This window comes from Pteropus vampyrus, unplaced genomic scaffold, assembly GCF_000151845.1.
Source record: "Pteropus vampyrus isolate Shadow unplaced genomic scaffold, Pvam_2.0 Scaffold67, whole genome shotgun sequence".
Taxonomy (NCBI): Eukaryota; Metazoa; Chordata; class Mammalia; order Chiroptera; family Pteropodidae; genus Pteropus; species Pteropus vampyrus.
Window position 1 is genome coordinate 5,657,638 of NW_011888848.1, and position 67,495 is coordinate 5,725,132.

Sequence of the window (67,495 nt, forward strand, 5' to 3'; positions counted from 1 at the left end):
TCCTGTTGGTATAATCGGGTTCCTTTCGGCTTGGGCTATTGTAAATAAGTCTGCTATGAACAAGCTTGTACATCTTTTTGTGAATATATTTTCAACTCTGTTCCACTTCTAAATTCTCTGTTCAAAATTGGCCCTTTCTGGATAAATAGAGCTAATGCCCTTAAAGCTGTCAACTCTGGCATATCTGTGCTTCTCTGGGGAAAATATTGTTTGTCTTTAGAAGGAAAATCATTACATTTCAAAGACGCAAACTAGTTCAAGTGGAGAACTACTACTATATTCAGAGTTTCACAGCTAGCTTTTAAATCTAGAAGTAATGAAATTCTGACTTTAGGAAGATTTTTTTGTTGTTCTATTTTAAAAGTTCATATGACAAGGAAAGCTTTTTGAAAGGTCAAAGTATTAGAATACACTATACTCCCAAAGGGCAGAATGGTACTAACTTATCTCAAAAGCCTCACTCTTAAAAATGTTACCTAAACCAAAACAGATAAGTTCTTTCTAACAGATAAATATTGTACTATCTATAAATATTCTACAGTAATTAAGGATCTCTGAGTGTTTACTAAGAATGCAGAGTCATCATGAGAATCAACTGCTTTAAAAAAAATTTGCTGGCTCTAAATAGGGAAGGAAAAACTGGCAATAACAATGTGAACTATAACTTTTTTAGCTCTCATTGTCATGATAGAAAATGAAAATATCTTTGGTCTCCTAGACTTTTTAAACAATTGCTACAAAGTTATCTTCCAGGTTTTTCTAAGTCTAAGTCTAAGTTTTTCTAAGTCTAAGTCCAGGTTTTTCAAAATCTAAGTATGGTTTCTTAAGTAGATCGTTCAAGAGAGCCAAATGTCATTAGCTATTACAATCTATCTTGAAGGAGAGACTCAGAGTGGAAATGGGTTGTTTTTCTTCATAGCTTCAAAATAGATTCTTCAACTGCTACATTATCATTGTCCAGTGTGAAACAGATTATCTTTTTTTCATAAAGCAGTTATTATAAACATGTTAATGTTTCCTAAACAAATAAACAATACAATGAGAACTAAATTGTAGATGTATTTTAATGACACTTAAGTTAAATATGTGCTATTAAGATATGTACCAGAGTTGTCATTATTTCTGAGAATCAGTCCTCACATTAAAAATTTAACAGCTTTGTTTATGGCCATGCCACCCTGAACACGCCTGATCTCGTCTGATCTCGGAAGCTAAGCAGGGTCAAGACTGGTTAGTACTTGGATGAGAGACCACCTAGGAAGACCAGGGGCTGTAGGCGTTAAAAGAAAAAAAAAAAATTAACAGCTTTAAGGAGGAAGTTAATACATACTATTGATTTAAGGGGGGAACGGTTTGGGTTGTTTCTTTAATGTCTTTAATAGGAATTAAATATTTGTTGACAGTAGGGATCATCAAGAAAAAAAAAAAAAAACACTTTAAATCTTCTAGCCACTAAATCAAATATCATACTTTCTAATCTGCTTCAACTACATTTTATTTACCGAAAATTGAAACTAATAAAACATTAGATTGGGTGGGAGTAAGGGGACATTTCTTTTTCCTGACTGTTAAAAATTCAGCAGTTATTTTATGTAAATTATTAAAAAGGTAAACTGGCAAATGGGAACAAATGCCAGAAAATGATATTCTTTGAACCTGGTATTATCGTTTTAGTGAATACATCTAAGTGTATAATTCAAAAGAGAAAAAAATAACAATTGATATTGGTATAGGGCTACTTAACACTGAACATTATGAACAAAAAACACATTTATATAAACATTCCAAATTTCCAGCTGCAGGGGAATGTGTAGGCCTATTGTGATGTTAATCTAAAATAAGATTATATAGTTGTTAGAACAAGATGAGGAATACATTGAAATATGTAAAGTACTTAAATAAAAAATAGTAAAGAGGAAAAGTTGATTTTTACATAATTGCTGCAATTCTATTAAAATAAACTGATAGTATCGAAAGGCTTTGATGTTTATAAACACTTGATTTGAAACAGTATTTTCATTTTGTTACTCTTATGTGGCTTCAATGTTTAGATGTTTCTTTTTAATATTTATTCTTCAGTTACCACACTTTCTATTCAGTTACATTCTTTCTATCAAACTCTTTAGCGTCTAAAATGTTAAAATTTCACAATCCATTTGTCAACAGAGCGACTATCTCCGTCCATAATTCAAAGACTCTCTAGAGTTGGAACAGTCACCTACTTTCCCCATGTAAATCTATCTCTTCCAGATTTATTTTTTTAATCACTGAGAGGAGCTATCTCCCAAGGTACCCTATCTGTTTTAAAGTTTTCTTTAATTAAAAAAAGAAAAAAAAAAAACCTTTCCTAAAACTTCTTTATACTGAAGGTGAACTCCATCTCCAAATAACTTTCACTAATTTAGTCCTAGTTGTCTTTTGGACTACACAAAATAAATCTTCCAATCGGCCTTCCAAATGCTGTATTTTAAATCAGCTACCATAGATCTCTAGACTGCTCCAAGCTAAGCAACCTATTTATCTCAAAATTATCTTGTCATGATTATGTTCTCTGATACTCAGGACATATGAGTTCAGTGTTTGCTGAATCAATATGGCTTTTTCCCCCTCACTATCCTAATCAATCTGAGTCTGGTTTACACATACCTCACGTGCACTGTAATGCTCAGAACTTGAAAAAAATCTTCCAAGTATTGACTGCATTCAGGAAAATTTCATCCTTGAGATATGAAATCCTAAAATGTGGGCTCTTTCTTTGTAAAGGGGGAAACTTAAATACAGAATGTTACATATATTTATTAAATATAATTTTCTAAGATTTGGTTCATCATTAGAGTCTTGAAACACTTTATGGCTAATGTACCTTTCCTCCAATCCAAGTTAGCTCAACAGCCTCCACGTCCATAGTAATGGAGGTGACCTCAAATGCCCCCATGATAGGGCATGTCTCCCCTATGGGAATGGAGATTATTTTCTAATTTTGTTACTAAGTAAAACTACTATATATACACATATATGTATACACACACATATACACATACACATGTACATATACACATACATATACATACACGCATATATATGCTCACATGCACACACACATACATAACGTATTTCTGTGTTTCCCACACACTCACACCCACACACCACATCAAGCTGGAACTGCCTTATAGCGCCTTGGATAATGACTTACCCTGCTTTTAAATAAACAAGCACACTGCAGTGAGCGATGGAGATAAATAAGACGAGCCTGCTCTTAACTCAGTACCTTCTCTGGAAAAAAACCTGGTCTCTCACCACGGAAGGACACCAGAGATTTCCATGAGGACAAGCACCCGGGGCCACCCAACAAGGAGAGGCGACAACACCGGCGCTCTCAGGCCGCAGCGCCGGCGCGCTCCCACCTTCCTGCGCACGCAGGGTCACGGGGTCACGCGCCACCCGCCAGGCTCCGCTCCGCCCCGCCCCTTGGCCCAAAGACTTAGACCCCCACCCCGCCCCCGCCTTGGGAAGCATGTGAGGATGGGAACTGGCCGAAGGTGGGGATTACCTGTGAGCCGGGCGAACCCGGTAATGCTCTCAGGGACTGGGAGCCGCTTAAGATACGCTGGGAGCTGCACCTTCACGATGCGGGCCACGCTCTCCAGCACCATCCTGGCCCGCGGCGTCCGCTCGTCTTCCGAGCCCGCGGCGCTCCCCGGCCGTTCTGCCGCGCCTGCGCTGAGAGCGGAGGCGGCCGGCGGGCGCTCGGAGTCCGGGTCCGCGCGGCGGGCGGGGCTGCGGGCCCGGGGAGCAGAGGTGACCTGCTCGGCGCCGATTGGCAGCGGGCGAGTGACGTGCGCGGGGGCAGACGCCGAGGGTGTGCGGGCGGCCGCGGGCTCCGGAGCCGCGAGAACGGGTGGGTAGCGGAGCCTCTTTAGGTCTGGATTTTAAGGAGGGCCTTGGCGTTAGGCCTTTTACGTCTGTTGAGGCCCGAGGCCAGCAGAAAGGATACTGTATCCGATGTGATAAAGCGCTCGAGAGTGCTTTGTAACCGGAAAATGCCCTTCAAAAGTGGGTTTCTCCTGCTGTCTCTTTTTACTTCCGCTCCTCTCCCTTTGGCCTCTTCTTCCCAGAAAAGGTTTGGTGCCGCGTCTTTAGGATTGCATACTCACCTAAGAGGACCTCCACCTCTACCGTCGCGGTGCCTAATTCCGCTCCCTGGTCCCTACAAACTAAGTTTTAAAAGAATTTAGAATACTCTGTCTAAACTAGGGGCTGCTTTCAGCTCTGCCCCTTGGCAATTTAGTGCAATACTGCACCGAGGCCCTGAGGCTTTTGCCACTTGGACTAGACAGGTAATAGCCTTCTTTAGATATTTTCAATTTCTTCTGCAGATCAGTTCTTTTTGTGGTTAACCAGAAAGTGTTACAGAATATAAAGCCTTAGGATTTCCTTTATATTTTGTTGCAGGGCTTCTACAATCTAAGGTATCCGTGAAGATCTTTCAATTTTAGTTATTTTTAATTAACATATTTAAAAAAATAGAAGAATGTAAGGAGACGGCTTTACGCCTTCCCTGATGTTAAAGTAGGAAAGAGTCAAGAGAATTAAAAATGTTAATCAGGCCACAAATTAGAGTTTGCAATATGCTCATCAGCCCTGTAGCCAGGCCAGGACACTTTCAGAACAAAGGAAAGATTTCTGCTGGATTACTAACAACCCACTCTCCACACCTCTGAAGGGAAACAGGCACTGCCTGTCATTCCCTATGGCTAAAACCATGGGGAACCTATGGATTAAAGGCCAGGAACTGTCAGGAGGCCTTTCACTCTGCATATTACCTTTTCGTGATACATGCTCTTCCTTCCTCACTGTATGTCCATATCAAAGGAAATCGGAACTAAAGACTGATACATAAACTGAATTCCTTGAACACTCATCGTCCCTCTCAGTGCCTTTACTCTGTCTGTCTTGCAGTGGTCCCTCTCACTTTCTGCCTCTATGAGGTGACCACACTCTGTGGAGTATTATCTCTTGTCTAATGAGCTTTCCTGTTGTCTCTACCTTTGGCATATGTGATGAATTCTTTCTACACTCTCCACCAAAGGACCCTCTTCTCTCAGTGCAGGGCTTGGTCTCTTCGTCACTTGGGGAAATTTACCCTGTCCTGCATCAACATGACTGATGTTTTCGCTGAAGTAAAATACTTAAGTAAAGCACTTGCTGATTGCATGTTGTGTATGTGATGTGATATCTTAATTTGGTGCCTCATTACAGTTCTGAAATTTACTTGTCAACAACATATAGCACCAACGAACTGCACGTGGTCTGGTTTTCATTTTGTATCACTTAATGTAACAGCCAATTGTAATAAATATGTTTTATTTTTTATTTTTCCCTCGGCATTTTCACTTTAAAGTGAGAAAGGGAAAGAATTTTTTTAAAGCAACTTTTCATTCCCTGGACTATTTAATGTTTGTGATTGTCATTCACTAAAAAAATAACCATCAGTAAAAGAGTTAATTGAAGTCTAGAGAAAGTGGTTATCTGCCATTTTACCCTGTTCAAAATTGTCAAAGTACCATTACAATGGGAATTCTATGATGATGTTTAGGTACAGGTTCATGTTCATGAGCTCGAGCAATATTAAGTGATATACAAAGTGATGATTAAAAGGTTGGTGTTTACATTAGGATTTCCCTTCATTTTCCTTTTGAGAGCTTTTGGGTTGACAGAAAAGGTCCCTGCAGCTTGTTTTTCTCAGATATCCTTGTCCTCTGAACTGTTCTGTTGGTTATCTTCAATCTCTGGCAATCAAAGATTAAAGATAGAGATTGTTGAGGTAGGAATGGGTTGTGAGTCCAGCACATTAATGGAAGAAAAGCTTGGGGAAGGCCACAAAATATTTGTTTCTTGATTAAAGGCTCTGCAGTCTTGACAAGGGCAAAACAAGCTGTGCTGAGTGAGAGTTTTAAGGCTTAAGTATTTAAAGGAATTAAAAAATATATACCTCATATGCTCAAGTGCCAAATGTAAAATTTGATGTCACCACCATCCAGACCATTATAAATAGAATATATCTAATACCCAGAGAGCTTCTTTGTGCCCCTTGTAACCATGTACCCCGACCACCACCACCACTATTCTGTCTTGCTTTGCATGTTCTTGAATGTCATATAAAAGGAATTATACAGTATGTAGTTTTTTTGTGACTGGCTCTCCCTGAGGAGTTTATGTGGATATGCATAGCTGGTTTGCTATTTCCAAGTAGAAGAAATATAGTGAGTGGAAGACTATATGGGTAATGGATGAAACATTTTTTTTTTGTTAATATAGAGAAGATATGAATATATACATTAGCTATTGGTGATTCATTACATGAGCTAAAGGAGCGTTTCTAACCCCACCAATAAAAAAAAAAAAAAAATCCTTATTGTGCATATAGGGACTAGTTTCTTAGATTCCCTTTACTTTAAATTTATATCCTGTTTTATTCATATTTTTTAATTTGCATTTTATTTCCACAACCTTGCCTTCTTGGCAGTACCAGAAACAGGGGCTGAAGATTGTATTGTCCTAAATAGAAGTGACAGGCTAATCCAACCACCTTGTGAGACAGCATCCAACAAAATCTAGTTTTATTAGCATTAATTCTTATATTTAGAATTCATTTTTAAAAAAACATAAGGATACTTTGTGGTCAGAGAAGGCCAGACAAAATGGTCAATGTGAGAATAAAGTTAAAGGTGGTGTTATTTAGTGAAGATCAGTAATCCATCTGCTTTGTATTCTAGCTAGGCCTAGTCTCTTAATTTCTTTGCTTGCTTTCTTTCTATAAACTCATCTAGTCCCATGAATTCAAATATGACTAATAAGTTGATGTAGCGCAAATCTCTATTTCCAGTCCAGATCTCTAATAATACTAACCCCCAATGCCTCCTGCACATCTCTGGGCATCTTTGCCCATTTTTTGATTACTTTGCTAATCTTTGTCATTGATCTATGTTTTCTGAATAGTAATACCTGGTTGGTTACATTTGCACGACCTCCATATACCTTCCTCCAGTCTATGCCTTTTCTTTGACTTTTGTTTATGGTGTCTCGTCATATACTGAAGTTTAGTTTGAATGTAGTCAGATTTAGTCACCTTTTCCTTTATATTTTGTGCTTTGGGGTCTTGTTTAAGAAGTTCTTTTCTACCGTAAAATCACAAAGATTTATCTTTTTGCTAAAAGTTTTAAACTTTTATTCTTTATATTTAAGTTTTTAATCAACCTATTTTTGTGCATGAGGTAGAGAATTAATTTTATTTATTTTCTATATAAACAGTTAATTGTTCTAGCACATTTATTGAATAGTTTAACTCTTCTTTAATGGTTTGTAATTTCACTGATCTCAAATCAAATTTCCACACATTCATAGATTCTTTATTCTTTTCCATTGGTTAGTTTGTATGAACCATGTGACATTATCACACTATCATAACTGCTACAGCTTTATAGTAAGTATAAACACCCAGCAAAATATTAATAACAGTTAACAGTCACCTATTTTCTTCAAAGTTAACTTTACTACTCTACATGAATTTCAGAGTCATCTTGTTAAGATCTATGAAAAAAACTTGATTTTTATTGAAAATTCGTTAGGGACTCAGTTTCTCTTCTGTATATGCTGGTATTAATGGTTGTTATGACTAGATAGAATTAATTTTTTAGTGCGCTTAATGGTTATTATCATCAGTATCATCATCATCAATGAATGAGCATTTACTCTGGTTTCAAAATCTTAAATTCAAAAACCCCACCTTCTGACTACACTACAGAATATTTGTTTATACCTCTTCTATACTCCTTTACTCCCATTAAACTTACTCTTTGATGTCATGAAGCTATTTAATGTTGAAACCATGTAGTCTGTCAGTCCATTCCTGGATTTATTTATTTTTCCTATTTTTCACAAAAGTTGCTCCTAATCTTCACTGTTCTGCATTATTTACTAATTAAACCTTCTAATTGCTGCTACCAGGTTTATTTTGAGCCTCAGTGACCTTTGTTTCTAGTTGCCAGAGAAGGTTTTCTTACCATCATCTCTAATCTGGCTATTCTTCAAGTCTGACCGCTCTCTGTGTTCATCTTCCAAGACTTTGCTCCATCAGTTATCTTCTCTCAAATTCTCATTTACTTGCTCTCTACTGGCCCTATTAACTGGTGGTTTCCAAGCTTTTAGATTTCACTAACCAATACATTTGTTAATTGAGAAAATCAACATAAATTTACCAATTTTATCAAGAAAAGATATTTAAAAGCAATATATAATATGTCAACTATAATTCAACAAAAAATAAAATAAAAACAATATAACAACAAAAAACTAGTTAAGACCACAGGCTCTGGAGCTAAACTGTCTCTGCCAGGGTAAATTATACAACCTAGAAAATTCCTATCTCTTAAGGTTAGATTGTATATACTAATCCAGTGAATTAATATAAAGCATTTAACACAAGACCTGGCACATAAACATGCACAGTAGTGCTATCTTTTATCATCAGCATCATGATTATTTTTCACATCTCTATCAACATATCTTTTTTATTATAGCTGCCCCTTGGTTTTTTACAATTGTTGCTCTAGGGCTGTGCAGTCAGTATGATAGCACAATGTGTCTGTGCTAATCACAAGTGGGTCTTGGGGATCTAATTAAGATTTCTGTAAGTATAAAATGCTTAAGGTGACCCCATGCAGATTTCTGGAGCTTTTTCTGTATATATCCTGTCTCCCCTTTACAAAAATAATGATTACAGAGACAAAAGAGTACAAGTTTATAGAGAGGAAAAAAACAAGTTTCAAATGCTTCAAAATTCTGAAGGAAAAATTATAACTTAGAATTCTATACAGGCTAAGCTAACAATCAATTGTGAGAGTAGAATAAAGTTATTTTCAAACCTACAAGTTCTCAAAAAATATACACTCCCTGCATCCTTTCTCAAGAAGCTAATGGAAGATACATACCACCTAAATGAAGATTAAACCAAAAAAAAGTAGAACATGTGATCAAGGAAACATGAAACCCAAAGTAAGAGAGTGGTAAAAGGTATTGCTGACTGATGGATTGGGACAGAAAGCTGAAATTAATGGACACCTGATACATCTGAACAAATTGAGAAGAGACCCTCCTGGACTATATAGTGTAGGGTTAAATTAGTGATTATTACATGAGAAACTAAGCCGAGTTAAAAAAAAAAAGGATTTTTATTCAAACATTTTTAAAGGTATAAACAAAATTTACTAAAAACTATTTTAACTTTGGTGTTTGGTGTTCTTATACTTCCCCTTTGTTTGAGGAACCACATTTTAACTGCTTTGCCTTACCCACAGTTTTAAGAGGAAACGCAGCAAACTGGAAATAAAAGCAAAATTAGAAATAAAACTGGTATCTGTAAATAATATGGTAAAGTTTTTAAATAATATTTCAGAATACTCTGTGGTACTAAAAACAAGCAATATATAGAATTGCCTGTTAGAAAATTCCTAGAGACATGTGGTAGAATAGAGCGAGCTTTGAAAAAACCTTCCTACCCTATAATTCTGTGAATGTATATTGTGAGGCCATTTTTGCAGTCATTAACTAAAGAAAGACTGCAGTTAAGAGGTAAATTTATACATAGATATATGCATACATACATAAGCTTAATTCTATAGACCTTTGAAGTTTTTATTTTTTTAGAAGCCAGCTTTTTTGCCTTAGAAACTCCTTGCTTACTGTAATTTTCATGTATAATAATTAAAATACTAGGGCAGGTTTTTAACCTCAGAAGTTTATGGAATTAGCCTACTCCAGGTGCTGATGAACTAGGCATTAAAGAAAACAGGAATGTGACTAACACTTTGTGATCCACTGTTGTGTATGAAATAAATTTGAGATTTAATAATATGTTGCTTTATATTTATCTGTTTTGTTTATATTTTGCCTTGAGCTTGTACATTCAGAGAAAGCTGAATTTTTATGGAATAATGCTATTCAGGTTAAAGGCATCCAATAATATCTTGTTAACGGCTGATTTGTTTAGAAAATATATAGGTTATAAAAATCTAGAAATAAACAACTGAAGAACATAAACAACACCAAGTATAATGGATGGATAATTTTCTACTTCCTCCATATTATGTTAACTTTAAAAAAACATATCAGTCATGGCTATTCACACCTTTTCAGCCTCATTTCCTTTTTCTCATAATTCTTAAGCATGTTGTTTTTTTGCTACTCCTGATTAACATGCTAGTTTTGACAGATTACTTATTGCAATCAGAAATTTTAAGTTCCACACTTAAGACTTTCTAATGTGCAGTTTTCTTAGGTATTAGTAAATCTGTTCAAACTAATTTCATTTGCTATCTTAGTACTAATCATTTTATGCCTAGACCATAGCAACAACCTGCCTGATGTTTGACCTCTAGCCTCCAATTCTAATGTATCGTCTACAAAGCTTTAAAAGTAGTTTTTCTAATGTTTTTTTTTTTTAATAGACTTTATTTATTTAGGAGCGATTCTAGGTTTACAGAAAAATTGGGCAGAAAATACAGAGTTCCTATATGACACACACATACACTCAGGTTTTCCTATTAACACCTTGCCTTAGTGTGGTACATTTGCTACAGTTACAGTTGATAAACCAATATTGATACATTATTAACTAAAGTCCATAGTTTATATTAGGGTTCACTCTTTGTGTTGTAAGGTTCTGTAGGTTTTGGCAAATGCATAACATCATGTATCCAGCATTACAGTATACATTATAATTTCACTGCCCTCTGCCCTAGCTGCAAACCCCTGGCAACCACTGATCTTATTATCTCTGTAATTTTCCCTTCAAATTGAGATTTTGACTGTCATTTAAAAGCTCAGTCTCTAAAGTAGATCCACATGTGTGAGGGAAAAAAAAGCGAGCTGTAGAATATACATATAGAATCCTATTTATAAAAATTTAAAACCATGTGTACACATATATTTGATTATACAAAGAAAATTTCTGGAAGGCTACATTAAAAAATGATTATTCTGTGGAAAGCACAATGGCGGAGAGTTGATGAGGTCTTTCACTTTCTACTTCTATTTTTTAATTTCTTACCATGTACAAATATTATTTAATAATTTAAAATATTTTAACTATAAAGCTTTAAAAATCTTTGGATAAAGATTTTTTTCAAATATGAAGGCACTGAAATCCACAAAGGAAAAGATCTAGGAATTTTAACTACATAATAATAAAAATTCTATACCTCAAAAGCATCATAAAATCTGATCCACCCTGCTGTTTATCCACCTGTGATATTCTTTAAACTCATATTATCATACCTGATATTCTCACTTGACTTTTTAATGATTTCTTGTTCTTTCTTTACACATTACTAACCTCCCACTTAGCATCTTCTTGACTCCTATTTTAGGCTTAGTTTCATTTTAAAATTGTGACCCTTTTCAGCAATACCAACCCACCTTCCCGTTTTATTTTTACAGCAAGTATTACCTTCTAAATGATTTGTTAGTTCATTAGATATTTAGTTGTTTGTATGTTTTTATCTCTGTCCCCCATGCTATTTCCTATCACTAGAAACTAAGTTGCACAAAAATAAAGCTTTTTGTACTGTTCACTGATGAATTCCTAAGTACCTGACTCTTGTAGTTGCTTAATAAAAATTGTTGAATAAATAATTGAATTGTTTTAAAATTATTAAACTTTGAATTTCTTAATTAAATATTGATTTATGTTCCTTTAATTCTGTTTCAGTTGGTGAATGTTGTTTAATTTGTTGTATTATATAGTGAACATTTTCCTCAGGTGACTAGATATTTTCATTCAAAACCTCACGTTCTCTACTGCCCTTTCTGATAATGGATATGGAGGAAGAGCAGAAGGGCAGACCTTGGATTTTATCCCTTCCCACAAATTTAAGAATTATAGAGTAGAGAGCTCCAGGCACCACAGATGAGATATAATGCTCTGTGTTTGCTGCTATTTCACTGGTTAACTCCTCTAATAAAGAATTGTCTTGACACTCATAATCCAGCAGAAGGCTGTTGTAATCCACCAAAACCCTGGAGGTTTGGGGAAGGAGTAGGGGAAGGAGAGTGAATGTCCCAATGCTCCAGAGTATCTGGTCAGCCCACACTCTTTTCCATCAGCAAGTCACTTCAACAGACCCTTTATATTATGCTACAAGGCCTTATCTGTTGCTTATGATTTCTGTAGCAATCAGTTGTCTGGCACTGATTGTTCCAAAGCAAAGTGGGGAAGTGGAAGGAATAATACCTAAAATATATTCCTAAACCTAGCAGGTTTCCTCACAGTTTTTGATCTTATCCCTCAAGCCCTTGTTTCTGTAGTTACCCAGGGTTGGTTTGGAGGGAAGAAGCTAACAGCCCTTAGTAGTTTTCGTTTTCTCAGGAACTATACGTAAGAAAGCTACTTTAAAGACACAGATAAGTTAAAAGAATGGAGAAAGATACCTCAAGTTAATATTAATCAAAAGAAAGCTGTAGTTGTCTACAGCCATGCCACCCTGAACGTGCCCGATCCCATCTGATCTTGGAAGCTAACCAGGGTCAGTCCTGGTTAGTATTTGGATGGGAGATCACCTAGAAATGCCAGGTGCTGTAGGCATTAAAGAGAAAAAAAAGAAAGCTGTAGTTGCTATATTCAGAAAAAACAGACTTCAGAACAAGGAAAATTATCAGGGAAAGGGGCATTACATAATAATAAAGGAGTAAATTCTCCAAAAAGATAACAAACCTTTAATGTGTGTACATCTAACAACAGAGCATTAAAGTAGCTGACCAATCAACTAGATCTACTTGTCATTTATAGAATACATCACCCAACAACAGAATACACATTCTTCTCAAAAAAGATAGACATGTTAAAAAACTTGTATGTAAAAAGATAAACAGTTAATAGGTATACAGTAAATTTAGAAAAGTATTCACAAGGAGGTTTAACATCTGTAATATACAAAGAGCTCTTAGAAATTTACCTTACCAAAAGTAATCACTATCCTGAATTCTAACACTAAAGGTTTGCCAGTGGTAAACCTTCACATAAATTGAATACATAATGTGTTCTTTTGTGTCTGGCTTCCTTCCTTTAACATTGCAAGATTCATCCATGATGTTATCTGGAGTAGTTCATTTTCATTGCTACACAATATTCTTCTTGAAGACTATACCACAATTTATCCATTCTATTATTAATAGACATTGGAGATGTTTCCATTTGGGGGCTATTTTGAGGAGTGCCACTATGAACATTCTTGTGTCTTGTGTATGTCTTTTGGTCTACATATGTATGCATTTTTGTTGGATTCTCTATTATATCTAATAATCCATTTGAAGAATTTTTTTGTTCCTTGAAACTTCGAACTTAGTGGTTTTGAAGTACTCAATGAAGGAATGCTTCCTAGGAAATATGGTTTCAATGAATTATAAGTGGATACTGATCACTGAAAAGTTTCGTCTTTTCTGTCACTAACCAAGAGGGAACCGGATCACTCTACTGGCGTGAGTGAGGGATCCTTTTTTTTTTTTGAGGGATCCCTTTTAACAGAGAGAAATTGGATTGCTGCTATACAATGGAGTAAATAGAACTAGGTATGGAATGTAGGAAATTCACTGAGATGCTTCTTAGTTTTCTCTTGTCAATAGTCTAATAAAAACCTAGGGTAACCCAAAAAGGACCTCCACTAGGACTCATCTTACAAAAATGAATGTTTGAGTCACCCTTGTAAAGAATCCCATTCAGTTTAGATGCAAGCAAAAAGTAAGAAAAACCTAGAATGAGTGTTGAAAGCAAGCAACTATGTTTATGAATCTAGGCCACATGACCAACTAAAAATAAAAAACAGGTTTTATGAAACTACGATTATGTTTTGTTACTTGATTCCTCCCCAGCCATATATGAAGAATTCTGGGGTGGCTAATGATTTTGGTTTCAGGTAAAAGTATGACTGAATTGAAACCACCCCATGATGACTTCATAGCTGATGGGAGGAGACTGCATTGTGGAAAAGAGTGAGGTGAACATAGTTACTGCCCCAGCTCCCTCCTTGAGAGGTTAAGTTGAGCCTCATGTATACTTGACCAAAGATCACGGCCTCTCTTAAAGTGAACTCACAATTCTCTCTCCCTCCAGAACCTGGTTAACTTCCTCTTCAGTCCCCTGGGGCTTAAGAGTGCTACAGCTCCCCTGCTGTTAGTCCTCAGTTACAGAACTATCCTAATTCTCATACCCTACACACACATTTGTACTTAGTCCCTTTGTAAATAAACCTTACTTATTAAATGATCCTGAGTGTGTTATTTGCTTCCTGTTAGGACTGTTACAAATTCTTGTCTTGCTTCTTGCCTAAAATCTACTTGGATATTAGCATAGCCACACCATTTTTCTGTTAGGTTTTGTATGATACGCTTATTCAAGTTTTTCTACATTCTAATTTTTATGATATGTCTCTTGAAATCAGGTTAAAGGTATAACTTTATAAATCCAAGGGGACAGTCTTTGTCTTTTAATTGGGATAATCAATTTCCATTTAATATAATTACTGATATATGGGGCTTTAAAGCTGCCATGCTGTCTTTTGTCTCATCTGTTCCTCACTATTTTTCTCTACTTTTTTTTTCTCTAGTTTTTTTTTATTCCATCCTTTTGATTAGCTTTTTAATTATATGTGCTTTTACTATTCTTTTATTAATTACTCTAGAAATCAGAATGTGCTTCCTTGACTTCTAAAAGGCCAGTGTATATTAGTTTATCTATTTTATGGGACAGTGTGAATTGAATACCTTAGACTACTTCAACTTTATTTACTCTCGCCTCTTAATTTGTTATTGTTAGGTTTTAAATCTTTTTTTACACCACAGTATACTAGCATTGTTTTGTAAAGTTAACATTGAGATTTACCCATATATTCCTCCTTTTCATTGCTCTTCATTCCTTCCAGAATCTGACAGCTTCCATTTTTCTGTTTAAAGGCCACTCTTTCTTCTAATGCAAAAGTGCTGATGATGAAGTCTGTTTGTGTTTGAAAATATCGTTATTTTGCCTTAACTTTGGAAAGTTATATAACTTGAATATGAATTCTAAGTTGGCGATATTTTCTTATAGTACTCTGAAGATAGCATTATTTTGGTTGCAAAACAGTTGTCTTACTGTCATTCATTTGGTAATATCTTTTTCTTCTGTGCACTTAAAATTTTTCCTCTTTGGTTTTCAGCAGTTTTACTGTGTGATTTTATTTGCTGTTTTCTTGCTTAAGGTTTACAGTGCTTCTTGAGTCTGAAGCATAAAACCTTTTGCTTATTTTAGACATCTTTTCAAGTATCACTGTTACATTCTCACTTCTCTCCTTCTGAGTCTGAATTATACCTATATTAGACTCTTTTATTTTTTACCCTATACCATATGTTTCTTCCACTTCTTTTTACACTTTTTCATTCTTTTGTCTTTCTGTAAATCTGTCTTCTGAACTGCTTCCAATATCTGATTTTGTCTTCAGCTCTGTATAATTGGCTATTAAGTCCATTCATTGGGTTTTTAACTTGTTTTTCAATAATATAATTTCCATTTGGTTCTTTGTGTTTCCATTCACTAAACATTCTTACTCCTATATTTTAAATTCCTGAGCATATTAATCATAGTGTTTTAAAGTCTTCATCTCATTCTCCTTGTGGGTTCTGTTTCTACAGTCTATTGCTTCTCTGGTTTTGTCATATCTTCTCACATACCTGATTATTTTTTATGCGTGCTAGATATTGTATATAAAATATTGTAGAGGTATTTTGAAGCTCTAGATAGCCTTACTTTCCTGTAGAGAGGATTTTTTTTTCCTTTTACTAGACAGCTAAACTAAACAGCCATTAGCAGACTTAGATCCCTACAATGCAGTTAAGGCCTGAGATGATTCAGTCCCTGCCAGTTCTATTTTCAGTACACTCTGACTCCTACCTAGGGTATAGCCCTTCAGGATTTCAACTGAAAGTCTGAGGTGTTTATCTTTCTTCGTGAGCCCTAAACTCACAGTTTCTCTCCCCTAACATTGGCCCTGTAACTCTCATAGATCTGGTAGCTCTCCAATGCCTTTAAATCGTTTTTTTTTTTTTTTTTTTTTGGCTTTGGCCCAGCTTTTCTAGTTGTTCTTAGCAGAAGCATGATCAAAATCACCTAGTTCTTAATTACCAGAAGTGGAACAGCAGAGGAATCATTTTTAATGTCAAAAATTATACTGAATACTCCCTTCATCCTCTCCATCAAAACACACAAGGTAGTAGTTGTACATATGTTTAGTCTATAAATAAACTATAAATAAATATAACAATGTATTAGTTATATATATAATTTATATATAATATATAATAAATGTCCAGGTCCCCTGCGATAACTCTTACTTAGAAAATTGAAATTCTGCTAAATGAAAAGTTATAGTCTCAGGAAAGTTAAAAGTATGTTCGAAGGGCATGGGGAGCCCAGTTTCATTAGAGAGTTCATGTACAAAAGCAGAGATAAAGTTCTGGTTTTTATTCTCTATTTAATAGGTAACTACTGAAAACTTCTTTATTATGGTACCTTTTAATAAAAGCTGTATTTTGTCTGATAGTGATATGCAAGGTAGACTAGAGAAGTAAGAGTACAGGCAAAGAAACCCACTAGGAATCTACAGTAATGGACTAAATATGAGTTCATAAGAGACATCATAGTGTAATGAAAAGAATGTTGACATTAGAGTCACAGGACTTGTAATTACTGGTGCTGTCAACTTGGATAATACATTTAATGTGTCTGATTCTGCTTCCTATTTACATGCCAGTCTCCTTGTACACCTTCAATAGAATGCTGGATATCTATTTTAATCTACATTATAAAATTTAAGGTGTAATGTATATTTGAAGGCCCAAAGAAGTGAAACTAATAAATGTAATAGAGAACTGCATGCTGAACATCTCCACAATTAAAAACAAATAAGTCACTATTTTCTCCCTAACCTTTGTCTTAATTTCCAAAATCAGCTTCCTCTTCTGACTGACCTCTTTAGGTGAATATATTTTCTGGTCACCAGAAATGTATTGAAGTAATCTTTTTCTTTCACTATTTTTACTTCTTTGGGCATTCAAATATATATTACACCTTATATTTTATAATGTACATTTAAAAAGATATTCATCATTATATTTGATAACCACTCTGTGAATTAAGCAAAATTTATTAACATTTCAGCATTCTATTGAAGGCCTCTCTCGTTTTAATCTAGTTTCCCCTACCCCTATTCTTAAATGAATAGAATTTTGGTTATACATTTTTTTTTTTATTTAACAGCCCTTCTTGTTCTACTAGAAATAAAATATTTTATGTATTTTTTACTTGGGACCACAGAAATAATGTATCAGCATCCTCCCTTATCCATTATACTTCAGCATTCTCAACCTTAGGGAACCTGGAAGTAAAAAAAACTGAGCAGCAAGGAAAATTGTTATGATCTTTATTCTGTAGCAAAAATATGAATCTGTTTTTGAGGTATTAAGTGTTTCACGAAGGAGAATTCTCCATTTAACTGAAACTTCCAATTATTCACCATGGACAGAAGGTCCATGCAATCTGAAAAGCCTTGTCATTACTGGTATACTGGTAAATGTTTGACAACTAGCTCACCAGAAAAAAAAAAAAGGTTCTGACTGTGGTGTTTGCAAATTTCTCTAAGGTAAATACTCCCACTATGCCCCATATCAAGCTGCAAGACATCACTCAAGGAAGAATTAAAGAGGTGTATACTATAAAACTGTAATACTCCCACCATGTGGATACCATAGAAATAATTACAAAAACACAGATAATAGTAAAATGTAGTAAAATGATCAAGAAGTGAATTTTGAGGATTTATTATTGAGTCCTACATATTGGATTTTAATATAATTGTAAGATTATATAATTAATATTTAATAATGGCTGTGTTTAACAATCAGCCTGCAAACTTCCTAAAAAATTTAAAATTGGCACTCATAAGGCAGCATAAGCCAGCTCTAGCATACTGCTGCCTGCACTCTTAGTTTTGGAAGAGACTTAGTGACTAGCCAATATGAGTTGAGGTGGTTCTGCTAGTTAATTATTTTTTTAAAAATTTTAATACTTAGATTTATATAACCAATCCTTAAATTCCACCACCTCACAAACTAAAGTCCTTCATGTGTTTTTCATATTCCTCCCTGTATGTTACCTTGTTATGACTTTATTACTTAAAAAAAATTTTAAGGCTGCTGTACATATTTAACCTGTGTTACCTGTAAATAAATACTGACAAAAGGAACCAAATAAACAATGGGCAAAAATACATAGAGAGATTTCTTCAAAGAAGATACACAGATGGCAAAGCAATACATGAAAAGATGCTGATCATTAGTCACTGAGGAAATGCAAATTAAAAATGACAATGAGATACCACTACATACCTATTAAATGGCTAAGATTAAAAAGACAGATCATAACAAGTCAGGAGGAACTGGAACTCTCTTATACAGCTTATAAGAATGTAAAATGGTACAACCACTTGGGAAAACAGTTTGTCATTTTCTTAAAAAAAAACAAAAAACATATATCTACCATACGATCCAGCCATTCCACTCTTAGCCATTTACCCAAGAGAAATGAAAGCATATGTCCATACAAGCACTTGTATAAGAATATTTACAGAAGCTGTATTTGTTATAGACAAAAATTAAAAACAACCCAAATGTCCTGATAAGTAAATAATGACATATCCATATAAGGAATACTACTCAGCAAGAAAAAAAAAATGAACTATTGAGACACACAGTATTGATATCAAAATTATGCTGACTGAAAAAGCCAAACAAGAAAAGAGAGCATATTGTATGATTCTATATAAACAATATTTTAGAAAATGCAAACTAATCTATAGTGACAGGAAACAGATCAGTGATTTCCAGTAGACGAAGGGAGCAAGGGGTGGGAGGAACAAGAAAAAAGGTTTATAAAAGAGTATAAGGACATTTGTGGTTATGCATACATTATCTTGATTTTGGTGATAGTTTCATGGGTATATATGTATGTCAAATTGTGAAAATGTATACTTTAAGTATGTCCAATATATTGTATGTCGATTATATTTCAATAAAGCTGTTAAAAAACAATCTACAGTGGCCTGACCACTGAGCTAAGAAAAAGGCAACTGCTTGGTTCTGGACAGCACATTGCCATCTTTCAGGGAGAGTAAAAGTGTATAGAAGTTCTTTGGGCAGCCCTAAGCACATTGCTGGCATATACTGAGATGTCAGGCAACTGAAATTCTCATGTCTTTATCACATGTCTGTTAGGTCAGATTCTCTGAGTGTCTCTCCTTATGTTTCCCTAATATATTTCATATTATTTGTTTTACACATGACTATTACTCATAATGAGGCTTCAGTATTAATATTCAGTAGACCATTGGTTTTTTTTAGAACACTAAAAAAACCATTGGTTTGTTTTGTGAACACTAGGAATACCCACAGAACCACCTGAGGCATCCTGAGTGGGCGTGGGGACTGGAGATGGAAGGAAAGTGATCAAAGAATCTGAGTGGGCAGGGCTGCAGCCTCTGACTCAAGCAGCTTAGTTTGACAGACTTAAGGACTTCTGGGGAAAAAAACAAAGTATGAAAATCATCTAAGTTTTATCCACAAGCCAAGCTTAGAGCCTGATGCATAGTAGGTACTCCATAAATACCTGCCGAGTGAATCTTGATTAAATTCAAAATGCCTCTCATTTCTTTCTGCACACCTTCTGTTTCTTAATTGTTTAATACAAATTTTTATTGTCATTTGTGTTTCTTTAGATAAGAATATTAATTTTTGAGAAGTCATGAATTACACCAAAACAATGCACCAATAATTCTTCCCATAAGCAGCCTGAAGTGACCTCTGAAAATGGTTCACTATTCTCTTGACCCAGAAAACCCCACAAAATCATGCTAATTAGGAGATTCAAATCTTCGTGTTCACTTTGAGAACATTCATGAAACTGCCCAGGCCATCTAGGCTATGCCTATCTGAAAAGCCACCAAGTATCTGAAGGATGTAACTTTACAGAAGCAATATGGGCAATTCTGTTACAATGGAGGAGTTGGTAGGTGTGCCCAGGCCAAAGAGTGGGGCTAAACACAGAGTCGGTGACCCAAAAAGAGTGCTGAATTTTTGCTGCACATGCTAAAAAATGCTGAAAGTAATGATGAACTTAAGGATTTAGATGTAGATTCTCTGGTCATTGAGCACATCCAGGTGAACAAAGCTCCCAAGATGCGACACAGAATTTACAGAGCTCATGGGTGGCTTAAACCCTACATGACCTCTCTGCCACACTGAGATGATCCTTACTGAAAAAGAGCAGATTATTTCTAAACCAGAAGAGGAGGTCGCATAGGAAAAAAAGATATACTAGAAGAAACTGAAGAAAAAAAAAAACGTATGGCCCAGAAAAAAACAAACAAACAAACAAACTTATGGCCCGGAAGTAAACTCAGCATCAAAGAAAGATATGCTAACAAAAGTAAAATCAGAGGGGAAAAAAAGCACCAATAATTGTAATGTACTAAAGTGTACCATTTTATAAAAGCACTGATTTTATATACATATTCACACATTGATTAGCAATGTAAGCCTCCATTAACAAATCTTATGGGTATTCACACCACACACACACACACACACACACACACACACACACACACACACACACACACATACACGGGTTCTAAAGGCTGAGGGAATGAAAAATCACACAACCATATGAAAAATTGCCCTTACGAATTCATGATCTACCTACACAAAGTCTTTTTTTGTTTTGGTTCGTTTTTCAGTTTCCCTCAGCAATTCCAAACTTTGCCTACTTTTCTCATGCCCAGCTCATTGTTATCACATAGCCCTCCTTCCTATTTTACTAAAAAAGTTGAGAACATCGAGTAATAATGGTCAAATTCCTGCCTCCTCCCACCTAAAATTTATCTTCATTTTTACCCATGCTAATCTTCTTCCTTAGTGTCAAATAGGGTTATCTTGTTCAGAGTCAAATACAGATGACTCAACACAAGTTTGAAAAGCACAGGCCCATTTATATGCATATTTTTTCCAATAAATACTTGTACTTTCTATCTGCAGTTGGGAGTCCATGAACCAAATGTATGCATTGATCTAAGCCATTTTATACAGGGACTTGAGTATCTGTAGATTTTGGTATCTGCAGGGTCCTAGAACCCATCCCCCACAGATATTGAGGAACAATTAAGTTTTGGGGGAGTTAAAAGTTTTATGTGAATTTTCAACATCATGGGGGCAGGATGGGGCCTCTAACATCTGTATCGTTCAAGGGTCATCTGCACTCTATTTTTTACCTACAATCATATCTTGTGAAGAAACCTGCTCCATTAATCTCTCTGTTCTGTATCTCCTCTCTCATGATTTCCTCTAGACTATAAACATACTCAAACCCCATTCTAAAAAAATATCTTCCTTTGACCCTGAGTTCCTCTAAGCTAATACCCTATATCTCCTAGTTTCCTATCATGACCAAGCTTTCCATTTTTTCACTTTCATTCACATCCCAACGTACTTAAATTGAAATTATGTCAACATCACCTTGCTGAAATTATGAGTCTTCAGTGCCAAAATGTGACAAATTTCTAATCCTTGTATATTTGAATTTTCTATACCATTTTGACACTTGATATTTGAAATAGCTAGTAAAATATTTTTTGGATGAATAAAGTGGGAATCAATGGAGTGAAGAAGTTACTCTTAAACTCGAGTACCCAATGGATTACAAATAGCTGAGTAGCCTGAATAATGTAACCCCCTTCCCTGCCCCTACCAAAGATGTTCACATTCCAGTCCCTGGGGCCTGTGAATATGTTGTTACATAGCAAGGGGGAATTGAGGTTGTGGACGGAATTAAGGTTGCTAATCATCTGGCCCTCAACTGGGGAGATTGACCTGGAATATTCTTGTAGGCCCTAATATAAAGGTCCTTACAAGTAAGAGGAGGAGGCAGAAGAGTATGACAGAGTGCTATGACATGAGGAAGACTCGACTGGCTTTGAAGATGGAAGAGGGTCATGACCCAAGGAATACTGGTGGCCTCTAGTAGCTGGAAATGGCAAAAAGACAGATTCTGCCCTACAATCTTCAGAAACAATCCTGTTTATACCTTGATTTTAGACTCGTGAGACCCATTTCAGACTTTTGAGCTCCAAATCTGTGAAATTAACTGTTGTCTAAGCCACTAAATTTTGTACTAATTTGTTACATCAAGGAAACTATTAAAGTAACCATTTCTAATTTTCCTTTAAAGTTGAATCTTGTGATATTTGCTATTAAGTCTAACTTTGTGTTGTGGGGGCTTGGGGGTGGTGATAGAAAGGAAACCAGGATCAAATGAAGTTCTTCAAATCTTTATCACTTTAGCTAATAAAACAGAAAGGTCGGATGCCTCATTCTGATGGACAGAGGAGTAAATCATTCCCACTATGTCAATTTGAAACTCTGTTAAGCATTTTCACATAGGAACCTAACACATATACAGAGAGGTTGGATTTAGAGAATAGCTCTTTGCGGGATGACCTAAAGACATGACTACTTTTCTATCAGAAATTATGTTCTAAGTTCCAGAAGAGGAATGAAACTTAAAATGTATATAAGCCTTTCCTTCCTTTACTTTCCCTTTAAAATCCTGTTTATTTGTCTGTCCTATCTGCCTAGCATTTAACTCTACTCAAGAGTTACAACATCAAACAACAAATTAGACTTTAGGTATGTGACAAAGGATTTTTGTAGCTTCTATCGGTGTTTCTCAAACTAGAATCTTTTAATCCTTTACCAGATTTTTTTCCATTTTGTGATTTATTTCATTAATCTATAGAATAATTAATATAAGCATAGTCCAGATCACCTTAATTCAACTAAATACTGCCGTGTGTTTTCAGAGCCTGTATGTGTTTAGGTTCATGATCTTGTTGGCACCGTGTAATAGCACTTTGTCTTAGGCAAATGAGAACAGAAATAAATAATAAATGCTTCTTTCTGGAAATGTGAAAGCCAAATTACATCAATGGGAGAATGACAAAGGCTTCCTAAAGGTTCTAGTAGAGACAACGGATCGTTACTTATGGACCACAGCATAGTATATATGTGCCAAATTTAAAAAACCTAAACTGTAGTAGTTAGTTTTATATTTGTTTCCAGAACCAATTTGTAAAAAATAAAATAAAAATCAAGTAGCAGATATTAATTTTATTAGTTTACATTTTTCTACATTTACCATATAAACTTTATTTTTAATTTAAATTTACTTCCTGTACTATGGGTCCTTAGTGCAATTACTGCAACTATTTTAGGTCTTTCTCAGAATCATATCCCATCTAGATTATTTCAATAGCACTCCACGTGGTCTCTTTGCCTCTAGTCTCCACCCGACAACACTTTCCTTACGTCTTCCATATTGCTATCATAGTTATTTTTATGTAATTAAAATCTGATTAAAACTTTTTTCTGCTAAAAATTCAATGCCCCCATCCCATACCCTTCATAATAAAATCTGAACTAACATGGAATGGTAAGGCCCTCAAATTCTTTCTCTTCTCTCACCAGTAACACCCTCCACTCCACCCCCACCTCGCCTCTCTCTCTCTCTCCCCCTCTATATCTCTCTCTCTCACACACACACACACACACACACACACACACACACACACGTTACTGCATCCAAAGTACTGTGGAAACATACTCGGTCAACTTCTTTGAAACTTTATGTTGTTCCCTCTGTCTGGAAGCCTTCCTCCCTTTTCTTTTTCCAGCTAAGTCTCTTTTTTCCTTCATTTGTTTAAAGACATCTCTCTTCTACAGTGAAACTTTTCCTTATCACTCCTAGCTGAATAAGGTATATTAGTATTACTCTGTGCATGTATTTATGCCATCAAACATACCATGTAATTGTCTGATGCTTAATGGTCTCCCCAATTAAGTTTTTTTTAAAGGTGACATTTGGGTCTTTAGGTATCTTCAGCATCTAGCTCAGTGTCTGGCACATAATTGGCATTCAAAAAAATTTTTTAATGAACATTTAAGAGAATGGGAGTGATTCTGTTAACAGACCTCTATTACATTAATTTCTTCAGCCTAAACCTGAAAGAGCTCTTCTTAGCTTAGTCAGACCTAAATATCGCCGATTGACACACTGCATGAGTCTCTTGGTCTTGCCTCGACCTGCACCAAAAGCAGTCCCACATTATAAATGGATGTTTTCTAAAACTGTTTATAAATAAGGCAGAACATGCTGTTATATGTGAACAATGTTACAGTGACTAGATTTCAAGCTGGCAAATATAAAAAAGGCAATTAAGTTACATAAAACTGAGCAACAATGGTGGTAGCCCGATTGTTTTCTAGGGTAGGAAACCTTGAAGTGCTTGAGCACAGAGAAGAAAAAAAGGGTTTCCTCCTCATTCCCAGTTCCCTAAAGAAACAGTTTAAGTTTACCACTGGTGTTTTCCCTCTCACTTCTGCACACCTCCCCACTGAGTCTGCAATGTCCCTCTTACCTTGCCTTCTGTCCCTAATTAGCACCCAATCCAAGTCAGTGGTAGGCATTTAGCCCTACCTTAAAATGCTCCAAAGTAATTTTCCCCTTCTCTCCATTAGTGAGAACAGAAAGAAGGAAAACAAAGAAAGCTAAATTCACATAAATCTGTGAATACCTTAATTCTTGTGGACTTTTTTCCTTTTTCGTTAAAAAAAAAAAAAAAGTCTTGGAGTTTAATTTCAGGCATTGTAGCACCCAGAGCTCTTTTTTGAGGGGTCTTTTTGTATGAATGGGAATCTGTCATACTGTTCTCTTACCAGGTATATATGGTAAAGCTCAATCTCATTACTACTTAATTATTAACTTTTGAGATTTACAATGCTTTGATGATGGGATAGCTCTGAAATTATCATACTTCTTCAACACCAAATGGGCAAAATTCTTTAAGTATTTTTTTTTAGAGGTAGCATGTATTAAAAACTAAAAGTCTGACATAGTGGCTCCATTAAATCACTTTGATACTATGTAGACCTGATCCTTTAGAGTCACTATGTACAACATTCCATAATCATTCCTAACTTAAAATTCTTTAGCAACTGGGCTTTGGGTGGTAAGCACACAATATGCAGATGTCAATTGGTAATGTACGCTTGAAAATTATATAATTGTATTAACAATGTTACCCCAATAAACTTTATTAAAAAACAAAATGGAAAAAAATTCTTTAGCAAAAGAATTTTAAATTTATCATCACTGCTTTACTAAAGAATTCTCACATAGATATATTTAAAAAATCAAATTCAGTATTGGTGAAATAATCATTTCTGGTCTAAATTATACCGTTTACTTTAGATCTTTCGTATTGTTATTGAAGCAAGAAAGATTATAATTATTGTTTGGAAGTAATTTTAATTTGAACTCTTTATTTTCAGTTAAGTACTGATAAAGCTAATTCATATATTGGGACTCACAAAAAGGAGGCCACCCCAATGGCCTGGCCCATGTCACAGATCTAAACCTAGGTCAGCCTGCACTCACAGGCAACACCTGTCAAGGAAACCTAACCTACACCAATCACAATGCTCCAACTCAGCTATATTGATAGCTCACCTTACCTTAGGAAACAGGACCTGCTGGCCTTACAAGGAAATCCTCGACCTCCTAGCCAATCATGCCTTTTGTGTCACTGCTTCTAATGCTCCAAGAAACTCACTCCTGCCCCAAATCCCTCGGGAACAGTGCTCCACTCACTGTGAGGCACTGGACTCCTCTAGTCCATGAACTGTTTTCCCTTAAATGAAGGACATCAAACTTGTTACAAAAGTGTTTTAGTTTTGTTATTTGACAGTATTTCACCCTAATCCTTATCTGGATAAGTACCCCTGATTTTCAACCTACTTGATTTCATCTGAAATTAAAGAAAACTTTTTTATATTTAGAGAATGCCAAAATCAGTGTATTCTCCTATTTCCAGCCATAATTATCAACTTTTATTTTCAATGAAATGTTTAAATTTTTAATCACTGCTTTATTAAACAAATAATACTGATGAAAATAACTCCAAATTTAAGACTAATAGACAACAAATGCTTATTATTATAGTAAAACTAAATTAAACTGCATTGTTTGAACTGAAGGAAAAGCCTCTTCCTGGCTGTAAATTTTTCACATTTTACAAAGATGCTACATCTCATTTATCACTGGTAACCTGAAGAGTATTACGAGATGTTGAAAATATTTAGCAGTGTTTCCAGACTAATTTCACATTGATTCTCATTAATTTTTTTAATGCACATTGAGATAATTCACATACCATAATATTCACTCTTTTAAAGTGTACAATTCAGTGGGGTTTAGCATATTCACAGAGTTGTATAAATATTACAATTATCTAGTTTTAGAACACTGCATCATCTCCATCAAAAAGACCCTGTAACTCAGAATTCATTTCCCATTTACTCAACCCCTAGTCCTTGAGCAATCAGTAATCTACTTCCTGTCTCTATGGATTTGCCTATTGTAGTCATTTCATATAAATGTAATCATATAATATGTGGCCTTTTGGTCAGGCTTTTTTTACTTAGAATAATATTTTCAAGCTTCAAGATACATGTTGTAGCATATAGAAGTATTGTGTTCATTCTTATTAACTAATACTATTCCATCATATAGATATAGCACATTTTATTTATCCACTCAGCTGATGGACATTTGGGTTGTTTCCACTTTTGGCTATTATGAATAATGCTACTCTGAACATTCATGTGTACAGGTTTTTACGTGGAAAATATTCAAATTTATTTTTAGCTCAAACATTTGTGCATGAGTCATTATGTACTAAAAAACATCTTAATTTAAGGTCAAAATGATATTCTTATCATGAAATAGAGTAGTTTCCTAAACACATTACCTTGTCTTGATCATAAAAATGAGCTTCTGAACTGGTAATATACAGAAACTCATTTGATTTTTATGCGAACAATATCAAATAACATTTGGTTGACTTATGTTCTAAATTACCTACTCCAAGCAGAATACATAAACATGCATTCTGGATATAAAATCTAAACTATGGCATTTACAATTTAATTAAACTAATAAAATGATATTCACTGTGTTAAAGCTAATGTCTTTAGCAAGTTATAAAATTCTATGAGAAAGTTACAAAGGTCTGAAAACACACATGCAATATTAAATACTATCAAAGATATGTACTAATCTATGTTAACTATATTTATTCACAAGCATATTTTAATTAACTCCTATACTCAAGCTATTATATGTGGCTTCACATACATATGATGCATTCACATATTAAGACTTTGGCACACCTTCATTATTTGGATTAGTTATACCACTGCCACTTTTATACTAATTTTCTTCATCTTTTATATTTTCTTTTGTTTCATGCAAATTCATGCAAGAAAATCTGATCTACCATAATTAGAAAGTTTTTGAGATTTAAATATAGTATTAAGGATGAAATTGCTTTTAGCTTATCTTTTCAATATTTTGTACCTGCATTTTTTAATGTTTCTTTCAATACATAAAATCATAATCTTTTTAGCATATTGAAAATGCAATATAAAAACACTATTTTTCTTTTTTTTCAGATGGTAAATTAAATACGTCAAGTGAAGAAAGTCAACTTTACCTTTACTTGTAATTATAAATTGGACTCTGTATAACATTAGATATGTGAATACTATTTTAAAGTCTGAGCTAATCTTGGGCTACCTCCTTAAATTTCAAAATGCTTCCAGGCCATGTTCTTTTTAATTTTAACCTTAGCAAAATTGAGCAAAAATGTTAAGTTTGCTAGTGTAAATACAAATAAACAGAAAGCATAATCGACCAAAAAATTCACTTCGGTGCCAAATAGAAATGAATTTAGGGTTATACCAGCATTTGTCTCCATTAAACATGGATAATCTAGAACTTCATATACTAGGATTCATTTACATGTCATCGTTGCTTGTATACTATCTTGATAAAGTAGTGGCACCATTATAAAACAAAGGTTTAATTTCAGATGCATGTTTGTAGGACAGAGAAGGGCATGAGTGGATTATTCATCTTCTAAGCAAAACTCCATTACAACGAAATTTTTTGTAGAACAAAATATTTTCCAGCACCAACTGGCAGTCCACTTATTTAAAAGTGGGGTTGAATATAAGCAATATTGCTGCAAAGAGAGAATTTAGAAAATTCCTTTTAGTCACTGGTTGGAATTTTACTTGGAATGGTAAGGAATGCATAAATATTTGAGGCAGAGAATATATATTTGTTGTACTAGTAGGCAAATCAACGTTGGCTAATAGTCAAAGGGCTAAAAAACAGCTTAATGGTTGAGTGTGAGTTTTGAGGTCAGGATGCCTAGGTTTAAATTCTGGCTTTCCTACTTAATAATTATGACCTTGAGTATTTCATCTATATAATGGGGATTTGATGAGATAATGAATTAAAAGACCCAGCATATAGTACTTCAAATAATAATTAACACTTATTTTTAACAATTTCAAATATGCAACATTTTAATTTCGCCCTTGGTTGTTACTCTCATTTTTCAATTCTTCTACCACATCTTATTTGTAACAGTGTGTAATAAATAAAAGTGACATAGTAAAACCTAAGTTACCCAGAATACTTGGGAAATAAATCGTTCTAGTTAGGTAAATTTTTCATAGGGTAGCTTTATAGGTCTCAAAAAAAAAAAAAAAAAATCAACATATTGGATAAAACAATTTCCTAAACCTATTACATGCCTTCTTATAGAAAGTATACTGGTGGTAATTAAATGTTTTCTTGACGAATCACTATTGCTATGCATAGGAATTAATTCTATTTTAAATTTCACAATCCCTTCAAGGCTTTCCAAAAGGAATAAGCCTACTTGACTCTACCTAAGGTTTTTTAACACATAGTTCATGAATAGAAATCAGGGTGTGTGTGAACTTGGATATGAAAACACGAATTACATATTTGTTTTTACTAATCTCTAACTGAAATTAGAATGTAATGTTGAATGTAAGCAACAAACAACTAGCTGTATCTATGTCTGTGTCACCAATAGGAATCACAAATACTTTTATGACAAATGTTGCAAAATCTTAAAATATTTATGTTCATCATTATTTCAAAATTTTGGTCTTTACTAGACCATCATTTGATCTTACTGTGTTAATAAAACACATATATTCCTATGCCAAAAATGTTTTCCTTTAATATTTGAAACTCTATTTCAAAATGTTTTTTTATGATGCTATGAATTTTATTTTATACATTTAAAAACATTATTCTAAGATGAGTCCATGGTTTCACTAGACTGCAAAAGCAGTTTGTGGCACCAAAAATATTAAGAACTCTGACCTCAAGTCTGTCTCAGCCTGCTGTGCTCTGTTAATTCAGAGAATTAACGTGTTCTGTTATACTTTCATACTGAAGTTTGCTTAAATTAGGGTAATACAAATGGGGTTCTTCAGCACTTTTCTCTTGAATATTGTTAGTTCCCTCTGGGTAGGTAGGAATGTTTCCTACTATGCCTCAATCTTGGCTTCTGAAAGAACAAAACAGAGGGAGAAATGCGTCAAAATTAGATTCGAATGGCACTGAAAGTAGAAATATAAAACATCCTACTCTCCTACTTTCTAAATTGAGACAATATACAACTCCATTCAATACGTACTCTGCCATTTATTAGCTTTGTGTTCTTGGGATAGGAACTTAATCTCCCTGTGTATCAGTTTCTTTATTTGCATAGGGGGTTAACAGGCACAGTACCTGGTACATAATAAGTGTTCCATAAATATTACCTATGTTGTTATTCTTAGATTTGTTTTACACTGTGGCCTGTTAATGTCTGGTTAGTTTATTAACTTACATTTACACAGCACTGTAGCCTGCACTGCTCTTCCACATACATTATGACATCTGAACCACACAATAACCCTGTGAGAAAGGACATCTATTATTATGCTTAGTTTAGCATTGAAGAAACTAAGAAAAGTAAGTGCACCCTATCACACATATGGGAATAGAGCCAGAAAACAAACTTGGATTTCTCCTTCTATTCCAACTGCCGAATCCTGTGTTTTTACTATATTAAACTGGTTAAAAGAAAGAACAAAAGAAAGATGGAAGGAGCGACAGAGGTATCCTGTAGGCCATGAGGTGAGCACTAGAGTGCTTTGCTACTCACAGAGAGGTTCTCTGAGCAGAATAATTTGTATCACCTGAGAGTTTTTAAGAAAGGTAAAACTCAGGCTCTGCCCTAGAATATTAAATCAAAATCTGCATTTTGAATAAATCCCTAGGTGATTTGCACAGATACTAGCTTGAGAAGCACTATTTCACTGATTGCTCTAGTGACACTATTATGGTCACCTGAACAGTATACATTAGCTCATTTATCGCAGACCTATGAAGTTTTAATTAGGTAATGCTTTCTTGTAACAGGAAATAACTTGCTACTTTCCTTTTTTAAAGTTAAGTATATTTTTAAAACAAGTTTTTATTTCCATTTAATTCTTAAGTAGGATCATTTAAAAGAATGTTAGAAAACTTTAAGCAGGTCAGTACTTTTAAATTCCTTTAAAAAATTAATGTCTTACTAACCTTTGCCTGAAGGAAACACTATAGAGCAAAATCACTCTCTATACTTCGCACTCGGCAGATTAAAACAGGCCAATCCTATCCTTGTATTTCTTCCCCTGGATGTTTCAGTAAGTATTGTTTCACAATGTTGTGGCTCTAGGAACGGAAACAAAGCAACAAGAGGAAAAAAGTATTAACTCTATTCCCATACTTAAACCTCGGCGGATGGTAGAGGTTGATTACAGAGAACAGCCCGCACCTATCTCCCTATTCTGCATCGCCATATATTCACAGTTGAGCTTGATTCCTAAAATGCTCTAATTCTGGGAACAGGTCTCAGGTCCGCTCTTCTCAGTATTCTTCTCAGATCCTGTAGGGTTAGAAATACACTACATTTCGGCAGGTGGGCGCACTGATTAGCGGTCCGCTAGGTTCTACTTTAAATGATTGTTCCCATTCGACGAGCGCTTCCTCCTACTGGTTAACCGGCTCAGATCCGCAGGCGAGTAAATACCGCTCACCTGCGCCACCGGAAATTTCAAAAGCCGGGTCAACCAGGACTACAGGCATCTAGTAATTAATCCATGGTACCTCCCACCACACATTCCTGATTGGGTGCGTGAGAAAAGGATGTGCCGGCGCGCGCTCCTACCAAGCCGGAGAATTACATTTCCTCTTTCCACCAGCATAAGCACTCATGGGCGGTGTTTCTCCGGCGAGGCCCGCCCCAACACGAGCCGGTGCCTCATTACCTCTCGCGAGAATTTGAGGATTTGGGGGCGGGCCCCCACCCGGAAGACCGCACAAAACTGCCCTTAAGTCATTGCAGACCTACAGCTCCTGTAAACCAGCCACGAGGTTCTCGCGAGACCCGCCTCCTCGATACCAAGTGAGGAAACTGGGGGACTCTGTTGGGAGGGGCGTGGGATTCGATCGCGCAGCTGCCGTTTCCATTACCTTCCTCCCATGGTCCCCTTCCGGTTCTCGATGCTTCTCTGAGTCTAAGAGTTTCCGCCGCTCGTCTACCCTTCCCCCCAGCCCATGACCCGCCTCCAGCCCCCGCCCTCCCAGTCTAACCTCCGATCTATTTAGAAAGACGGTGCTGTTCTGAAAAAAAGGAAAAGGGGGTGGCACAGACACGCTGTACTGGAAGTGAGAAGTAAACCGTTTTCCAGCATCCTTAGATTCGTCCTGTGCTCGCGGCGGCGGCGTTGGCGGACTGATACGCGGCGGTGAAGAGGCAGGAGGAGGGGGGGAGGGGCGGAGCGTGGCAGCTGGCAGTAGTTCCGTCAGAGCGGACATCTTGTGGCTGTGTCGTGCGCGTGAGCCCCGTAGGGCCGGGGAGGCACCAGCTGCCGCGCGGGGAGGAGGCCGAGGCCGCAGCTTGAGGGAGGCCCCGGCCCCTCAGTACGCGTGGGTGTGGACGGCTAGGGGAAGGGAAGGGTGGCCGGCCCACTGGCCGGCCGGGTAAGAGAGGAAACACAGGCCCTGGGTGGCTTGAGTGACCAGCCTGTTGGGTGGGGTAGGGTGGGAAGGCTGGAGAAGCTGGAGCCTCTCCTGCTTAAGGGGGAGGGGGAATGGGCGCGTCCTCGCGCCTAAGCCGGAGACTCTGGGGCGGCACGGGCGCGTGGTGGTGGTGGTAGCTGGCTGGGCGGGCGCGCGCGGGAGCGCGCTGGAAGGCGGAGTGTACGGTGGCGTCAGGGACGACACAGAATAGCTCTAGCTGCGGGGACAGCGACATACATCAAGCCTCTTCTCTTCATTTCCTTTCCCTCTCCTGCCGCACCTTTGAGTTAGAAACCGAAAGAAGCCCGGCGTAAGCCCGGAGCCTCCTGTTTCCCCCTCCCCCCTAGCCTTTCTTTGCCCTAGTGACGCCGGCATACGCCAACTAGGCCCCGGCTCCTCCTCTGCTGGGCTCCGGACCCTGCCCCGCACCCACCCCTTTCTCCTACGCCTCTTCCTCTCCCACCCGGGTCTCTTCCTTTCGAGAGGCCGGGAAGTCAAACTTGTAGCCACCCCTCCGCTCTTCCCGTCACTCTCGCCCCCTCTTCGGGCCGAAGGACGGCATAGAGGCTGTTGGTGGCCTTGCCACGCCACCCCACCCACCCCGGATCGCGACCGTTTTAAGGGACCTGGATTCATCGGGGCTCTCCGGGGCCTGTGCGAGTGCTGATCTGCTCCATTTTTGCAAAAGGCGCCTGTGTCTGGCAGAGCCGGTGTGAGACGAAGAGACAATCCTTCCCTGCCGCCAGGATAATCAAGAGTTTTGTCCGGACCTTTGAGCACACACCGAGATAGTGAACCAGACGCAAAGCACAGACTATGGCGCTGAAACGGATTAATAAGGTAACTCATGGGACTGAAGGGGATGGGGTCATAGGAGGAAAGGCTCAGGCCCGGAGGAAGAATCGGGTGGGGGAAGTATAATTATGAAAGTGTTTTTCCTTGCGTCGTTTCTTCCATTGGGGGATGGGGGCGCGGATATATTTTGTGAAGAAATGAGATTTAAAGCTAGGGAACAGAACTTGTGGCAAGTCGAGTGTTATCTTGAGTATTTCAGTGGAATCGATACAAATTCGGGGTGAGGGGGAGTGATTTCAGGGGCCTTGGTTTTGCTTCTAAAGGAAGAGTTAGTCCTCTGTGGGTCAGAATTGCGGAGAGACACTCCGGCAGATGTCATGGCGCTTCCTATTTGGTGCTTGAAAACTTATTTTAGTTGTAAGATCAAGGTTCCAGGCCGTCTAGGGGGAAGAAAGGTAGGAAGCGGGGAGAGGATAACAAATCCGGCGAGTCCCGAACTTTATTAGGGCTTGGGGTAGAAGTCTTTTGCCAGCCGAAGAGTAGTGAATGAGTCAAGTCAGAAACTTCATCACTGGGCGAGTTATACAGAATAAGTGGGATTGGGAGGAGATGGGCTGACACAATGTTGCAACTTACTTTGGTTCAGGTTTTTCACCCGAAGCTATCAGAAGCACACTGGGAACTGATGTAAAAGCTTTCTGGAAGCTCCCTTTCTCTTTTGGCGCGGGGGGTGGGTGGCGGAGGGGGGGAATTGGGGGGTGGTAAGGGGTGCGATGGCAGTAAAGCTAAGGTTAGGTGTACCTATTTATGTCTCAGCCCATTTAATAATACCCTCGGAGAAGGTTTTTTGGCTACTTAAAACGTGATACTAAACTATCGACATAAGTTGAAAAAAAGGATATTTCGAGTCTCGGGGTGAGCGGAACCTCCACCTCCGGTGGTTTAGTCTCATTTTCTTGCTCTAACTTCTATCCCGCATTTTAAGATGGCGGCTGCTTTAACTGGTTCAGGCTCTTTCCGGCATATCCTTTCGTAATAATATAAAATAATATTCTTTGTTAAATGTTAACTTTTATATCAGGTCGTACACTAGATCTGAAACCTCCTGCTCAAGACTTATCTATATTCAAACTCTCAGACCATATTTCCCTTTTTTGTAACTTGTGTATATGTGGTGTGTTTGGTTCTTGCACAATCGAGGAGGGTGGAGTATTTACAGCTAACTTGAAAAAAATGTCATGGAATAAATTCAGCCTTACTAAAACTAGGAGACAGGAGATTGTAAGTTAGAATCTTTGGTTTTGATAGGTTACTTTTTTAAAGAGTGTATACATAAAAGGAATGGCAAGGACTTGGCTTTATTTACCAAAATAGACCTGATGCTTCATTTTCTATTTATTTAATGCGTGTAACTTTGATGTTTATTAGTATTTTATATAAAAATGGAGGTTTAGATCTTCAGTATATTGATGCTGAAATCTGGGATTTTGTTTTAGGCTATCATTGCATTGTCATTGTGCGAAATATAAACTTAAATCTTTGTATTAGAGAAGATGGAAAATGAGAGAAAGAAAAACATTTTAGGAGTTAAGACTTAAGGATTACTTAAACACCTCTTTCTGTGACCACTTTGTAGGCGAGCAACACATAGAAGAATAGTTATATTTTATGTCATAGTTAATACAAAAAACATAACATTTAGTACAAATCAAAACCTTTTTTATCTATGGGAATTAATTCAGGCCACTAAGATGTGGAATTATTTAAATCCATAGTTTTTCATCCATGTGGAACAGAATACTTTAAAGGAAGGTCTCATTGATTTTTTTTCTTTTACAGGTGATAACCAAGCTGCTGTGACACCACTTTAATGATTTAAAAGCTCTAGAGAGACAGTATAATGGTTAAGAGTGTGAACTTTGGAGCAGAAATGCTCCAGTTAGAATTCTAGGACTGGGCAAGTTATTTGTGTTCTATAGAGTGAACGTTTGTGTTATATGAATAATAAACAGTTGAGTACCTAGTGAATACCAGACACTATTCTAGACATTAGGGATGCCCAGTGAGCAAAACAAATTTTAGTTTTTGGTTGGTTGTTTTTTAGGATTAAATAGGTTAATGTGTGGCTTTGGACCCTCCCCCTGACCCCACACATGACACTCAGGTTACTACTACTGCTATTTTAATATCACTTTTTAATCTTCAAAAACTTTTTCTAGTCTTCTACTCTTTGTTAATACTAGATTTTTATAATACAGAAACTTGACATTATGACACTTTCCAAATTGGAAAGATGTGTTTATTTCGGACTTAATTGATTTAATCTATAGAAAAGTTTTGGCACGTGTTGTTTGGTTTTCAGCAGTTATTGTCAGAATCACACCATTAAACTTAAAAAAAGAAAAAAGAAGAAAAAATTCCACGTCCAGACAATTTTAGCAAGTGAACAACTGATGGGAGATGCTTTTTATTTTAGGCACCTCTGTTCTAGAAATATGAAGTCGAGTAGGCATTGATGTTCTTTATTTTGAATTATTGTTTGCAGCCCTCAAATTTCAAATATTAAGACATGAATATTTCTCATTTTAATAAAAAGCTTTTCGTTGGAATATCTCACTATTGGTTGTTCATTTGATCAAGGCTTTGAATTTGTTTTTTCTAAAGCTTATTTTTTATAATTTCTTTTTTGTTTGAATAGTTCTTAGACCAAGCAGCCTTATCATATAACATTATTATTATTATTTTGTTTATTTTTTGCTGTATTCTTCATTTGGATAAGCTGTAGTTTGGTCTTACAAGCTATTTGTTAAACACAATAATTAAAAATACTCCCAAGTTGATTGGTGATGTTTGAGAGTCAGAAAATTTTACTACCATTAAAATAACTACAGCGTGTGAGTTTGGGGAGATGTTTAAAGAGAACTTTACATAAAATATAATGTGAACCAAGCCTAAAAGAATAGCTCATGCTTTGAGTGCTTGCAGTGTGTCAAAACTGTTTGAAACACTTGTATTGATTCATTTATCTTACAACAGTCCAGGGAAATAGGTACAATTATTGCCCCCATTTGGAGATTAGGAACTTTGAGATGCACAGAGGTTAAAAAAACCACCCAGGGTCATATCATGACAGAGTCGGGATTGGAATCTAGGCAGTCAGGCTCCACAGTGTGTTCTTAATCACTACACTGTCATGTTACATTTTTGGTATTCAAAAAGAGTGGTTTTTTTGTTTGTTTGTTTGTTTTTGGCATGTATCATTCTGCTTCTAATAGCTAGATGTTAGCATCTATGTCCTAAACACTTTGTAAACTCTTTATGAATATTGACTGAGTCTCAATCCTCACAACAATCCTGTGAGATATTCTTACCATTCCATTTTATACGTGTGGAAACAGGCACAGAGAGGTTACATTACTTGCTTATAGTCGCACAGCTAGTGAGTGACTGAGATTCAAATCAGATAGTCTACCTCAAGAGCTCAATCTCTTAACCTCTATTCTGTACTGATATTTGAACCATTCCACTTCTTGTTTTCTAGTCAGGTAAGAGAATGTCAAGTAGCACTCCTGGCTACCTGAAGTAAGCTCTGCTCTCCCACTTCGCGTTTAAATGGGATTTAATTTTGCTCTTAACGTTATAGTTAATTTGTGAATTAAGATTTTAGGTAACAAGTTTTGAAAGTAGGAGTGCGTTTCTTTTTGGCTTCTCTCTTCAAGGACTTTGGGAACTACCATGTGACCCAGCTGATTGCTAGGGGTATCTTAAACTTGTCCTCAGTGAGCCTATAAGCTAAATACACTGTATTGGATGTGTTTCTTTTAAGATCCTCAAGAACCTACTTAATTTGTAGGACAGTTTAGTGGTAGGGATGCTGATCATATAATGACTTCGATATTTAATTTGAATAAGGATGACAACTTTGACACCGTGTGCTTTGGTTTCATCATGCTCATCTACAGTGTTAATTCTAGTTTTTCTTGTACAAAAAGTTGAACACTTGCTAGCACTGGGGGGAAAACTACTTAGATATACTTTGCACTAGATTATATGTTAACTCATGAGTTCTAGTGCCACGGGTTATCCAAGATACAGTCAATTCTTAAGAATTTCTCGGAGCATTTCACTATGTCTTTCTATCAAAGAAAACAGTACCTAGTACTGAGATAAAAATAGTTCAGATTAAATTCTCAAATTCTAGATTGGCTTTTGCATTCTGTTATATGTGTTGCGTATATGGGTTTTGACATGAATTATCTTTATACATTAGAACGTTTAGCAGAATTTTTGAAGAATATGGGTACATGGGGTCTTATCAGACTTGCTGAATTATTTTATCTGGGAACAGGCTTAATTTTGAAATGTCCCTTAGGGATATTTCTGAAGCTTCCCTCAGGTTAAGAACCACAGACATAGGGGATAATCATTTAATCAATACTTACTGAGGTTTTATTCTGTTTGGCACAGTAGTCTAGTCCCGGGGGATAAAATAAATAAATAAATAAATAAATAAGCCAGTCAATCGCCCATTAGAATTTCTGCTTTGAATGGAGGAAACAAGCATATAAACGTGAATAGGTGCACCTTATACAACTTACCTTTCAAGAATTTTATAAACCAAGTAGCGGAAATGATTATTTGAAAAGTTAAGGGGACTCTTCATTCACATATTGGATGTACCCACAGTTTATCTGAATAGCTTTCCTGCACTACATTTTGTCATTGTTATGGTGTGTTTTTTCTTTTATAACTATACTTATTTCTGTTTGCCAAAACCAGCATTTTGCCATTAGCAAAATTAAATGAAATTTTGTTTTTTTTACTGGAAATTTTGTGTTCTTGACTTGGTTTTGCTACCAACGCAGTGATCTTATTTCAGAATTGAACAGTGTAATTAAGAACGGATGCACTTAGTATCTTACTAGTCAGTTTACCTTATTATATGAGATTATGTCTCAAAACAGTACCCTCAACCTTGTTACTTAGGGGAAATTTCAATAGTGTTTTATACTTTGCTCATTCGATCATCTTCACCTTTGAACATAATCTGTCATTCAGAGCCCTCCGAACAACTTCATAGTTGAATTTGTTGTATTTGACCTTTTAGGTCTATCGTGATTCACTACTTCTTGGTCACTTGTTCATTTTCAGGATGGAATACTTGTTCACATTAATCTTAGACTAGTTATAATTTCATGGATAATATATAATTGGATGTTTTCAATCTTTGGACTGCTCTTAATTTTTGTTTTTTGTATGTATAAAATGCCTTATTTGCATTTATGGATCAAAGCTTAGAACCAACATTTGACTTTTTGTCTTTGCCCATTTAGATGATGCTTACGAAAGAACTGCTTTGAATAATCTTAAATGGCTTATTTTTAATGGTGATCCGAGGAAAGAAAATGGTAGCATTATTCATTCAAGTCATTGTATCTTGTCTAATGAACAAGAATGCTTGTCACACCTATAATTAACAACTAAACAGGAAGTTAATATCTTGTTAGCGATGTAATGAGACATGGTGTGCAGCACCTACCTCTTAATCACTAAGATAAATTTCAGGATTTCTCACCAGAAATTAGAAATTCCAAACTAAAATGATTTTAAAGGAATTATTCTTTCCCATTCTTAAGTGTACAGTTTTTGAAATTGTTCAGATCTCAAATCTTTTTGCCAGCTTCCCTTTTGAAATAATGTCTGGTAATCATATGTTTCTGAGATGTTTCCTTTTTTGCCATTTGTATCTACATAGGATATTTAGAAATTGTGCAATGTTAAATGAATTTTTGTTTACTTCATGGTAAACTTGATGATATAAGAATTAAAGCAGTAATTTCCTGATTGGGCAATTAATTGCACTGCATTTTGATCTCTATCATTGGTTTAAATATATACCTTTATATTGCTTGGTTGTAAAGGGTCCTTGAGGGTGACTGATCTCAAAATTTCTGAAAAGGCACTTATTCTCATTTCCCACCTCATACTCTCATCTCATCCAGTCCTCAAGGTAATATTTCATATTGCTCAGTATAGGTTTAAGAGGCAAGGCTGTCTTTATAGCACTGACTGACATATAGTCATACATGTCTTGCCTTTAATTCAAGTTGAATTTTGAAAAGACGTGGACTGTTAAATAAAATAGAAGAAATTACCTTTCAGTAATGGCATGAGCTTTAAATTTTCCCAAAAGCAGTGATAGGAAATGTGTCTATACTACTGTTATCGTTATGACCTTTGTGTGATATGCAAGATGAGTGGCAGAGATTGAGCTAACAAATGATTTTGGAACATTGTGATAATTATTGTATTTAAGGATGGGATCCATAAACTTGGCCTTATAACAGTGATCATATTGAGTTAAATTTTGGCCTTTGGCAGAATGAATTTTACAAACTAGAATAATTTATTTAGGGAGTTATACTTTAATAGCAGGACTGATACTAGAAACTTTGTTTTCAAAATGCTGGCTTTGATTATGTCATATATAAGCAGTGGTTATCGTTGAAAGTTGAGAATGCTTAAATGATATTAGACACATTAAATCTTACAAGAGGCTAATATAACATGGCTGCTCTGTAGCTTTATTCATAAATAGTTCTTGTATTTCCGATATATAAGCTCTTTAGAGGCAGGAACCATTGCTTACATATACTTCTCTATCCCCTCAGGCCTTTAGTGTAGTCAGTACCTTGGCTTCCTGCTCTTTGTAGTCTGTGATTAGTCACTTTGCCTCATTGAATGAGGAAGAGTAGGATAGAGAAGCAAAAAAAACACAAGTATTTATTTAGCAGTGTGTTTAGACTTCTAGGCCAGTGTCTCAACCTTTTCTTGTTTTACCTTTAACAATCAACTGTCAGAGAGACCCTGTGTCCCATAATGGTCAAAGCAAATGTCTTCCTCAAGATTAGCTGTAGGTTTTCTGAGTCCCCATTCCAAAAGGAAGGATCAGACTCATTTCTGTTTAATCATGTACCTCCAGATGAGAACACTCACTGCTTGAGCTATATCTGTTGGCTGCCTTTTAGAGAGATTCGCTTGACTCCTTTTCCTATACATGTGTAGGCTTTTAAAGGGAAAGGAGAAGCATATTTCCCAGTGGAGGATTCTCACACTAGTCAGATGTGCAGGAGGTTTAAGGAAATGTAGTGCAGGAAGATGATCCCAAAAGGAGAAAATTTCCCCCCAAAGAGCATACCATGGCAAAGAAATGTCTAGCTGGTGGTTTCTTTCTTTCTTTCTTTTTTTTTTTTTAATGGATAGTACAGTTTTTAACATTGTACCCAAATTATATGTCTAAGTGTCAGTCATGTCAAGGTAAGTGGAGCCTATAGCAATTTCCAGTGTGTACCAGTCTCCCCTGCCAACTGTTTTCCTATTTCTGTGGTCTTCATCGTTGGCCACGACCCCACCTGGGTAATGCTGCTCCCCTTGGGGGAGGAGTAGTCAACAGTATGAAGACTTTAAAGATCTCTCACATGCGTGCTATTCTTTCAGGTCCTTGCCACTGTTCTTCTCTACTGAGAAGCGAAGAATTAATTTCAGTACTTTATATAATTTTGTAAGTTGTTTTTGTTCCCGAAGCCTGTGAAACTTTTAGGCTCTAAAGTCATTTCATAAGGTGAAAACTGAAGACAAAATTACTTTTGAAAATTCTTTGAGAGGTACCTCACTGGAAATTGATCTCAAGTCCAGTAAATAGTTTTATTTTGCAGTGGAAGAGATAATTTTCATTTGGCTTTCATTTAAAGGCCATGCAACTTGAAATGGTAACACTAGATTCACAATGAGTGTGGTGAGGTGCGAATTAACAGTGAATAGTTACAGAGGAACTGATCCTAAGAAAACATCGGTTTTCCATATTTTGTACAATCTAGGGCATTTATTTCTAAAGTAGAATAGAGTTGGGTTGATGCAGTTGAACTTTTTTTCTCCAGTTTGCTAAATGCCATATCAGATTCTTTAACTTGGATACATCTTTGATGTGAGAACACCCTTTTGAGAAAGTAGTCTTTTTGCAAACTATCCCTAGACCTATTTTTCAAGTTGTCTGGTAGTTACCCTGCTTTGCTTTCCTACTACCCATCCTGGAGCTTAGCGTGTCCTACATAAACTCAGGTTTTCCTTCCTTCTAGTAAGGACCTCTAATGTAAAGTGGAAATAAGGCCTATTTCCATAAGGTAGTTTAAGGGTAAAAGGCTTGGTATTTAAAATTATTTTTTATCCCCAGTGACTTAGTTCATGTTCTTGTCTCAACTAAATTACTGTAGTTATCTACTCTTCTGTAGGGATTCCTACAACATGGGTGTGAGGAGGGTCTGATACCCCACAAATTAAGTAGAGTTTTGTGGGGGCATATGTGTATTTTAGGGGATAGAGGGTTGGCAGTTCATCAGATTCTTAGAAATCCTAGTTACAAATAGTGTTAAGAGCCAATGTTCTGAATGATATGTCTAGTTTTATAGTACTTAAAATTTGAAAACCTGCAAAACAATGCTATATGTTCTTAGATATATAGTAGTGTATGAAAGTGGAGAAATGGCAGAAACCAAATTCGAGATAATCTTAGGGAATACATGAGAGCTATTCAGTGATACCTGCAGCTTTTCTTAAATCTGAAGGAAGTATAGTGAAAATATTAAACTTTACTTAATTATCAAGCTGAATACACAGATACATGGGTGCTTCCAGGATATGACTTAATTTAAAAAAAATAAAAAATCACTTATGGTGTAATACTGCTAGTATGTTAAAAAAAAAAAAACAAAATCTGATTTGCCTTATTCCTGCTTAAAAAGTATTACTGATTTCTCATTGCCTTAGAGATAGTCTTTGGCATAATAGTCAAGGCTCTCAAAAGATCTAGCCCTGATTAACTTTTCTGGTTATATCTGCTACTCCCTTACCTGTACACTGTTGTGTCTCTGGTATATACTACACTACAAACAAATTTTTACAACTTGTGTTCTTTTACACCCCTACCTTTGAATGAGTTTGTCTACTTAGATTGCTTATTCCTCCATCAGGTCCTAGCTCTAATGTCACTTTTAAACCCAGGCAAAGTTAGTGGTTACCTTTTCAGGATTCACAAAGCATTTGAATACCTTTGTTTTAAGTATTTTAGGTAGTTGAAATATTTTTTGTTTTTCCATTATGCCTACTTTCTATCAGCTCAATATTTTTTGTTTTTCCATTGTGTCTACTTTCTATTAGCTCAGTCTGTTGGGGGAGGCATTGATATTTTAGCTTGGTATATTCAGACTAACATGCTTGACACCAAAAAGACAGTCTTTATATAATGAATAAATGTTTTGATGGTAAAACTTTAGCTAATAACTTTACATTTTAGAAGTAGATTTAAGTTAACCTATAGTTTCTGTGATTAGATTGAAAGTTAAATCTTTCCTAGACACATGACTTCTCTCTGCTCCCTCTTGTTTAATTTTAAGACTTCATTTAGATTTCTTACATGTTTATTTAGCCAGACTTGCACCTTACATTGTGTTTTAGTGGGATAAAATATGTGTCCCAATAGCACTCTGCTTACAGTGGGTCTCTCCTCTTGGTTTTTTTTTTCTTTTCTTGGATTTATTGGAAGGAAACTGGAGTAGTTAACAATTAAGGGAATAGCTAGCTATAGGTACCATAGCTAGCAACAACCTCAGGGACTGAACTTGCCTATCTATTTGCCAAGTCAGCTCTTTGCCATCTCTGCCACCCAGTGTGATCTCTCTTTGTTTGGATTCACCATGTAAATTCAGGGTATATGCCTGCCAACAACTCTTGGTCACATCTTTACAGCTCCTAATTAGAGAAGGAAGAATTGTCCCTTCCAGCTTCATTTTGAAAAATCTTGGGCAAGGATGGATGGAAGACTGATCAAGTCCCATTCCAGCTCATGTTACTTTCCAACTCAGGGCTAATCATTGAGGCTGAAGGAGCAAAATTATATGATTAGTCCTGAGTAACTGGTTTTTGGTAGCTGACAATCACCCAATACTACAGTTACATGTTTGGAGTAAAGGAAAAGTATTTCCATGAAAGCAGGGTAAAAGATGGTTTATTGAGTAAGCGAAATGTCTGCTACATAGAAGAGCATCTAAGATAACTCATTACTATGCTTTTTCTCGTATTTTTTTTTCCCCTGCTAAGATATTCTTGTATCTTATTTGCTTATGCTATGGGTGTAATAATGTCATGACAGTTATTTGGTATCTTAGAAGAAAGTGCTGGTACCTGATTTAAAAGACCTGTTTTGATTCTTAAAGTTACTTAGGTCATTTTTCAATGTTGAATTTAAAGTAGATTTTAGTACATAAGTTAATTGGCCGGATTTTAATTTTTGATTATTACTTCAGAGATGTCTTGGTCATGGAGAACTTGGAAAATAAGGTATTTAGAAATTATCTGAGAGATAAAAGAACCTGCAGTTACAAGAGTAAAGAGCTGAAATTCGGTGCTAACTAGCGAAAATTATACCTTCACTCTAAAAGAGTGATAATGCCAACATAAAGGCTTAGTGATTTATAAATATCAGCGTGCAGGAAAACTCATTTCTTTTATAAGAACTATTTTCTTGCATTCTTCATAATTAAAACGTGTAAATTTCAAGTAGGATGTAGGTCAACTTTATAGATTCCTGAACTTTTATTTGTAATGACATTGTTTCAATATCAGTTGGGTATTTTGTTAGACCAACCATCATCAAATTGGTTTTTAATTAAAAATAACTGCTATACATATATACAATGGAATATTACTCAGTCATAAGAAGAGATGAAATACTGCCATTTGCCACAACATGGATGGACCTCGAGATAATCATACTAAGAGAAATAAGCCAGACAGAAAAAGTTGAAAATCACATGAGGTCACTTATATGTGGGATATAAACCTAAAAGCAACAAAGGAACAGGACAAAGATTCATGGATATGGACTATAGACTAGTGGTTACCAGAGGGTAGGGGGAGTAGGGGAGGAAGGGTGAAGGGGGTCAAATATAGGGGGTGGGGGTGGTGAAGGGGTAAAGGGGATCAAATATATGATAGCTGAAGAAAACTGGACTTTGGGTAGTAAACACATTAGAATATACAGATGTCAGATTACAACATACACCTGAAAATTATATAATTGTATTAACCAATGTTACCCCAATAAACTTAATTTAAAAAAAAAAACTGCTAGATGTTTTTCTTTAGGAATTTTAATAAGTCTTATATTGAAAACAATATAAGTATTGAGTACATAATTTGGGGTAGATAAAGGTAGAAAATTCATTTTGGTAATGTTTGAATTCAGATGCTTACCACACATTTCTAGGTAGGACCACATAAAATTGCAGTTTCTATAGTTCAAAAATAGTCAAATATTAGTAGTTTCATATGACTCAGGCTAATAATGTGGTTTCTTTAAAACCTCATCCACAAACATTCCTTGAATTGCTGATCTTGTGTTGCTAGTGTATAACATGTCATGGTAGTATAGTTGCTAGATGACATTATAGACAGCTAAGCATAAATATTTGTCACATAGGCAAAAGGTTTAAATGGGCTAAGGCTATAATAGTAGTTTATTTGTGAAGCAGTTTTTTTGGTTGTTTCATAAATGATTTGCCTACGGAGGAAATCTTGCCTTCCAGACGGGTGGTCTACATGTTTGCTTGTTGAGTAGCTAGTACATTATGTGCTAAATTGTATGCCAGAGTGCTTTAACTGTCATTCATCTTTTCAAAAATTCTGTACAAATAGACATTGCTATTTTAGAGATGAGGAAGTAAGCATAGGAAATAGTGGGTCTAAGTTAAATTAAAAGTGAGACTCCAGACTGAAATAATATTGAGGGAGATACATACTCAGTGCCCTGATTTTATGATGCTATGTTTGAGCATTTGAATTGGGGTTTTAATAGCATTTATATTTGGGTTTTAATAGCATTTTTGAAAATTCAGATCTTTTGTGGGAAAGGAGGCAGGGTGGTTTAGAACTGGTATGTTTTTAACCTTAAAATAAACTTTTTAAATCCAACTTGCTTAAGGAAAGAGAATTAGACTGCCTAAGTTAGCTTCTGGTTTTTCTTTTTGGTGGGCCAGTTACACAATAGAACTTGTTATGAGTTTCGGAATGTGGGAAAATTCTGTTCCTATCAAGATTGTGTTTGTTTCTTATCTAAAGTATATATACCTTGAGGTGGTGTTAAAGTAGATTGCCATTATAACAAAACTGGCTGCTCATGGAATACACGTAATTGCTGGGTGAGATTTGATCTAACCTATGAAAAAATCATTTGCTCAGTAATGGATTGTTGATTAATTCATGTTGCCAGTACATTTCTTTTTTTACTCAAAAAACGTAGTTTTTCAAATACTTGATTGTTTCACAATTAATTGATATTTTCGTAAGGGTTTTTTTGTTTCGTTTTTTAACTAAAGCCATGCATAGTTTCTTATAACCAGTTGTTTTACTCTGAGATGAGTTTCTGTAATTTCTACTGATTAGAATCAAAAATGTTTGGAATTAATTTTCTCCTATTTAATATGTTGGACATACAAGAATATATTTATATAGGCAAGCGTACAGGTCTGCTCTGATCTTACATCATCTTAACATTGTGAATCCTGGGCTCTCTAGCTGTTTTGATAACCTATAAGCAGTTGTGGTATGAGTTTCAGAAGCAAATGGGCACTGTTATCAGGACAGTTTTTTACAGTTTTATTGAGATATAATTGACATACTGGATTTCAATATACAAGTAATGATTTTACATATGCATGTTGCAAAACGATTGCCACAAGAACAATTCTTTGTATTGATTTTTTTTTTAATGGAGTGTGTCTAGACTGACAGTCTTGAACAACTGGCCAATTTCTGAAGTACATTTTGACCATTTGATAGAGGCAAAAATTTGCTCTAGTCTTCCTACAGTGTTTTGCATTCCCTCCATTTTCTTAGAAGCCCATTATTATCTCGGGGGCTATATGTTTTTATAGGCATTTGTATGTAGTATATGTAGATTTAGCTTTTATCTTAAATTTGTAAAGAAACTAGTGAAGAAATTACTTTCTTACTGGATTTATTATGCACAAGTCAAGGAAGGACTGAGTACATATTTGTGGTAAATAACAAGGTCAGGTGGAGTTGTGGAAACAGCCTGTTCTGCTAAGAGCAGAGTTCTGTTAGGTTCTTCCAGAGTTGCAGTTTTCCTCAACATTGAATAAAATTAGGTTGAGTTGAGGGACTAAGGAAATCAAAAAGGGGGTACCTACCTAGCTAGTACCATGAGATATTTTTCGAGTGAAAAATGAGGTCAGTGGATAATTGGTTCAAAAAGAACAGGATTTAAGACAGTAAAAAAGAAGGCCTCTGAGATGGTCTGGAAGTTCAGCAAATATCATGAATGTTGAGAGCTGTATTGTCTAGGTTCTTAAGCTATGAAAGTATCTGATTACCACTTTTTTGGTATGTTAAGATGACAGCTGTTAATATAATAATTTTCATATCGATGTATGTATATACTTTGGTGAACCCTAGCCAAGATGATTGTCTTGAGTGTGTGTGTTAAATAACTACACTTACTATACCCCAGAGACTGTGCTAGGGTTACTTATGTTTTCTCTTCTAATAAACATATTGTTAAAATATGAATTGTGATAATATGTTCCTTAAAGAATAGGGCGAAAAAAACTGGAGGTAGTTAACTCTCTTTCTTTAGTTTTGTTTTCTCTTACGGTTACATGACCCATCATTTTCTGTCTTGATGTAGGAACTTAGTGATTTGGCCCGTGACCCTCCAGCACAATGTTCTGCAGGTCCAGTTGGGGATGATAGTAAGTAACTCTCAAGTTGATTTTTATGACTAATTTCAAAAAAAGGCTTGTACAGTTTCACATAATAATAAGAGTTTTTTGTTTTTGTTTTTCCTAGTGTTTCATTGGCAAGCCACAATTATGGGACCTGTAAGTATTAAGAATTAAAAATTTTTTCCTTTTAATTGAAAAATCCAACATCGATCTAGTTGTAATTTATACCTAATATTTAGACTTCTTTTATTGTGATTCTGTTTTGGATATGCCAGTTGTACTCTTCTTTTGAAAGAAAGAATAATTTAATGAATTAGTCATTTGTTATGGATACTGTATGTATCTGTTACTGTGTTCAGGTTCTAGAGTATAGTATCTCTGACCTACCAAATATCTGCTCACGTCAATTTAGTTTTCTTTAATAGCAATATAAAGCATTGTCACAGAGCTTCCTGTTGTATTCGTAGAGCCAATTAATTTACTGGCTCTACCATAATGTTATTCAACGATCTTACTCCATTTGGGAAGTTGCCCAAAATCTAGCTTTAATTGTATTATTTCGTTATTTGATTCTTTATAGAACTTTAGTTTTATGCAAAATTTGAATATTTTTAGGTAGAAAGTGATATTTTGAATACAGCAAAATTCCTTTCTATCCTGGGTAGATAAGAAACTGTATATGCTGGATAATTGAATATTCAGAATTATGGATACCATCTAAGAATTTCACAGAATTAGAACGCAGTAAAACATCCTGGGGTAAGACTGTATCTTGCACAATACTTAACGTTTTTTTGACTTGCAAGGCACTTTAGGATTTCTATTCTAAGTTATATGTGTATCTTACTGAATTTTCTGCTTTCTTTTTTGATGGTTTAATCTCAACATAGATGGTGATAGTGTGCTAGGTGAGATAATGATCAATAAGTAGATGTTTATAAGTCTGAACGACGAAATGCCCTTGGAAAAGTTAGCCAGCAGATGGGTTATCTACAAGTGTTTGTTCAGCAGTTCAGATTTTGGTAACTTTGATCTGTTTTTTCTGTCTCAACCAATGTGAGCCCTTGCTATGTGCCAGCTATTACAGATAAAAATGAACAACATAATAGGCATGAATCCTCTTTATTTAGGGAGCTTAAACCTGTGAGAGACAGGAAATTAAAACAAGTGTGATAAGATGGGCAGTAAGTGATATGTTAATGAAGTGCTTAGTAGGAGAAATTTATGGGAAATTATAGTAGGGATGATTGAGTTAGAGTAAATGACCTACAGGTAGGAAGATTGTGAATTAAATTAGGACATAATTTAAATTATGTCTGGATTATTCTGAATAAAAACGAAATCAGGATTATTTGTTTACATTTATCTCAAGAACTATTTTTACTGCTTTAAATTTTATTTTGCTAACAAAATTGTGATTTTTAATGTTAACTAGTGGCTTACCGAGTTTGGTCCACGAGGTATTTTAAAAGTTGGCAATCTTTGCATAAAAACCGTCTGAGTAGGCCCTCATTCTCACAAGCGGTAATGGCTTGGGATGGAGTAGCAGCTGATTCTCTTTTTTTTAGGTGGAGTTTGTTCTCTGCCACAATTCCTACCAGGTACACTTCATTTTGCCTACCTAGATTTGTAGGCACTTGAAATTGCTTGGAACTTTTATTTTAGACTTTTCCCATTATATAGATCACGAATTTTCAAAGCAAAGAATTTAATAAAATGCTTTACAGTGTCTGTACCAAATAAAGTTCATCTTTGATTCAGAGAGTGCTTTAAGATAGTCTCATAAATTAGTTATCAGTACTAATAAAGTATGAAAGAGCTGGTAATCAAGACTTCTAATTGGATGGTGTACATAATAAACCAGCTCTTAAAATTAGTGGTGTTTTCATGCTTGACTTTCAAGACTTTAATTGAACTGTTCCTTTCCAAAAGGTAAGGAAATAAATACCTACAGTATTAAGAAAATATTTTTTGTTTGTTTTATATATATTTCAGATTATGGCCATTTCTTGCTAAGTTTTTTTCCAGCAACCTTTTAATGCACATTAATGACTAGCAGTTTTCTACTTTTAAAAACAAATAGTTGATTTCAGAACTACTTAAATATTATATTCTCTGATTAACAAACACAAAATATATATTTATACCACAACTGCAGAGTTTTGCTTTGGTTAGCATTATTCCCTGAAATGTATTTGTTTTCTAGGAAAGTTAATTCTCACTGTTTGGATAATTTCAGGAAGGAGTCAAAGGTTATAAAAACTTACCCAAAATACAGATTTTATTGTGCTCTTTATAAGTAAGCTTGTCAGCTTGTAAATAGCTAATGATTATCTTTACTGTGGAATTATTCATGAAATAACTAATGTTCTTTGGGCTTTTGATTGCATCTTTGTGTCAGAACAGCACCATTTGATTAGATAAAATATTACCTCATTTTGGTAGTATGCCTATCCTGTGTGGAATGCATGTGTGACCCAAAACAGGGCCACTGGTGACGTAACAACCCATAATTGCAGATTTGCTGAAAGAAAAGTGGTAACAAAATTACTTTTGCTTTGGAGTATTTCTTAGGTCAAAGTGATGGCAGTGCTACAGAACTAAAGATTCCTGACTTTCTAAGGAATGGAGCATCTAATTTAAGTTTTAGTTCAAAGTAACTTGAATTTTAGTCGATTGTAGTCAAGAAATGGCTCTTGATCATTAAAGTTAGGAGGCAAAAATTCTTGGTTGTAATAATTGTATATGCTGGCATTTTTGAATTTAAGATACTTTGGAAGCACAAATACTCATAAAAACTAAACCTTTGAAAGAATTGACAGCATTGCTAGTTATGTCGTTTTTAAACTATTTGGTTTCCTGTACTATATTAAGGGCAATTCCTGTTGAGAATTGAGGCATTGAGGAGAAATTCCTTACCTATTATTTCTGATATTTACCTGCTTGGTTTTTCTATAATTGGAAATGGGAACTGGCAAAAAGATATTTTGAAATTATTTGGAGAACCACATTAACATAGATTACACCTTATCTATGACCATAGAAGAAAGTATAAGCATATCTTGGAGGTATTGCAAGTTCAGTTCCAGACCATAGCAATAAAGCGAGTATTGCAGTAAAGTGAGTTGTAATCTTTATGCTGGTGAAGGGTCTTAGCTTTGTTTAAAAAAAAATTTAAAAAGGCAACATTGTGAAGTACTGTGAAAAGAGTTATGCCTGTACCATAACTGTGAATAATGTAACATTTAGCAGCCTAGGCAAATCAGATATTAAAACCATCTGAAAGGAAATAATTGGTTCATTGGTATGTTTTATTGGTCCCTTAAGTGTTATATTTTTCAATTTATGTTAAGTGTGTTGTCATTTCCTGCAAAGTCTAATGATAGAAAAAACTCTTACCTTCTGTACCGTACTCTTTAAGAAGCATTGTGGTCTAGTAGAAGAGTGAAGTATAAATAATAAGTATGTTAGGTAATAGTAACTATACAGAAGGGGAGATATAAGAGGACAGCCAGCAGATTGGACTAAAGAGAAGGCTGTATTTCGGTACCATCCTGAAGGTAAAGAAGATGAGGACACAGATAAGAGTGTTTCAAGTAGGGGGAAAAATATAGTAGGGAAAAAGAAATGTGAAACATACATACTTCCTTTATTTGCAGTGAAGAGAGCATATTCTGGTGGATTGGTGGGAACCAGATCATAAAGCACCTTGTGTGCTTAGGAGTTTGCCCTTTTATCTTGAATGCTGTGCTAGATTTCAAGCAGGGGAGTAATTTGTATCTTAAAAAGACCGCTCTAACAATAGGGTGAGGAATAAATTGGAGAAGAAAGTCAGTGTAAGCAGGATTACCAGTAGTAAACCATTGCCATAATGGTGGACAAAAAATACAGAGGCGTCTCACCACTTATCCATGGGAGGGGGATACATTCCAAGACCCCCAGTAGATACCTGAAGTCATGGATAGTACCGAACCCTATACATACATATCTATGATAAAGTTTGATTTATAGATTAGGCACAGTAAGAGATTAGTAATAATAAAATAGAACAGTTATAACAGTATACTGTAATAAAAGTTATGTGAATGTGGGCTTTCTCAAAATACCAGTACTATACATACCTTTTTGCTTAAAAGGAAATGCTTAATGGCTTCTCTTTGGCATATCCGAATTGCCATCATCACTACTTTTGCCCTTTGGAGTCATTATTAAGTAAGGGTTACTTGAACACAAGTACTGAGATCCTGTGACAGTATCTGATAACCAGAATGGCTGCTAAGTGACTAACAGGCAGGGAGCATACAGAGCCATTGTATACTATACAAAGGGATGTTTCACAAATGGCATGCGATTCTAAACTTATGAATTGGTTGTTTCTTGAATTTTCCACTTAATATTTTCTTACAGCAGGTAACTAAAATTGCGGAAAGTGAAACCACAGATAAGGAGGGACTTGAGCTAAGGTAGTAGTGGCAGGCATAAAGGAGAGGAGGCTAGTTCAAGAGACTGTAAAATTTGGGTCGATTTAATGATCAAAATGATTAAATGTTTTGTTTTTCTTTGTTGTATTTTCCCTTTACTGTCAGTTTATGGTAGATTTGATAGAACCTCAATTTTTTAGATGGCGTAGTTTAGTTACTTCTGGATCCAGTCGTTTTACCAGTTTTTCCTCTTTGGAGTTTTAATGTTAAATTGTAACATTTGAAATATTTTTATTTTATCAGTTCTTTTTTTGAACAAGCGAAATGAAATTTGGCTTTGCTTAAAATCTCATTAGATTGCCTTTATTCAGAAGCAGTTAGATATAACACTTGACAGCAGATAACATTGAATGAAAAAGCTTAAACAGAACTTTTGGAATTGGGCTATAAAAAAGTTTTTAGGATTACTTTTAAGTTGTTATTTTACGCAGTACAAATACTGATCTTCAGTATTAGCTTATTTTATAAAACTATGCTGTTTGCAGCATCTATTCCTAGTTAATGTAGCTGTATTAACAAAGATCTGTTAATCTGATAAATCTGTTTCACATTCTGGTGCTTTGCTTTATTTTTTCTATACTTCTCAGATGCTGCTTTCCAGTCTGTTTTTTGAATTAAAATTCTATAGACGAAGTGAAAGGGAGTTTGGAGTAGAAGGGACTCAATTTAAATTCTAGCTCTTCCATTTGCTAGTCGTATGTTTCTTTGAATTTAATTCATCTGTAAATTGACCTTTCTGTTTTAAACACAAGTACACCCTGTTTTTCATATCTGTAACATTTCATTGCATATCTCTAACATTTCATTGCATATCTCTACCAGACTGTAAGCCCATCAAGATAAATTGTTCTGTATGTCCCTTATATATATACACCTAGTATATAAAAGGGGGTTAGATTGATTAAATTAATAGTGTTTCATTTTATGGAGGGCTGGGGATTAAATGAGCTATATTAAAGTGTCAGACCTGTAAAAGTTTTTGTTTGCCCGATATCCAGAATGGGCATATTGAAAGGTTATTTTTTAGCACTATATACATATTCTCTAATGGAGCGGGGTGGATAGGCAGTTAAATGATTTCGTATTTTCTTAACTAGGTCACTGACTTCCGTCATCACTCTTTGGTGTTGATCAGTGGTTTTCATACAATCTAGCTTGAATACTGGTTCTGTCATACGTCATTTGTACACCTAAGACACCTCTTTAAGTCCCAAATATTGCTTCATGCTAAATTATATAATTATTTGCTAAGGGAGTTCTTTATACTCAAATTATAATGAGCAAAATGGCAAAAGTGAAAGAGTATTGCTAGTTTTCTATTGAAATGGAAAAACATTCCACGTTGCTTTCCATATCTAGTAATCTGAATTCAGTATGCTTTTGAAGAAAAAACTTCCATGGTTTTGAATGAGAATTTTGAGGAGCCAATTTGGGAATTAAACTGTCTAAAATCCTATTTGGTTTTTGTTCTCTTTCTCCTGTTGGTTTGCCAAGTGGCCAGAATGTCCTATTGAGAGGTACAACGCCAGTTGTATATATTATATGGCTGTCATTCTACAAATGTAAGAACTTATTTTGAAGTTATAGTTCGATATACAATACTGTATGTAGATTTTATTGCTTAATATACTTTTCCTTTGTGAGAATGAGGAGCTAGAACACTGTGTTTCTGGATCATTTTTAAAATTTTTCGGTGACTTATGTAAAATGAGATCTAAGTAAATTAGAGTTCGTGTTCTACAGTAAATTTTGATTGTTTGTTCCATTAACATGAACTGAATTTTGGAGTAATTTAGACCCTTATTACAGTGTAAATAGTAGGTAATTTTGGTTCATGATAGGGAAATACTTAGAAAATAGAAATGTAATGGATTATTTAGCAATAATATTTTAAGTATCGGTTAAGCATATTTTTCTTTTCACAGAATGACAGCCCATATCAAGGCGGTGTATTCTTTTTGACAATTCATTTTCCTACAGATTACCCCTTCAAACCACCTAAGGCAAGTATTTTCTTCCAAAATCTGTTACTATAGATTTGTTCTTTATTTCAGAGGAATAGAGCATTCTTACAAATTAGGCTTCTGCATAGTTAAGATTAAGTTGGTGTGTGTGTGTATACATATATATATAATGAATAAGAATAATTGAAGCTGGTTACATATATTGAATTGAGTCATTGATATGGAATGCTGACTTGACCTTTAGTTAAAAGAGCAACTAGATCTGGATTTGACCTTTGTAAATGGAGATAAGAATTGCCTTATCCTCAATGTTGCAAAGCTCAAATATACTCTGGATTCTCTCCCTCACTTTATTACTGTGTTTATACAGATTTGGATTATTAACCTTAGTGTCTTGTAATAGTAGGCTTCAAATATTTGACTTCAGTATGCATTTGCACATATTACTGCAACTTAAATTTGTGTTGAGGCTTAGACTAACCATTTTGAGGGTTGAGCTTGCATATATAACTGAACAAATCTATCAAAACTTAGAGTTGCTTAATGCACTGAGGTGGACTGGTTTACAAGTATTAAAAACATGTATATGGTCCTTGACTTTTCGGAGCAGTATACACAAATTCAACGTATGTGAATAACTAGAAGGTAATATATACATAGAACATTGGCACTTGACTATAACCATCTTCACCATGTACAGTAGAAATGTAGACTCAAATACATACCTTTGTAACGATAATCTTAAATGAACTGGTCTATAAATTTTGGTTTACATTTAGCACTTTGTTTTTTAAAGATTTTTTAGATGAATGTTACAATCAAAATACCCTTCCAATTGCTCTGTGATAATTTTGATGTGGTAGGGCCAAAGTTAACCTTCAGAATATTCCACCATATCATTGAGAATAACATTTTTGCCCTAAAGTTATATTTTCTATTTTAGTTAAAAAGAGGGGGCCCCTGGGGGATTTCGGTCAGAATATAAAAGCCAGTTTCTGTAATTTTTGTTTTTTTTATATGTATGAATTAGGTTTTAGCTATTTGACTTTTTAATTGTGGCAGTTATTTTAAACCTTGCTAGAAGTCTTCTATAAGTTTAGAATGCTTGTTTTCATTTGGGAAAAATACTTAAAGGTTTTTTTTTTTTTTAATTTATTTTAGGTTGCATTTACAACAAGAATTTATCATCCAAATATTAACAGTAATGGCAGCATTTGTCTCGATATTCTAAGATCACAGTGGTCTCCTGCTTTAACTATTTCTAAAGGTAAAATACTTTTAAAGAAAGTCTTGAGCTGCTCTGATTTTCTAATAGTTAAAGGACTTTCATTGGTGGGGGCTACTTTGAGTATTATGCCAACTTTTCGGGGAAGGAATAAAAAGTTATACCATTTTTGCTATTTTAGCAGTATTGATTAGAGAAATTTGTGGGCAGCAGTTAAAACTAGGATATTGGTATTATTTGCAAATAACATCAAATAATAAAAGCAAAGTTTATTTTAATTGATTTCTGTAGTAGTTTTTAATCCCAAGCCACTTGCACATCTCACTTGCTTTTTGTCTTTTAACTAAAACAATATCTCTAAAGTTAAATTTTTAAATCTTAAGGTTTCCATTGCAAGAAATTTTGGTTTTGCTTTTCTGTGTTTACATGTTTTTTAGATAAAAAGCCATTTTAAAAAAAAACCTTTAGTTAGGTGTTGTGTGAACATGGTATGTTGTTCCTACTTAATAACAGTCTAAAATTAGTCTTGGAAATGTCCTTAGAGCAATACTGCTCTTCTACTTTTAATAGGGATCCATTTAAAATTACCACCACAGAACTACTTAATGGGAAAGAAGTCTGCCTTCAAGTATTTCTTGGTATTGGCCTAGCATTCCTTAGGTACACAAAATTAGGCTTTTAATGTTATTGATTATGACATTTATAGACATTTGAGGATAGCAGTTAACTTTAGCATCCTCACATTGTTTCTTGGAATAGTTCATGGTATTTTACAAAAAAAACTTATGATTTCTATAAGTATGGTAAATTCTAAGTGAAATAGGGTTCTAAGGCCAGGACATTTCTTCCATAAGCTTGTACAATACAGTTGAATCTCCTAAGGGCAGTGTAGCATTTCCCAAACTTTTACTTGACTAGAACCACTTTTGAGGGGAGAGAAAGGGAAACTGAGTAATGCTTTCATAATTGTTCTAAGTGTAACATAATTTTAGACCTGTTTTTCACTCTCTTGGATACATTTCAGTTTCCTTTCAAATAAGACTCTTAATACCACATATCTAGTATTAAGAATACCTTAATACTAGCCTCCAGGTGTTGTTTTTTTTGTTTGTTTGTTTTTGTTTTTTGTTTTTTGTTTTTTTGGGGTTTTTTTTGGTTTTCTCATTTGTTTGTTTTTGCTGGTGGGAATGCAGTATAATACTAAACACTGTTTCTGTAAGTGTAGGTTGAGTTTTATGCATCCCCCCACACTTGGGTTTAAAATTATATTTGCTGTAATATGTTACATTAATGTTGTCTTATTTTATGGCATGTTTTGTCTTCATCTGAAGATTGTCCTACCCACTTGAGGCTTTTATAACTTAAAATACGATAGCACCTTGTACAATGTCTGGCACATAAAAGGCATTCAAAATGAATTAGATACATGTTCCATGAAGCTTGGCATCTTTGTTGAATAGGTTAGGGTAAGAGCTAGAGTTGAAGGCTCACTTGGTAATAGATGTTGGCATTTTTTCATTTTGTCAATACTCTTGGGGATATTGCCTCTATCTTATCAATTCAAGGAAATAACACAGTCAGTGGAGCAATTGGGAGTTTTTGTGAAAATTGAGAGCAGGATTATCTCACAGCTAAGAATATTATGGTACAGATATTACCCAAATGTTCTTTTAATTAAAGTTTTTTTTTTTCTCCTCAGAGTACCAAGAAACTCAAGTGATTAAATTCTAATGCCACTCGTTTTTTAAAAATAACAATAAACTACTATGGCATTATTTGGTGATCTCAGAACTCTTGAGTTTGGCAGTATTTTTATAACTAGTCAGTACTAGACCCCAACAGAGCTCAATTTGTAGCATTTCTTATTTACCAGGAGCTTGTCTCCTATGAAGCAAAATCTCTGTAAAGCTTTGTCTCGTTGAAATTAAGATCTAAACTAATAAAAAACTTTTGAAGATTGAGGTTATAATATGTGGTTTTACTTGATTTCTAGTTTCATACCATCGCGTTTGGAAAAGATGCTTGATAAAATTTCAGTCTTCAATTTGAGACTGTTCTTGTGGCTTGACATGTAATCTGTCCTAGAGAATGGGCCATGTGCATTTAAAAAGAATGTATTCTGCAGTTTTTGAATTAAACTTTCTGTAAATATCCATTAAGTTCATCTGACTAATATGACATTTCAGTCCATTGTTTCTTACTGATTTTTCTATGTGTATGATCTGTTCATTGATATAAGTGGGTATAATTTGTGTTTTTAAGTAATTTTCTTTATCCAAATTCTCGATGCTGGGTAACAGACATTTGTTTTCTTGCAGTTCTTTTATCCATTTGTTCACTGCTATGTGATCCAAACCCAGATGACCCCCTAGTGCCAGAGATTGCACGGATCTATAAAACAGACAGAGATAAGTAAGTATGTAGTAGTGTTAAGGAAATAATACAAAAAGTTGTCTTTCTTAATGAGTTAGGCTTATACTTTGCTGTAAGTTATGGCAATGCCAAGAAGACTTGATGCTTACTTTTGGTAAGATAATAGTTTAAGTAATGCAGAAGCTAGTTACTGAAATGGGACTATTTTTGAAAATTATTAGGTTTTAGTTTTGTGACAATGAATAACCCCTCTAAAATGTTTTCTATTTCTAACATGTTCAACACTCTGTCACTTTATTATTAAGTTTTGGAGAAGAAAGCAAATTATTCACCTCAGTTAAGTTTTTGAAAAAAATATTGGTACTATTGTAAAAATTTGGTCTAAATTTCTCAAATATTTGAATTGTCTTTATATACAACTTCACTATTATAACTTTCATATTGTTATAATTAATGCCAAGTATACTTGTTCAATTAGGTACAATAGGTTAGCAAGAGAGTGGACAGAGAAATACGCTATGTTGTAGGGTAAGAGGATCTGCACTCTATGGTGCGCTTATTCATGGTACTGCCAGCACTTGAGTGCTGCATGCTTTAAGGCACTGTATTAACTAACAAAAGGTAACCAATGTCGGCAGTTTTCTGAAAACTATTTAACTGCTTGATCTCTGTTTAGCCTGAAAGTATACCAAGTAGTCATTATTGCTTGAGAGTATTTTTGCATGATAAAGCAGTTATATAGCATTAGTAAGAAATGGAAATTTAGTATCTTTCAAACCACCATGGTGTTTAATTTTAATGTTAAAATTGGTATATTTTAAGCTTTATACCAATGCTATATGGAATGTGGTGGTTTAGTTTAAATTTTGCCAGGGGATAATGTATAAAGGGAAAACTTTCAATTAAGCCTAAGCATCTAAACTAAATGTTTATTACTGACATGCATGCATTAGTGTTAGCTCTACTTTGTGGCTCCATGTATGCTAAACAAAACCTTTGTTTTAAAGCGCTGGCTTTTTGAGAAGGTGTCCTTGAATGTGGTAACCATGAATTGGTAGAAAGAACTTCTCTATGTTAAAGTTTAGAAAAATGCTTGAATCATGTTTAGTCCTTGGTTTGAAATGAAGCTAGTTTAAAATCTTAGCAAGTTCAAACTATAAATAAATATCTAAAAGTTCTGCGCCTTTTGATGTATATTCACTTCTTTAAGGTTAGCACTATATTTTTTGTTGGTAAGTAGACCAAGGCATGGGTGTAACAGGGAAAAATTGATATCATTTATCAATATTAGTGATATTCCCCGGTGATAAATAACCTTGCTTGTGTGTCTGTTGCCCTCGGTTGTATTCCTAGAGATTCCCATTCATTGGTCTCAAATGGGGTTTGTTACAAGCTCCAATTACCATACTACTTAAAAATAACACATGTGGTTCTAATTAACACAGTCCATTGACACCCACCTCCTCTTGAAAACTACCGCTCTTTTATCAGTAGTTTTAATGTCTTAATCTTCTGCCTGTGCCTAAGTTTCAAAGGCATTTTCTCTTCTGGTATTACCCGAGGTCAAGTAACTTCTCAAAGTCTAGGAGTTAGATAAAATGGTTAGTTAGCTGGTGTTATGGCTGTAGATATACAGAATGTGTATACTGTTCTGACATAAGTCCATGGTGAACTGTAAAATAATTTTTTAAATGTTAACATTTGTTGGAATGGATACTAATTATAGATTTGTAATAGAAATTAGCTCAGTGGTAGGGGAGAGAAAAGGTCTTTCTGTGATTTTTGCTAGCCTCCCCAATCTCAGTGTCACTTTATTGTTTATTAAAATATTTTTAGTGTTTTGGAAGCATAAGGTTTTCATTTCCCACATTGCTTTGAGTACCAATGCTGTTTCTTCCTGTCGGCTTTATTCTAACTATAGCCATTAAATGACCGATGAGTCAAGGTAAAATAGAAGTCTTTCATTCCCTTTTAAGTAGTAAGTATTCTTCATTTTAACCTTTTGAATAACATATTCTTTATTTACAGGTACAACAGAATATCTCGGGAATGGACTCAGAAGTATGCCATGTGATGCTACCTTAAAGTCAGAATAACCTGCATTATAGCTGGAATAAACTTTAAATTACTGTTCCTTTTTTGATTTTCTTATCCGGCTGCTCCCCTATCAGACCTCATCTTTTTTAATTTTATTTTTTTGTTTACCTCCCTCCATTCATTCACATGCTCATCTGAGAAGACTTAAGTTCTTCCAGCTTTGGACAATAACTGCTTTTAGAAACTGTAAAGTAGTTACAAGAGAACAGTTGCCCAAGATTCAGAATTTTTTTAAAAATGGAGCATGTGTATTATGTGGCCAATGTCTTCACTCTAACTTGGTTATGAGACTAAAACCATTCCTCACTGCTCTAACATGCTGAAGAAGTCATCTGAGGGGGAGGGAGATGGATGCTCAGTTGTCACATCAAAGGAAGCAGCATTATTCTAATTGCATCCATAATTGTTTAAGCCTTCCACTGTTAGAGATTTGAGGTTACATGATATACTTTATGCTCATAACTGATGTGGCTGGAGAATTGGTATTGAATTAATAGCATCAGCAGAACAGAAAATGTGATGTATTTTATGCATGTCAATAAAGGAATGACCTGTTCTTGTTCTACAGAGAATGGAAATTGGAAGTGAAACACCCTTTGTATTCCAAAATAGGGTCTCAAACATTTTGTAATTTTCATTTAAATTGTTAGGAGGCTTGGAGCTATTAGTTAATCTATCTTCCAATACACTGTTTAATATAGCACTGAATAAATGATGCAAGTTGTCAATGGATGAGTGATCAACTAATAGCTCTGCTAGTAATTGATTTATTTTTCTTCAATAAAGTTGCATAAACCAATGAGTTAGCTGCCTGGATTAATCAGTATGGGAAACAATCTTTTGTAAATGCAAAGCTGTTTTTGTAAATACTGTTGGGATTTGCTTCATTGTTTGACATCAAATGATGATGTAAAGTTAAAGAGTGAATATTTTGCCATGTTCAGTTAAAAGTGCACAGTCTGTTACAGGTTGACACATTGATTGACCTGATTTATGCAGAATTAATAAGCTATTCGGATAGTGTAGCTTTAGTCTGCTGCACCTGATACTGGCAGCCCTGGAGTTCATAGGTGGACTTGGGACCCAGCAGTTTTGAACATGTATATGAAGTTTAAGAAATTTATTTTCCAGGTGCAACCCCCATCTAACTAAATTTTTTCTTCACCTTGTACACTTGACAGATGAAAAAACCATAACATGGGAGTAATGATGGGTTAAAATTTACAAAATAAAGTACTGTTTTGGTGTGGGAGTTGTCATGAGGCTGTGTTGAAGTGACTTAACTATGGTGGATATTGAGTATCCATTGAAATGGATTTGTTTAGCCATTTACATTAATGAGCATATAAATGCAACAGATATCATTTCAGGTGACTTAACATGAATGAATAAAAGTCAATGCTATTGGATTATTTTTTGTTTGAAAAGTGCTATGTGTGCCACTAATTTAACTTCTGTAGTAACAAGGGCATTATCATTCTTCACCCTTCCTAATTCTGACTGTATAGTTTCACTTTTTTCCCTAGTTATTTTGATTTGTCCATTGCTTTCTTACAATCCTGTATTCAATTTCTAGCACATCTGTGACTTTTCTCCACTTCCACATTTTGCACTGCTTACACTTATGTGCAATCTTAATCCTTGTCTGCACACAGATGTGGAAAGCTAGATATAAAATAAATGTTAAAGCTTGATTTTTATAAACATTTTAATAATGTAGTTTGGACATGATTTATTGACTTAAGGTTCTTCTCTAAACTGGAAGTGAAATGCATGCCTTCCAAAGATGTTCTGGCTTTGTTAATTCTGTAATAAGCATTTTATTGAGAAATATCAATCCAAGCTATACAATTTTCCAGAGTGAACTTTTTTTCATCTTTTGCTTTAAAAATGACTCAAGGATAAATGTCATACTGTTAAAACTATTTTGGATTGAAATTACAAATGAGAAATTAGTAACATACCACTCTACAAGGTAAGAAAATCTGTTGTTTGGCTATTTTCAAAATAATTCTGAGAATTTTACACTCAAAATAACAGCTTTAGTAGACATTTCTTGAAAGCCAACCATAAATAAAACTTGTCAGAACTTCTGGATCCCTCACTGGCTTTCAGATTGACCTTTTAGCCATAGACAGCCCTTAAGCGTTTATAAAGATGACTTCCTTAAACCATTGATTAAATGATTAGTGCATGTGTCCAGTTCTCTATATCTTTGACTTAATGCTTTCTACAACATTTCTGATGTCACAAGGGAATAAGCCATAAAGGCTTCTCCAGGTTTAAGAGAACAGTAAAGTACCTGGAAAACCAACATATATGAATGTATGGACACAACTTGAGATCATATCCAATGAAAACTTCAAAAGAATCCAAGAATTTGCCCTATTTCCCCCATATGCATTACTAGTGCCATGTATAGGATGCTAGTAAATGTTAGATTAAAATTTGGTTTTGGTTCTATATATTTCCTATATCTTTTAATGCATAAACACATTTTAAATAGTTTCTTTTAACCTATGAGAATTACAGTCCAGTTGACTTGTTAATGGTAAATTACATTTTAAGTGACTCTGGGCAAGTTTGCAATGTGATAATCATTTTTAAAAAACTTTGCTTTCTTGTGTGAGTGTACTCACAATTTTTTAAAGTATGAACCACAGTTAACTAGTGGTCTCAGGGGTAGTGAACACTCACTTTTTTTTTAATGGCTTAGTTGAAATATGCTTCAGATACTGATTATGCTGTTAGTGATTTTGAGGGTGACTCAAATTAGCCATGTTTTGTGTTGGCATAACAAAACTGTTAAATGATTGTTGATTACACTTTTAAGTGAATTTGTCTTATGAGGAACCCAGTGCAAGTCACTAAATATTGTCTATCTGCATAACACTTGTAATAGCTAAGGTTAACTGAGCTTAAAGGAATTGTTACCATTAAAGTCTGTGTTTAAAGACACTTTGGTCTTACTCAGTAATTCCAGCCAATGGGAAATCCACACTTTAACCTAATACTGTGGGTAAGTTCTCTTTTGAACTTTTTAAAACAAGTTAAAACTCATCTTTCAAGAACTTATGACAGTGGTTCTCAAAGTGTGGTCTCGAGATCAGCAATATCAGTATCATTTGAGAAATTCTTTACGAGGGAAATTAACAGACCCCTCTCCAGGCCTACTGATACCGGAAACTGTGGAGTGGCACCCGGTAGCCTGTTAAACACCATCTAGGTAATTCTCAAGTCTGTTTCTGGCTTTCCCTTTAGCAGACTATAGCAGTAATCCTTGGACCCTATGATTTTACAAGTCTTAATGTTCCATGGCAATGAGTTACACTCTTGTCCAAGTACTACCTTTCTAATCTGACAAATTCATAGTACTTAAAATTGTACTGTAGGTTTATTTACACATATAACATTAACATCCTACAATTAACTAATTTTGGTAGCAGTCTAACATTCAAATTATAATACTTAGCTTTTTTGGGGTGTGGGGGGGAGGCGTTACATCATTCAACCAATGGCCAGATATATTTAAAAGTAACCAGATACAAAAGTCTGCTAAATGTTGATAGCTGAACAAAGATTTGAACCCTGGGCCCATTTTGTGATGTTACATTAAGCACTTTTTCCCTGTGTAATGAGAAAAGTAGGTATTTAGAAATGGGATTTAAAAAACATGGTAGCCACCTGCCACTGCTTTCCCCTCCCCGCCAAAAGAAGAAACTATGTTAAAGATCAAAACTAAAATTTTCTAAAAAGGCTAGGAAGATTGAAATTAGTGAAACATTTGTTTTCGTTAGGTCCCCAGTAACTACCATTGTTGTGCATTCTTTCCTGCTCCCCTGTAACTACTTGTTCCTTTCTTGCCTCATTTTCTAGGAATTTTTATAATTTACTCTGGTACACAGTGTTTCTGATAATTATATCCCAGTTGTACACTTTCTAGAAGAGTTTTTAAGAGCCCTCTTAATTTTTTTCTGTATTGTATAAAACATAAAATAACATTTTCATTTTTATATCCTATTGTCTAAGCCTCTATATAACCTTGATTTCTTGTTTACCATATCAAATTAATTTGAATAGCGTCAAGGCCAAACAATGGGAGTACTTTCATGCTCTAGTTGCTTAAGAACAGTTAACCACTGTCATTTGCCGACCTCCCAGCTGTCCCCTGAACTATATAGCTGCTTATTCATTATCTGCCTAAAAGGTAATTTTAAGATATCTAAAACTGACTTGATTTCTACACACAGTCATACACACACTCTTCCTGTTCTTGGCCTCAGTGAATGTAAACATCCAGTTGCACTGGCCCAAAACCTAGGCATCAACCCTGTTGTCTCAGTCCACTTCCAAATTAAAAAGCAGTCTTGTTTGTTCTACCTTTAAATTTTACTCAGAATCTTCATATATACTGCTGCCACAATGGTCCGAAGCTCCATTATCACTTGGATTATGGCAATAGCCTACTGAGTGATCTCCCTGCTTTTTACTTTGCAGCACTATCCCACCCACAACACCCAGCACAATCTTTTTAAACCATATCAGTTCATGTCATCACTTTTCTCCAAACCTAATGGTTTCCCATCTCATTCAGAGTAAAAGCCAAAATAACTAAAAGCAGTTTACAGGCTGTATTGACTTCCCACCACCACTTCATCTCTAATTACTGTTATTTGCCTCCAGTGTCTCCCCAACTTCCTCAGCTCAGTCACACAGTTCCTGCTGAGATGAACACAGCAAGCTTTCTACCACCTTAAGACATTTGCCCTTGTTCTTCCTTTGCCTAGAATTACCTTAACTCAGATATCATATGGCTCCCTCTTGCCTAATTGTTAGGTCTCTGTTCAAATGTCAACAGAGTGCTTTTTCTCAACTATTCTGTATAAAATAACAACAGCATCACCATTACACTATACACCATGGCATATTCAGTGTTAGCCACCTGACATGTAATATTTGTTTGTTTCCTCCTCAACCCCATGCCAGAATGTAACCTCTATAAGATCAGATGTTTTTTTTTTCTGTGCTCTGCTATATTCCTCAATGACTAGACGACTGCCTGGCACACTGTTAAGTGGTCAAATGTTTAATAATGCCCATGAGCTAAATGGTAGACTTTGCCAAAGGTATTCCTTGCTTGATTTTTGACTCCAAAAATACAAAAAACAGAAACTGCAATATACTATAGAAAAATAATAAAGGGAACATTCTTTACTCTCTGTTACAAGTAAAATACCACCACGGCAGGTAGATGGACATTTCCATTTCTATCATGGATCATTACCCTGACCAGCTCTCCTGTGAAAAAGCAACTAAGTATCCTGGGAAAAACTTAAAAAAAAAAGAAATGTGTCAATAATCTGTCAAGACAGAAAGGAGTAGTTTCAAGCCAAAAACAAATTGAAACCAGGAATCCAAAGAGGAAGCGGAATATAACCAGAAACCAGTTTTCATCTTGAAAATGCTTGGGAAAAGAAAACAAGTGAACTGTACTTTAATTTTTGTGACCCTGACAAAGCCCAGAATGCATCCAAAAAGTGATGTCAAATAGGAAAAACTCATCCCTAATACAATGAGGAGTCTGTGTGCCTTGAATTTTGGTGCTCGGTAGCAGAATATTCACCTCAAAGTTTGTAATTATAGTTTAGTCCTTTGTGGAAATTTGCAGCCCTGAATCTTACTACACAGGTGGTCACAGAAAACTCAAGCAGAAGATTTAATTTTTAAAGTAGTTCCAAGTCAGCAACCAGGTGCTGGCAGGAGCAAACAAATACTCTGCAGGAATTCTAATACTTCATGGTTAAAAATTGGGGTAAATAATTTAAAAAAAAGAAAGTAAAAAGGCACGTAACACCATGAGTGGAAACCGTCCAACTTGAAAATATTTTGGATTTTAAAAATATCAGGTCGTTCAAATTGGAAAGGAAGAAGTAAAACTATATTCACAGATGACATGATACAGAAAACTCATAATAATAATACAATTGTTAGAGCTAATTGCATTCAGCAAAGTTGCACGACACAAAAATCAACACAAAAACATCAGTTTTATTTCTATAACTAGCACGGAACAATCTGAAAATGAAATTAAAAATTCCATTTACAATAACATTAAAAAGAATAAAATATTTAGGAATAAATTTAACCAAGGAAGTACAAAACTTGTACACTGAAAACTACAAAACATTTCTGAAAGAAAGTAGTTGTAAATAAGTGGAAAGACATCCTGTGTTCATGGATTAGAAGATTTATTAGTGTTATGATGTCAGTGATCCTCAAAGCAATCTACAGATTTTGCGTGATCTCTGTCAAAAATCTTAATAATTGTTTTTGCAAAAATAGAAGGTTTAAAAATTCATATGGAATTGGCAGAGTCAAACAATATTGGGAAAAAAAATGTTTGCAGACTCATACTTCTGATTTCAAAACTTACTACAAAGCTACAGTTATCAAACAGTATTGTACTAGCATAAAGATAAACATAGACACATGGAATAGAATTGAGAGTACAGAAATAAACCCATATACATCTGTGGCCAGTTGATTTTCAATAAGGGTATCAAGACCTCTCAATGAGGAAAGAATAGTCTCAAAAAATGGTGCTGAGACAATTGGTTATTCACATGCAAAAGAATGACTTTGGAGCCCTACTTCACATCATATTCAAAAATTAACTCAAAATGAATCAAATCCGAAATCTAAGATCTAAAACCATGAAATTCATAGAAGAAAACAGGACTAAATTTTCATGACTTTGGATTTGGCAATAAATTAATAGGTCTGATACCAAAAGCACAAGCAATGAAAGAAAAAAATAGATAAATTAGACTTCATCGAAATTATAAACTTATGTGTGTCAAAAGACACTATCAAAGTGTAAAAACAACCAACAGTCATGGTAGGAGATATGAACAAATCACATATCTGATACGGAGTATATATTCTGTATTATATATATATTTATTTATTTACCTGGAATAGGTAAATTCTGTGCTCGCCTCCTCCTCTGACCACATCAAAACTACAACTAAATTATATAACCACCACCCTTGAGAACCACATGAAGACTAGCTGAACAGAACTCCTGTAACTAAGGACAGGAGTCTGGTAGGAGGGGTGGAGACTCAAAACAGGCTGGTCCCACACTCAGGTGTGGTGGTTAAAAATCTGAAAGGATATCTTGCTTACAGAGGTCCCCCCTGAGTAGTCAGGGGTTTCAGTTCCACATCAGCCTGCCAGCCTGGACCACCAGTGCTGAGACGAGGAGTCCTATAACATCTGCCATGAGAATCAGCAGAGATTCCAACCAGAGGAGATGGAGGGCTGCTGGAATCCCAGACATCCCTCTTAAAGGGCCCGCACACAGACTCGCTCACTGACAGATTCATTTAAACTCACTCACTCTGAGCTCCAATGCTGGGGAAGCAGCTCTAAAAGCTCCAGAGAAATGCAAATTAAAACACAATGAGATATCACCTTACACTTGTCAGAATGGCTTTCATCAATAAATGAATAAACAAGTGTTAGCAAGGATGTGGAGAAAAGGAAACTCTCTTGCACTGTTGGTGGGATTACAAATTGCTGCAGCTTCTATAGAAAACAGTATGGAGGTTCTTCAAAAAATTAAAAACTAAACTATCATATAACCCAGCAATCCCACTTCTGGGTATTTATCCAAAGAAACTTTTGACCCAAATAAAACCAAAACAATAATTCATAAAGATCTATGCACCGCTATGTTCATGACAGTACTATTTATAAAAGCCAAGATATGGACGCAACCTAAATGCTCATCAGTAGATGATTGGATAAAGAAGTTATGGTTCGTACATACAATGGAATATTACTCAGCCATAAAAAATGAAATTCTATCATTTGTGACAACATGGATGGATCTAGAGGTGATTATGGTGAGCGAAATAAGTCAGAGAAAGATAAACACCATATGATTTCATTGATATGTGAAATCTAAGGAACAAAAAGAACAAACAAATTGAAAACAGATGTACAAGTATAGAAGACAATCGGGTGATGGGCAGAGGGGAGGGCATGGGGGGCTGGGAGAAAGCGGGAAAGGGTTAAAGAAGTACAAATTAGTAGATGATAGAGGGTCATGGGAATGGGGAGCACGACATAGGGAATGCAGACAGCAGTAAGTTAATGGCTAGGTGTAGACCCAAAGGGAAAATAGAATAATCAGGGGGATCATTTCATAAACTATATAAAAGTTTAACCAATGTACTGTATAGTTGAAACTAATTTTAAAAAAAAAAGAAAAAAATTAGTCTCAAGGTTATGAGCCAACCTTTACTGCTCCTTTGTCTGTGTCTGTTTTCTAAGGCAATGTTGTAGGGACATCATTTCAAGAGATAATTCTATAAACTCTCAGATCGTGCCAGTGAAGACGCTGCCATCAGGGAAGGCAGAACACATTCAGCTATCTTTCCATTATAGATTTCTAGATTAATTCCATTGTGGTCTGATAGTATACATTGTATGATTTTTATTATTTTAAATATGTAAAGGTGTGTTGTATAACTCAAAATGTGGAACATTCACCTATTTTGGTGAATGTTCCA

At 35.3% G+C, this 67,495-nt stretch overlaps 2 protein-coding genes, 2 long non-coding RNA genes and 2 pseudogenes across 13 annotated transcripts in view; 3 read left to right on the plus strand and 3 right to left on the minus strand.

Moving 5' to 3' along the window:
• The window catches only part of LOC111740703, a 10,558-nt gene extending 7,298 nt beyond the window's left edge, over positions 1–3,260 (minus strand). The window contains exon 1 of the long non-coding RNA XR_002780720.1: positions 1–3,260. This exon is cut by the window's left edge and continues 2,268 nt beyond it. This is a non-coding gene — a long non-coding RNA (uncharacterized LOC111740703).
• CISD2 (CDGSH iron sulfur domain 2) overlaps positions 1–3,767 on the minus strand; it is a 13,311-nt gene extending 9,544 nt beyond the window's left edge. The window contains exon 1 of the mRNA XM_011361504.2: positions 3,551–3,767. Coding sequence (XP_011359806.1) covers positions 3,551–3,653 — 103 coding nt within the window. The 5' untranslated portion in view covers positions 3,654–3,767. The remainder of the gene's footprint in view (positions 1–3,550) is intronic.
• Positions 1,161–1,279, plus strand: LOC111740775 (annotated as a pseudogene).
• An 8,754-nt stretch (positions 3,768–12,521) lies between the features above and the next one.
• On the plus strand, positions 12,522–12,640 carry LOC111740746 (annotated as a pseudogene).
• A 13,451-nt stretch (positions 12,641–26,091) lies between these two features.
• Positions 26,092–31,890, minus strand: LOC105293027. 6 transcript variants are annotated; one of them, XR_895951.2, is made up of 5 exons: positions 31,757–31,890; positions 30,939–31,049; positions 30,701–30,835; positions 29,967–30,034; positions 26,092–29,642 (listed from the first exon to the last, which is right to left on the minus strand). It is a non-coding gene; the product is annotated as an uncharacterized LOC105293027 (long non-coding RNA). The 6 variants fall into 6 exon arrangements; XR_002780722.1 differs by lacking the exon at positions 31,757–31,890 and adding an exon at positions 31,637–31,715; XR_002780724.1 differs by lacking the exon at positions 31,757–31,890 and adding an exon at positions 31,332–31,416.
• Positions 31,440–60,330, plus strand: UBE2D3 (ubiquitin conjugating enzyme E2 D3). 5 transcript variants are annotated; one of them, XM_011361508.2, is made up of 8 exons: positions 31,440–31,568; positions 32,874–33,025; positions 46,740–46,803; positions 46,901–46,932; positions 53,183–53,260; positions 54,383–54,488; positions 56,765–56,858; positions 58,848–60,328. In XM_011361508.2, the coding sequence occupies exons 2-8, from the start codon at positions 33,002–33,004 to the stop codon at positions 58,891–58,893; spliced, it is 444 nt and encodes a 147-aa protein (XP_011359810.1). In that variant the 5' UTR covers positions 31,440–31,568; positions 32,874–33,001; the 3' UTR covers positions 58,894–60,328. The 5 variants fall into 5 exon arrangements, with proteins under 5 accessions (XP_011359810.1, XP_011359808.1, XP_011359811.1 ...); XM_011361506.2 differs by lacking the exon at positions 31,440–31,568 and adding an exon at positions 31,593–31,919 and having other exon boundaries at positions 58,848–60,330; XM_011361509.2 differs by lacking the exon at positions 31,440–31,568 and adding an exon at positions 31,694–31,831 and having other exon boundaries at positions 58,848–60,330.
• Positions 60,331–67,495: the final 7,165 nt, after the last annotated feature.

Excerpts from the sequence above, each read along its gene's own strand:
- UBE2D3 (XM_011361508.2), top strand. The coding sequence starts at position 33,002 with ATGGCGCTGAAACGGATTAATAAG. Across the intron at positions 33,026-46,739 it reads CGCTGAAACGGATTAATAAG|GAACTTAGTGATTTGGCCCG; the intron begins GTAACTCATGGG and ends GTCTTGATGTAG. Across the intron at positions 56,859-58,847 it reads TATAAAACAGACAGAGATAA|GTACAACAGAATATCTCGGG; the intron begins GTAAGTATGTAG and ends CTTTATTTACAG.